The 60,948-nt window shown below is 36.6% G+C and overlaps 4 protein-coding genes and 1 pseudogene across 6 annotated transcripts; 3 read left to right on the plus strand and 2 right to left on the minus strand.

Moving 5' to 3' along the window:
• Positions 1-7,675: 7,675 nt before the first annotated feature.
• Positions 7,676-9,717, minus strand: LOC113750875 (7-deoxyloganetin glucosyltransferase-like). The gene is made up of 2 exons (XM_027294813.1): positions 9,022-9,717; positions 7,676-8,833 (listed from the first exon to the last, which is right to left on the minus strand). The coding sequence occupies exons 1-2, from the start codon at positions 9,539-9,541 to the stop codon at positions 7,908-7,910; spliced, it is 1,446 nt and encodes a 481-aa protein (XP_027150614.1). The 5' UTR covers positions 9,542-9,717; the 3' UTR covers positions 7,676-7,907.
• A 9,973-nt stretch (positions 9,718-19,690) lies between these two features.
• LOC113750292 (7-deoxyloganetin glucosyltransferase-like) lies at positions 19,691-21,508 on the plus strand. Its single transcript, XM_027294288.1, has 2 exons — positions 19,691-20,210; positions 20,523-21,508. The coding sequence occupies exons 1-2, from the start codon at positions 19,691-19,693 to the stop codon at positions 21,506-21,508; spliced, it is 1,506 nt and encodes a 501-aa protein (XP_027150089.1).
• A 4,397-nt stretch (positions 21,509-25,905) lies between these two features.
• On the plus strand, positions 25,906-30,094 carry LOC113749956 (7-deoxyloganetin glucosyltransferase). 3 transcript variants are annotated; one of them, XM_027293845.1, is made up of 3 exons: positions 25,906-25,936; positions 28,454-28,948; positions 29,166-30,094. In XM_027293845.1, the coding sequence occupies exons 1-3, from the start codon at positions 25,906-25,908 to the stop codon at positions 30,092-30,094; spliced, it is 1,455 nt and encodes a 484-aa protein (XP_027149646.1). The 3 variants fall into 3 exon arrangements, with proteins under 3 accessions (XP_027149646.1, XP_027149648.1, XP_027149647.1); XM_027293847.1 differs by lacking the exon at positions 25,906-25,936 and having other exon boundaries at positions 28,432-28,948; positions 29,166-29,917; positions 29,954-30,094; XM_027293846.1 differs by lacking the exon at positions 25,906-25,936 and having other exon boundaries at positions 28,432-28,948.
• A 5,273-nt stretch (positions 30,095-35,367) lies between these two features.
• Positions 35,368-47,163, plus strand: LOC113749608 (probable LRR receptor-like serine/threonine-protein kinase At1g06840). Its single transcript, XM_027293404.1, has 20 exons — positions 35,368-35,473; positions 36,221-36,371; positions 38,067-38,138; positions 38,290-38,361; positions 38,545-38,688; positions 38,842-38,913; positions 39,015-39,086; positions 40,894-40,968; positions 41,288-41,356; positions 41,483-41,551; positions 41,697-41,768; positions 41,936-42,022; positions 42,281-42,349; positions 42,503-43,002; positions 43,950-44,105; positions 44,551-44,834; positions 45,246-45,297; positions 45,699-45,949; positions 46,246-46,380; positions 46,542-47,163. The coding sequence occupies exons 1-20, from the start codon at positions 35,368-35,370 to the stop codon at positions 46,884-46,886; spliced, it is 2,853 nt and encodes a 950-aa protein (XP_027149205.1). The 3' UTR covers positions 46,887-47,163.
• A 10,517-nt stretch (positions 47,164-57,680) lies between these two features.
• LOC113748745 lies at positions 57,681-59,732 on the minus strand (annotated as a pseudogene).
• Positions 59,733-60,948: the final 1,216 nt, after the last annotated feature.

Consider the following 60,948-nt stretch of genomic DNA (forward strand, 5'->3'; position numbering starts at 1 on the left):
TTAATGAGATTGATTTTGTTATACCGGAAGTTTTTGAGTCTCATGGCAGAAATAAGTTAAGAGTAGTTATGGTCAAATATCTTGAACCGTTGAGTGCTCTTGATGGAGGAGTGGATGAAGAATTGCGATCACTGCTTGATTATTTGGCGCCATCAACTAGTCCATGGAAGACCGTAACTCGTGTGCTCAAAGATTACTCTATTTACGAGGGCTATCAAGACTATATAGAGGATGAAGCACTGAAACGAGCCACAAGATTTTATCCTCCCTGAGCAAACATGATAATGTCTAACCAAAAACGTTAAAAAAAGGCGCTTTTTGGGAGGCAACCCAAATATTGATTTTATTGTTTTTTGTTGTTAAATTCTTTAATTATGTCGTTTCTTATTTAGATTGTGGTCGATTTTAATGTTTTCCTCCACTGTGGTCAGGACAGCAACCTTGGCGTGCCCATGCGGTGTTTGTAACTCCTAAGGTCAGTGGACATTTACCAATCTTGGCGTGCCCACGCCATGTTTGATGACCCAAAAGCTAAGGAAAAAAAAATTTATTATTTATTTATTTATTATTATTATTATTTCTAAAAAAAAAACAAAAAGGAAATAAAGTATTTTAGCAATTACAATTTTCGAAATTTGAATTCAAAAAGGAAAAAAAAACAAAAATCCACAAAAACTATTTTTTCTTTTCTTTTTCTCCTTTCTTTCTCTTTTCTTCTCTCTTCTTTCTTTCTTTTTTTTCCTTTTCTTTCTTTCTTCCTTCTGCCCCCGCTGCTTTCCTTTTTTCCCTTTTTCCTTCGTTTCTTCCTCCATTGCCGCTGCCGAACCCAGCTTCCCAGCACGACCACCACCTCGCAGCTCTATCGCGCGCCAGCCCGCCGCCAACCGCCGCTGCTCCGCTTCTCCCACCCGCTACCAGCTCGCGGCCAAGCTCCTCTACCGCGCCTCCAGGCCGTCGCCCTGCTCCGTGAGCTCCACCGCACACACCCCTCCCTCTCCAGCTCCACTTCACCCATAAACCACGGCCGCACTCTTCTCACCTAGCCTCCTACCACCATCGCAAGCTCCACCCCAGCTTACCGCCACCACCTCCCTCTGCTCTCTCTCCACTTCACACCAGATCACGGCCAATAGCTCCTCCTCGCAGCCCCTAGCTCCTCCACTATAGCGACTCCGTGCGCTCCGCCGCTGCCCCACTGCTCCACCACCCATGGCCATCTGCTTGGTGTCTCTGGCATGCAGCAGAGGTACTTGTTTTTCCCAATTTATTGGCTAATTTTCTAAGGTAAATTACTTATATTTGGGGTACTATTTCTGGAATAGATCTCTAGAGTGAATTGGACACAGGCTTTGGGTTCTATGTTGAACTTTGGTTTTCGGGTCCCTGCTAAATTATTTTACTGAATTCTTGATGCCCTATGACTGTTGATTTAAGTTGCTAAATTATTCGGGCCTCTGCTGAATTGTAGTTGGCAGAGTTGTGCATTTATTTGTTCAGTCCAGCAACTATAATACTTAGTGCATTGATTGCTGATTCATGGCCGTAGTTACTATCCCAATTCATTCATTTGGGACTTCTTTTAGCCCTTGAGATTGATATTTTCTAGACCCTCTGATAGCTATTTTATTTGGAAGTTATCGGGGGTTGACTTTGGGGGTTTGCTGCTTTTGTTGGGCGTTTGTTGCGATTTTGGGTTGGGCATTTAGTTGCTGTTTCTGTGCACCATCGGTTGCGATTTCTAAGAGGTTCTTATGGCTGATTTAATTTTGCTCTGATTCCATTTTTGTTGTGCACCATTGACTATTGGGCTTTTGTGCTTAAAGTGTTGCTCCTGCTAGATCTCCGAACTGTTGCTGGAGTTACCATTTTCTTGGGTCAATTGCTGATTTTGGCAGGTTGAATTGGGGAATTGACTGTCCAATTGGAGGCAGCTGTTACCATTTTGGGACCAATTGTGTCTATTTTGCTGTGATTTGTGTCTAATTGTGGGTAATTTGCTTGTTAAATTGGGAGGTGCCTATAACGCTTAAATTTGCTTATTGAAGTTAGTTGCCTCTGATTGCCTTGTTTAGGAGCATTTTATCCTTTTGGTTTCCTTTACTAAGCTATTTGGAGCACTTGTTGCATGATTGGACTGCCTTGATTCTGAATTTGACTACATTTGGACCACAGGGGCTCATTGATTGCAGGTATTCGTATAACCTGTGGGTGATTGAATTGTGCCTATTGTTCATTGGGTTGGTTTTAAACAAAAAAATTGTTATTACTTTGAAATTCCTGTTTCCATTATCTGTTGGCAATTGTAGTCCCTTGTGATTAGAGTGACATCTAGAGATCATGGTAAGGCCAAGATCCGCTTCTAGGTTTAGGACACCTAGACACTCGCAGCCTCCTCCTACCCCAGGGGCTGACGAATGGCACCAGCTCCAGATGCGAGTTGAACGACTAGCAACTCGGATGACCCACATTGACGTCAACCTGCATCACATGCGCAGAATTTGGCAGCATTTATGCCCCATGCAGGCCTTGATCCTCAATTTCCACCTGAACCGCCCCTGTTTTGATGACTTCAGGGAAGTACCGTTGCCCCTCTCTTTTCTTCTGTTGTTACATTATCACATTGAGGGCAATGTGTGACTTAGGTGTGGGGGGGTCAGTTTTGGGTGCTAGTATTTTTATTTTTAGTTTCTAAAGGTTTTTCCTTTATTTTTAGTTTGATATTTATCTCCTTTTTCGTTTATTTTCTTTTCTTTTTTTTTCCTAGTGGTTAGTCTTCATATGAATACCAAGTTTGATGCTGGATTGTTGTCTCTAATTCTGCTATTGCCAAGTTTTAGTAATAAAAGGTATCAAGTTGATGTGGTTGAGTTCAGGAACATCTCTTTGGTGAATATCAATAATTGCTTAACTTTTTCAATTTTTGGTTAACTTTTCTAGGCATAGGGAATGATTGTTGGCATTTTTCATGTGAATTGGTCCAGTTATTAATTTTAGTTCTCCATGTCTGGAAATTTGAGGCTGGCTGCTGTTATTTTTGTGTTATTTTTAGTTATTGTGCTATATGGTTGTAAATAAGAGTTGACTGTACTCCGCTAGTGGTTACTACTGAGTAACCGGGGATCTTCACCTAAAGTGTGATTTCGCGTCAAAAGGTAGTAGTTGCTATGAGTGCGTGGTCCTGTAGCGATTGGAGCTGAGTAACCGGGCTCCTCCATCTGTCAAATGTTGGAGTTCGCGTCAAAAGGCTCTAAGGGCTATAGACTAAGTCTTTTGTTACTAAAAAAAAAATATATATATATAATAATAAAACAAAAAAAAACAAAAAAAAAAAAATAAAAAGAAAAAAGAAATAAAATAAAGATTGTGTTAGTATGTGAATAAGTCAGCTTGCCGGTTTGTGTTCTTAATGTCGAGATTTTGGTTAATAATTGGACCGTTTGCTGATAAATGTGAGCAACCATTCCTTTTTCTTAGATCAATTTGCTTTAAATTGGAGGAGTTGGTGGTTGGGAAGCTAACCAGGTGATTTTTCTTTGATTTTAACCTGTGATGCTTGATATATGTTTTTCTGGGTACCTTGACAATACGGTAGTTGGAGCAATAGCCATTGTCAAATTTTGGCGTTCAATTGCTGTTCTCATGCTTGAGGGCAAATATGATTTAGGTGTGGGGGAAATTGATAGGGTCTTAATTGTCAGTTATTTTATTATTAATTTTCCCTTTGTCCCTGCCAAATATTGTTTTAATTGTTAATATCTACTTATATTTGGTTATATATGGTATCTGGACTTAATTTCAGGGAATGGAGTAGAAAACTATAAAAATGAGGGACTTTTTGGAGATAATTGAGATTTCAAACAACCGGGCCCACATGGTGCTACAAAGAGATTGCATTTCCTTTGCTAATTAGGAGATTGGAGTCCTACAAGTAATAGGAAACAAAACAAGAAGGAAAGCCTCGGTTGGTGCAGGAAGTTTTGGGAGGACTTTTGCTCTCAATTATGCGGGGACCACGGAGAAAAGAAAGGCATTAGTCTATTATTTAGGAAGAAACGTACAGAGGTTAGGAAGTCCTATTATCAATAGGAAACAAAACAAGAAGGAATTCGGAGGGTCCCACCTTTTGGATTCTTTTCTTTACTTATTAGGTTAGGATATTAGTCACGGGGGATATATTGAATTGGAGGCTGTTAAGCCGGAAGTGGGAGTTTTTCCACTTTCGACAGTATCATGTTGGGAATTTCCTCAACAATGAAGAACTGAATTTTTATTTTCTAGTCAAGGGGACAACTGATGAATTGGTTCGACAATTACTGTGAGATCGAATTTATTTTAATCGCTTCCTCATTTATTGGTATTTATATGATTCCTGCTTTTAATTGTTATAACTCTTGTGTATGATTGATTAGTGCGCAATAATTAATTATTCATATCGGCTATTTTGCTAAATATGGATAATTGAATCCGTAATTGTTCGTTATCTCTATCCCAGTAGCAACTGGCGTAATTGGGTTTATGTCAGGGAAACATACGATCTAACTTAAACAAACCCTCGTAGCGTGTTTGTTAGTTAGGATTAGGCCTTTCTAATTCTTAATGCAATCTAAAATTTAAATCCTACGGTCGTACCTAGGGTTGTTTTTGAATTAGGGAAATAGTTAACGATCGTACCTTAACTTTCGAGAAATTAAGGAAAGGTTGGTTGTTTATCGCGTGCATGACAACTATAACTAATCTATTAATAAATGTTGGGATTATTTTTGCATCAATGATCAGTGCATGAACCACTTCTGACGTATACCCTTAGCTAGAGTTTCTCTTAATTATTCCTTTTAATTTATTCTTTTGTTTCTGCATTTGATTTGTTTAGTTGGCACTTAATCCCAAAAATCCCCCTTTAATCTTCACTTGAAAAGAAATAAATTTCTGGCTAGTTCCTGAGGAGACGACCCTGCTTACCACTGTCTACTAGCTAGTGAATTCAGTTAAATAATTAATTCAAGTATATCGGATTAAGCAAACTCTTCGAGAATAGGGTGAATCAAGTAACCCATTGCACACCTAGAGTCCCTGCTCCAATACTCGAATTGATTATTGACTGCTTTAAGTGGTAGTTAGGTTTTATTTATTATTATTGCACACATGTCAATTTTTAACACCGTTGCCGGGGACTGGTGCCAGATTAATTTGTTTCTTTTTGAGTTCATTTTTTTTAATTTATTTTTCTCTTACTTTTTTAATATAGTTTATGGCTTCTAACACTCCGTATTTTGGTGATAGACTGGATTTTGTTTCCAGGGAAGGCAATGAGGCTTCTTTTTTTGCTAAGTTTGCATATTCAGAGGCACTAAACTCTATTAGAGAAAGAATGGCTGCTGCAACCTGTAAAATTTGTTATGTCAGGGATCATTCAACTGGTATGTGCCCCAAATATCAAGATAATCTGAGTGTCCCACTCAATAATTATGAAGATTTTTCACCCTGGTCTCAAACGTGGTATAACCCTAATCCAAACGGGTATGATCAAGGATGGTGGGATAACTCCTATTATAATTATACAACGGGACCAATGAAATTTTCAGCAGTATGAGTCTCAAGAATCGTCATCTATATCAGGTATGTCTCTTGAAGAAATAGTTGAATCAATAGCTACTAATACATACCAATTCCAACAGGAGACACAAATGATGAATGAGATGATGAAGGATGCAATGAGTAATCTGGCAGATCAACTATGTCTATTGACAACCAGAATAAATCGATTGGCTTCTCAAATGGAAGAATTGCCCTCGAAAACCATTGTTGATCTAGAAGAAAACGAGAGTGCAATTTGCTTGACTAGTGATGAGGAGATGCAAGAATGTCAAAATGAGAAATCTACAGATGCAGTTGAAAGAGAAGCCGAAAAGGAAGAAATGGAACCCCAACCGCAACCCATTCAATCCATTCAAGTGAAAAAATCCAATGAAGAATCATCAAATGTGGTGACACCACCTCCATTCCCTAACCCGCATTTTCTTAACTCTTACTCTATGATTTCTGTTAATGAGATTGATTTTGTTATACCGGAAGTTTTTGAGTCTTATGGCAGAAATAAGTTAAGAGTAGCTATGGTCAAATATCTTGAACCGTTGAGTGCTCTTGATGGAGGAGTGGATGAAGAATTGAGATCACTGCTTGATTATTTGGCGCCATCAACTAGTCCATGGAAGACCGTAACTCGTGTGCTCAAAGATTAATTATTTGTTTCTCCACCTTGCCTCCCCATTCTTCTCTTCTTGGATGGCAAATTGGCACCATACCTCTCGAAACAAGTCCTTTTTTTCTTTTTTTGGCTGGCTGTGCTTTCTTTATCTTTATGAATAGGATGGACATAGACGGTTGTCGCCCAAACGACATATGGCCCTCACTTGGCCAGCAATGCAAATTTTGAAAATAATAATTGTAGGGAGTTGTTAGATATTTGGTAAATCTCAAATGACATAATATATTAGCGGTTGGACATAAGACGGTTGTAGCTGGCCCTCACTTGGACTTTATCTTACACTTCCTCCGTCCCACTATATGAAAGTCCTGTTTTTTTTTTTAATTTGTCTCAAATTATAATCTACTTTTTAATTGAAGAATATAGTTATTTTTTAATTTTTTAAAATACCCTTATTTAATATAGATTGTTATTAGTATAAACTATCTTATTTTAATTTAGCTTGTTAATATACCTCAATTAATACATTTAGATTTAATGTGAAATAATATAAAATGAGAATTGATTCTTTCTTAACCATCAATTCAAGTTCCCATAAACCATCAATTCAAGTTTCTATGAATAATTAATGTAAAGTTGTACTCTATTTAATATAAGGGTATTTTAGAAAGATAGTAATCTAAATTTGTTTTAACAAAATTAACTATTTTTTCTTAAATTGTGTGAAAGAAAAACTAAGATTATCCAAATGGGACAGAGGGAGTAATTATTATCATCATTGTAAGGAGTTGTTAAATATTCGACAAGTCTCTTCTACGTTGAAAAATATATATATTAGCGGGTCTAAATACGTGCAACATATTAAAAATTTGGTATTCAAATAAATTGAGATTATGTATCATGCATTTAAAGCAGCTAATGTATACATTATCAATTTAAATAAGATTAATCCATAAATATTATATTTTTGTTCCAAAGATATAATTTGTATTAAATTATAACAGTTGCCCATTCAGCCCCCATTCTCCTGAGTGGGTATGTACAAATTTTACATTCTCTTGAGCAGGTACTTCCTGTTCGGAGGATTTTTGCACTCAAGGCAAAGGCGTGAAGTTTCTGACAACGTTCTTAACGCGCCTTAACGTACTCAAGGTAAAGGGTTTTGTAGAACGCACATAATAAATAGAAGCTCATCTGCACATGGGCGTATGTTCCACATTTATTCAAGTAAAACCACACGCATGTTTCTAATAATACCAAATCTGGTTAACCACTGGTTAATAGGAGCCCAAAAGTAAATTCTTAAATACATTTAGTGGTCAAAGTAAATTCTTAAATACTATGAACACACATCAAATTGCCTTTGCACCTTCGAACTCTGGTCAATGAGATGGGGCCATTTTCTCTCAGAAAATCGACCTTTGTAGCAAGTGAAGCTCAAGTCATGTATGTAAATTTGTCCAAACTACGTTTAGGAAATATAAATGCCGAAGTACATTCATCAACCAGTTACGAATATGATAGAAATATTGCAGCAAACAACGGATCAGCAATGGGAAAAATTAAACAAGAAATAAAGAACTCAAGAAGCATTTTTGAAAACGAACCATGCATGTATGAGTAATTAAAAAGAAAATCTCTAAACAAATCTCAAATTCAATGAGCCCAACAACAACTCTATAAATTCACGGTTCTTGATGTATCAAATACTTGGATTGAGAAGCACTTGATGAATCAAATTCTCAAGATTCAAGTTAGAATCTGTCACGGCCGTTTCTGCCAATTTTTTCCAGTCCATGGCCTTTTTCTTCATTTCCTTACCTTTCTCTCCAGCCATTAACTCGCTAACAAGGCCTTCAACCTCATTCCTCTTGACATTATTGTCTATCTCCATTCCAATACCCCATTTAGTGCAGCAAAACCAGCAATTAGTTTGTTGGTCAGCAAAAAATGGCCAGCAGATCATAGGCACCCCATAACTAATACTTTCGATTGTGGAATTCCACCCACTATGAGTTAAGAATCCTCCAACAGCAGGATGGCTGAGAACTTTCTCTTGAGGGCACCAGCCTGCAAACATGCTTCTTTCTTTGGTTTCTTCAAGAAACTCACTTGGCAGAATAGCTGAATTGCCTGAGACAAGATCTGGCCTTAAAATCCACAAAAAGTTTTGTTTGCTATTAGCAAGTCCCCAAGCAAATTCGACTAATTGCTCGGGTGTCATAACAGCAATGCTTCCAAAGTTGACATAAACCACAGAGTTTGGATCTTTCAAGTCAAGCCATTCAAGACATTCTGGCTCTTCCTTCCAGAGATTTGATTGAAGATCTGTTAAAGACTTATCATGCATATGATTCTCTAGCAAGTGTAGTGGTCCAATGGTGTAAATTGGAGGAAGATGAGATGAAAGTGCATCTAATACATCATGTTCCAGTTGTTGAAAGGTGTTTATAATGATGGCAGAAGCCTTTCTAGCTCTCTTAGTTTCTTGCATGGCGAATTTCACCATGAAATCATCGGGATTTGTGGTTCGTAATAAGCTTGGAAGATCCTTCAAGCGTATACCCTCTAATCCTGGAATCCAATCTAGAACAGTATCTAGATATCCATTTGTCAAATAACTAGCATCTGCAATGCAAAAGATGCATGACACCAAGTATCATCAGAATCATACAAGGGCATCCATTTAGGAAGAGGCATTAAATGTTCAAGCTATTTTCTTTTTTAAGAAAAAGTTTCCAAAAATATATGAAAGAAGAAGAGAAATGACCACGAAAAATTTTGAACTAACATTTTTCATCAAAAAATAGTCGTACCTTTGAGTGGTATGATACCCTTTTCGATAAACTTGTCAAACTGGAAAAACGCCAAGTAGGAAGGTGCGCTGGAGGTCCAAAGAAGAACTTCAGGGATGCCAAGTTCTTGAGCAGCTACTAGAGTGAAGGTCGTTGCTCCATCGGAAACTATGCAAGAAACCGGGGCCACTTCTGAGGAAGAGGTATCGTTGAGTTCAGCAAGTAGCTCCCTGAAGGGACCTAAGCAATTTCTATCAATAGATTCACAAAGGCTTAGAATATCTTGGGTAGCATCGACATCAGAAGGGGGAAGTCCGTCAGGAATGGCTTTAAATTGGAAATCAGGCAACCCATTGAGGGCATCAGGACCTCTAGATTTAAGCAAGCGCCTGTGGTTGAATTCTGTGTTGACAAAGGTGATATGAAAACCCTTTTGGTGGAGGAGCTTGGCTAGCTTTAGCATGGGTTTTATGTGGCCTTGAGCTGGAAATGGTATGCAGACGGCATGAGGCTTCTTCTCCGGTCGAGCAATGGAACCCATTCTTCTTGCCGGGGGATTTGAGTGGACAAATTGTACGTTATTGCACAGCAGCCACTAGTTGGGAATTGGGTTGATGGTAAAGTTAAAACAACCAATGAAGAGGCAGTGCCAATATATAGAAAGGGCCGATCTATTCCACAACTTGTAAGTTAATGTTTCATCGAGTGGGAGGGTTGGATTGGGTGATACTGGAGAGTAAAAAAAAAAAAGTAATCCTCAAGAATGATCTTCCGTACATGGTAGGTTCTGCCAAATTTTTAAAGCAAATTTTACATCTTTCAAACGTCGATGCTGTGATTTCTCCTCAATTATCTGTCCAAAAATAAAGTTAAAAAAATGCTGGAAGTTCTTCATTTCTTGGTCTACTGGAGAAATCTTTCGTGAAGGCGATAGCAAAAGTTTGTAAGAAATATATAGCAGAAGCTGAATTTCTTGAGCCAAATGCTTCCGTAGTTATTGTGGGAAAAAGAGAGCTCATTGCTCGAGTGGTTACCACCGCCAGAGGGTTACCTCAAATTCCAGAATTAATGCTAAAATGACACTTTGTCCCTAAAATAAATAAACAAAAATAAAATACTGGAAATTCTTTACTACAAGGCATTTCTGGCCTCTGAAAGCTACATATGTCTGATTTTTTAAAAATTAAATTAAGAGGAGATAAGCAAAATTAAACTCATTAATTCCTGGAGTTAACACGCAATAAACTTTTGTAACCAATAGTTAATGGGTTTTTCTAATAGATACCCAATAGGCACTTATTAGAATACATAGATCACACCTAATGAATTCATACACTAACATTTATTACCTATCTTGCATTTACATATATTTTTTGAATTAATATTAATTTTTCAAAATATGAATACCTTAACCAGTGTCCAATACAGGCCCATAATTAAGTACTTGTATCTTCACCATGCCTCCTCATTCTTCTCTTATTGGATGGCAAATTGGCACCACACCTCTCAAAACAAGTTTTATTGGGTGGTTGTGCTTAGCATGAATAGGACGGGCACAAATGGTTGTAGCCCAAACGACATATGGCCCTCACTTAGCCAGCAATGCAAAATTTGAAAATGTGTGGTTTAGACAATATCTTATAATTATTATCATTATAGGGAGTTGTTAAATATTTGACATTTCTTTTATGTGAGGATAGAATATACATTAGCGGATCTAAATATATGCAACAGGTTATAAATTTGGGGAAAGGGGGATGGATTGCGCAACGGATCCGTTGCTGTTGAATTGGGTGGTAAAGAGGAAGGATTCTAAGTAGAAAATCCTAGATTAAAATCTCCTACTTAAAAAAAAAGATTAAAAAAAACATGTTAAAAATTTAGAATTCAAATTTAAATTGAAATTATGCATCATGTATCTAAAGCTGCTAATATATACATCATTAATGTAAATAAGATTAATCCATAAATATTATTTATTTGTTCCAGGGATATGGTTTGTATTAAATTATAACAATTGTCCGTAGCCCCAAATCAATGGCTCAAATACTTTTTTTTTAATATCTCATTTGCGTATATTGTGTATTAATGTATATAGTTCAATAATTACATATTACAATGTTTACACAAATTATAACTTATACATTATTTTATAATATATGATATCAAGAAGCATAATTGTATTATTTATTAATTGTGAGTTTCAGTCAAACTAGGATTAGGTCCAAAATTCCAATATATTTGTGAGTTAAGTACGAATCTCAAAGAGTGAGGTCGAGGTGAGACCTAAGGCCTGAAAGCACGAATATTCTACTCTCTTTTTTTTGGGGGGTGGTGAGCTGAGTTTAATGTTAGTCTTGGATTTGCACCTTTTTATCATTTTTTGTTTCGGTTTTTTGAGGTTCAGACTTATTTTACTACAGCATAACCGATTAGTATGTACACCCGTATCAGCAATTTGTTGTTTCCTATTTTTAAATTAGAAATTCAAGTATAGTCTAGTTTTAGTAGTTTACATGTTTAAGTTATGGAGGATTTATTTGATAGTTTCTTGTCTAAGTAGTCTCCAAATTATCAAGTCTCATGTGCTATATATAGGATGTTTTAATATTATTTTCAGTAGAGAAGAGTGAGAGGAAAATTATGAAAAACTAGCGAGAGTCTTAATATCTGTAAAATTTTGTAAAGACATTAGACAATTGATGTTTGTGTGATTGATAAAAACTTCTTTTCTCCCACATATTTTTATATGTACCAAATATCCGTTGCTGCAGTTTTTATGTGCTAACATCAAAGTAAAACTTGTGGTGACAAGAAGAAATTAGAGGTGGTGGATTGGTATGTAAGTAGAACTTCAATCCATCAGCACTTAAGTAAGAAAAACTAGCAATAGCATGTCTTTTCCTCCAAGTCCTTGTACTCCTTCTTTGTATTGAAAGTCCACCTCTAAATAAAATACATTTCTTTACAAAATACCTTTTCATAACATATCTTACCTAAGTTAAATTTAGAAACCCTTGTATCCAAATTGAATATAATAGCGTTCTACATTACCCGATTAAATTTATATAATGGTGTTCTACTCGTGAACAAATTGAGTATTTTGTCCATCTCTATCACATTCTAGAACGATTGCCCAGCTCGACACATAATTGCAGAAATACTAGCTCTATGCCTCTATCTTCGCTCACGCTTTTGACAGTTTCTCCTATAACGTGTTAATTCATACAATAGTTGGATCTTATGATTTCAAATCTATTTCTTATTTCGATTATCATACAAAACCCATGTTTCTTTCACTTTCTTTTAGATAATTATGCAACTTGAGATGTCGTAACAGTAAAAAAGTATCAAATCAATGTCAAAGTATCCTCTATAATAACTTTTTCTGTTACATTTTCTTGCACCGTTTATCTGATTGACACACACAATAATAATTTTTTAGCAGAAAGTGGCGCAGCCATTGAACCAATGCTACTTGTGTTGGAAAAGGGGGTAACGGTGCAGGTACACAATATCAGAATTAACCCAAGATAAATTATTCTTTTTCCAAAATACAAATTACAATAGGAATAAACCAAATCACCAAACATTGATGCCAACAATCATAATAAAATGCAGGAAAAATAAAATCTACAGAATGCCAAGATTTTTACATGAAAAATCCAAATTACGAAAAATTACGGGATCTAATCCAGTCAAAAATCTCTATTATCACAATAATGAGAATACACAGGTCGATCTGAAACATCCAGATGACAATAATATCACCAATATCAATCAAGGTAAATCGCTACAAAATTACCTCTAAAAACTACAACAGTAAAAAAAGTAGATTTGGAAGGGTGTTACTAAACGAAAAAAAAAAATCTAAAATCTAAACTAGTAGATGAGTAGAATTTGACAAGAGGATCGTGTGGGTAAAATTTCGTCTCAATCGTGTTTCAAATCACCCTCTAATTAAGATTTTGAAGTTTCTTTCTCTCTAGCTTATTTACTCTTTTCTCTCTCTTCATTTTTATTTTAAGAAAAAAGTGACAGTTGCTATATTTCTTTCTCAGTTGATTTCTATCTCTCGGCTGAAGTTTTTGTCCTTTGTTTCCAAGAAAGAATGGCCAAGCTTTCCAAGTCAAATTTGACTTCAATCTAATGGTATTTATTTTGTGGTTTGCCCTACAAATGAGCTACTCTAAATCCAACAATCTCCCCCTCCAACTTATTTGGGGGGTTCTACAAAACTTGCTTCCTGTCGACAAAACAAGAGTTTTTTCCTAGACAATATCTTAGTCAACATGTCAGCATCATTATTATTTGTATGCACCTTATCAAGTGTCTGCAACTTGAAATTCAGTACCACTTGAATCCAATGGTATCTCACATCAATGTGTTTGGACCGAAGTGAAATATAAAATTTTTACACAAATGAATGGCATTCTAACTGTCATAGTAAAGATTATGCTTCTTTTATTTCATACCCAACTCTTGAAGAAATTTCTACAACCAAAGAGTCTTGTTGCATATTTTAGTGGTTGCGATATACTCTACCTCCGTATTTGAAAGAGCAATATATTTCTATAACTTATTTTACCATGACACTGCTTCTCCTGTAAAAATCATCAAGTACCCAGATATGCACTTCCTATTATCAAGATCACTGACCATATCTGTATCGGTATACCCATCTAACATAATTTTATTATTGTTGAAATGCAAACACAATTTGAAAGTTCTCTTGAGATACCTGAGAATTCACTTGACAGCATTCCAATGTTCCTTACCAGAATTGAAAAGATATCGACTAACTACCCCAATTGCATGAGATTTTATCTAGTGTAAACCATAGCATACATCAAACTCCCAACAACCGAAATATGAGAAACCTTCTTCATGTCTTCTTTATTTTTCTTACTTGCAGGGCACTAGTTGATGCTTAGTTTAAAGTGATCCGCAAGTGGAGTAGAGATTTTCTTAGCCGTGCTCATGTTAAATTTATTAAGTACTTCTCAATATACTTTTCTTGAGACAATCAAAACTTTTCATTTTACCTGTTTCATGAGATTTTCATCCCCAGTATCTGTTTAACCGAACCCAAATCCTTCATTGCAAAGGATTTACTTAACTGCCTTTTCAGCTGTCAATCTTCATAGTATCACGGCCAACAATCAACATTTCATCAACAAACAACAAGAGAATAATAAATCACTATCTAAAAATTTTTTCACACAAACATAATGATCAGATGCAGTTCTATAGTATTTGTGGTCTGTCATGAAGGAATCAAATTTCTTGTACACTGTTTTGGTGCCTGTTTTAGCCTATACAAGCTCTTTTTGAGATGGCATATAAGATTTTTCTTATCACTTTCTTTCAATCCCTCCGATTGCTCTATATAAATCTCTTCTTTTAAGTCACCATGCAGGAAGCCTATTTTCACATCAAGTTACTTGATTTTCAAATTCAAGTTAGCTACAATACCCAGAACAATTCGAATTGACTACATCTTTATTATATGAGAGAAAATTTCTTCAAAATCTACAACCTTCTTCTGACTAAATCCATTCACAACCAATCTTGCTCTGTACTTTGGTTGTGAGCTGTGTTCCTGACTTTTCAATCTGTGACTCATTTGTTCTTCAAAACTCTTTTGCCCTTAGGTAGTTTCACTAAATCATAAGTGTGATTCTCATGCAGAGACATTATTTCTTCTTGCATGGCTCGTAACTAATCTTCTTTATTCTCATGCTCTAAAGTCTTAGAATAGGACTATGGCTCTCCTCCATCTATCAGCAGCACATATTTATAGAAATTATATCTGTTAGAAAATCTTCTTTCTCTGGTAGATTCCCTAAACTCATTTTGTGATGGCTATGGTTGAGTAAGTGACGCCTCATGCTCACATTCATTAGTAACAGGATCATCACCATCATCAACATCCTCTTTTTACTCTGTCTCATCTCCCAATTGATTAAAATCAACAGGTATTGAAACTGGATCTAGATTTGAATTGACATGAACGTCATTTGAGGATCTTGGCTTCTCATTTTTGTCCATTTCTTTAGTGATTTGATCTTCTAAGAAGAACATCTCTACTCCTAATCACATTTTTTTCAACAGTATCATACATTCTGTAGCCAAACTCTTCATGTCCATAACCCAAAAAAATGCATTGCTTGAATTTCATATCAAATTTTGACCTATCGTTTTTGGAAATATGAACGAATGCTCTATAATCAAAAACTCTCAAGTGCTTATAGCACACATCCTTTCCTGTCTATGCTTTCTCTGGAATATTACCATCCAAAGGAATTGATAGAGAAAGATTGACCAAGTCAACCACAGTCCTCATTGTCTCACCCCAGAAGTATTTTGGCAGTTTAGCATTGGAGAGCATACATCTGATTTATTCAGTAATAGATTTGTTCATCCTCTTAGCTACTCAATTCTCTTAAGGAGTTTTTGGTACAGTCTTTTTCAATATGATTCCACAGGACTTGCAATAATTTTCAAATGGTCCTCCGTACTCACCATCATTACCAGTACGTACACACTTCAATTATTTTTTTGTCTCCCTCTGAACCTTGCTATGAAAGTCTTTAAATGTATCCAAAATCTGATCTTTAATTTTCAAAACAAAATATTATATTTTTCTAATAAAATCATCAATAAAGGTCATAAAATAAACAGCATCACCAAGAGACTTATCTTTCATATAGCAAACGTCAGTATGCATCAATTCTAAAGGATTCAATTTTCTAGATGGAGAAAAATTCTAAAATGCGACTCTATGTTGTTTTTCATAAATGCATTCAATATAATATTTAAGTGCATTACCTCTAATTTCAAGTAGGAGTTGTTTATGAACAAGTGTTTGAATCTCTTTTTCATCCATATGTCCAAGTCGCCTATGTCAAAGGTTAATTGAAAAATCACGAACTACATTTATTTCTCCCTTCCCCAACTTAGTTTGCATCAAGTAGAGAGTATTCTACTTCTTTTCTCTGGCAACAATGAGATTTTCTTTGCTGAGTTTTTATTTGCCTCCATTTTGAGAGTTATGGTAGCCCTCGTCATCAAGTTTTTCTGTAAAAATAAGATTAAAACAAATATAAGGAACATGTCGAATATTTCTCAAGATCAGCTAGCGCCCGGTATCTGTGTCTAAATATATGCCTCTCATACCAATAACTTTACACAAGACTTTATTTCCTATCCTAACATAACCAAAATCTCCTTCGACGTAGGTTGAGAAGAAATGCCTATAAGGAATTGACAGGGTGTCGAACCTGTGCAATAATAAATACCTGCTTAAATAAAATATAATTTCTGTAGATAGTGATAAGCAGGGTCGAATTCACAAGGATTGGGGATAATTCGTTTCTTCTAGAGTTCAAAGTATAGGGGGTTTTGAGATTAAATGCCAATTAAACAAATTAAATGCAGGAAGTAATTAATTCAAAGAAATAATTAAGAGAAGCTCTAGCCAAGGGTACACTTCAGAAATGGTTCATGCACTGATCATTGATGCAGAAATAATTCCAACATTTAGTAATAGATTAGTTATAGTTGTCATGCACGCGATAAACAACCAACCCTTCCTTAATTCCTCGATAGCTAAGGTACGACCGTTAGCTATTTCTCTAACCCAAAAATAACCCTAGGTACGACCGTAGGATTTAATTCCTAGATTGCATTAATAATTAGAAAGGCCCAATCCTAACCAACAAACACGCTACGAGGGTTTGTTTAAGCTAGATCATATGCTCCCCTGACATAAATCCAATTACGCCAGTTGCTACTGAGGTAGAGATAACGAACAATTACGGATTCAATTACCCCTATTTAGCAAAAATAGCCTATATGCATAATTAATTATTGCGCACTAATCAATCATACACAAGGCCATAGCAATTAAAATCAAGGAACGTATAAATACCAATAAATGAAGAAAATAATTAAAACAGATTCGATCTCACAGTAATTGTCGAACCAAATCGTTAATTGTCCCCTTGACTAGGAAAACTTAGCCACGCCTCATGAGAAAATCTCCAAGTAATTTAACTGAGGTTCAGGCCATCAAAGGAACCAAGAAAGAATAAAACTAAACTATACTAAAAACTAAGCTAAAACTATTGATAAAAGCTTCTGTGTACGTTTATTGCTCTTTTAAAGCCAAATGACTAATGCCTTCCCTATTCTCCGTGGTCCCCACACGAATTGAGAGTCCAATTCCATTTCACAAGCCTCTGTACGTTTCTTTCCAAGAGTCCAAATGACTTATGCTTCTTATCCGTGGTCCCCGCCGAAATTGAGAGTCAAAGTACAAGAAGAAAGCCCCTTCAATTCCACTTTTCTCGTTTCCTCTTCATAAGAGGACTCTTAGTCGGCGCCGCTTCATCAGCACAAGGAAAAGGGAGATCCGTTTCTTCTTAGCAATGTGGGCCAGGTTTGTATATCCACTGGAGGCTCTAGCGTGTAGAGGATTTTTCTCAATAAAATCTTCATTTTAGCATTTCTTGCTCCAATCCCTGAAATTAAGTCCAAATACCAAATATAAGTAAATATTGCTAATTAAAACAATATTTGGCAAGGACAAAGGGGAAATTAATAATAAAATAACCAACAATTAACACCCTATCAGGAATAATATGGTAGGATGCACTTGAATCAACTATCTAATAATTGTCATAATAAATAATATTCATATGACCGTCATCATAAAACACAAACATATCATCATAAACTGCCATAATTGTTGTAGTTTCCTCATCATCTTTTTCTTTCTCCTTATCCTTTTTTTGGCTTGTTCCTATTTTAAAATTCTACACTCCTTCATATAATGCTCATTCTTTTTGCAATAAAAACATGCAATAGTTTTTCACGATTCAAACCTACCTCTGGAATTGTCATTCCTGTTGTGGGATTCTTTATTTTTGTTTCTCCCCATTCTTTCTTTCTTTTTAGTGACCAGAGTCTGGGACTCATAAACAATTCCTTGTTTCTTTCTTTTGAATTCTTTATTCATCACGGCCTCTTTTGCAATAGCCATGGTCAACACATCATTGGGAGTTGAAATGCTGACGGAGACCATCATGATTTTCCAACTATCCGGTAGTGAATTGGACAATAATAGAGCTTGCACCTCATTATTCAAGTTCAAATTTAACGTAATTGCTTGGTTTTATCAATCCCTAAAAATTACTTAAGTGCTCAGTCATATCTTCCCCATCTCTATATCTCATCCGAGTAATCTGTTTCAGACAACTAGTCTTGTTTAAACCGGTCTTCCATTCATACATGCTCTCCAGCTTTTTTTAAAATACATCAATTTTAGTATCATTAACAAAGTGTTGGAAGATACTCTGTCCAATCTACTTTCTAAATTATCAACAATTTTTCTGTGCATAACTGTCCATTTATCATCACTCATATCAATTGATTTAACCACATCCCCTAGAACAATATCAAACATATCTCTACAATACAGATAGTCTTCTATTCTAGGTTTTTAAGTCGAATAATTAGTTGCATTTAGTTTAATCATATAACCACTATCCGAATTCTCCATTTTAACCAATACAATTGAGTAGCACAACCTGACTGTTCTGATACCACTTTGTTTGGAAAAGAATACCGGTGCAAGCACACAATATCATAATTAGTTTAGGATAAATTACTCTTTTCTCAAATACCAATTAAAATAAGAATAAATCAAATCCCCAAACAACGATGCCAACAATAATAATAAAATGTAGGAAAAATAAAAGGCACAGGGCACTAAGATTTTTACGTGAAAAACCTAAATTAAAAAAAATCACTGGATCTAGTCCAATAAAAAATCTTCATTATCATAATAATGAAAATACAAAGGTATATTTGGAACATCCAAATGACAATAATATAACCAATATCAACCAAATTAAATCGTTACAAAATCACTTTCAAAAATTACAACTGTCAATGAAATGGGTTTGGAAGGGTGTTACCAAATGAAGAGAAAATTCAAAATTTGAATCGGTAGATGAGTAGAGTTTGACGAGAGGATCGCATGGATAAAATTTCGTCGCAATTAGATTTCGAATCACTTTTCAATCAAAATTTTGAAGTTTCTCTCTCTCTAACTTCTTTATTCTTTTCTCTCTCTTCATTTTTTTTTAAGAAAAAAAAGTGACGGCTGCTATATTTCTTCCTCAGTTGATTTCTATCTCTCGGCTAAAGCTTTCCAAGTCAAATTTGACTTCAATGTGATGGGATTTATTTTGTGGTTTGGCCCAAAAATGGGCTGGCCCAAACCCAACAACTTGAATCTTGTCTTACTCTGATAGGACCTGAGACGAACCCTGTACCAAGGAAAGATGAAGCGGTGCTTGCTTCACTTGAATTCGACCTTATTACTAAAGCAATGAGCTCAGTAACTTACAGTGCTAAATTGACTTTTTCCGTTCCACCTTCAGCAACTGGAGGTTGCTTGCTAAATTGACTTTTTCTTGCACGAAATAATCAAGTCAGATTTTCAGAACCCTGTAAGATTAAAGAATAATCAACGCACTCATGGCTGCATGCAAATTGCAAACCTCTTAACACGATCGACCTATATATTTCTTCTTCAGGTTCTCTTATTACTTGCTAATTACAGCAATTTTATAACCATTTCATTGTTTTGAATCCTCCTCAAAATTTCAAACTTTAAAGAATGGATTCCATTTCTTTGTTAGAGAAGAAGCCTCATGCAGTCTGCATCCCATTCCCTGCTCAGGGTCACATAAACCCCATGCTTGAACTTGCCAAGCTCCTTCACCACAAAGGCTTCCATATCACTTTTGTTAACAGCGAATTCAACTACAAACGCTTGCTAAAATCTAGAGGTCCTGATTCCCTCAATGGTTTACCTGATTTCCAATTCGAAACCATTCCTGATGGGCTTCCTCCTTCTGATGTGGATGCCACCCAAGATATTGCTTCCCTTTGTGAGTCCACCGACAAGCATGGCTTAGGTCCATTTAGAGAACTTCTTGCCAGACTCAATGATACCTCTTCCTCCAACGTACCTCCTGTTTCTTGCATAATTTCGGATGCAGCTATGAGCTTCACGCTTGCAGCTGCTGAAGAGCTAGGCATTCCCGAAATTTATCTTTGGACCGCCAGTGCATGTTCCTACTTGGCAATCTTCCACTTTTCACAACTTATTGACAAGGGTATCACGCCACTCAAAGGTAATGATAAATCCAAAATTCAAGTTCAAAATGTTTCATACTCTTCCGTTGTTTTTTTCTTTTTTCATGTATATTTTGGGAACTTTCCTTAATTAAAATTTTTACTGCTTTCTAAAGTGTGTTTGACTGTTTTAGTGCCTGAGGCGGATGCAGAACTTCTTGATTTTATATCATTTACTTTCACATCCTAAGAAGAGTGTATTGTGTATATAGAATTTTAATAGTTTCAAGAGAAGGATAAAATTCTTTTTCTTTTTCTTTTTCAACTTCTGCAATTTTGATGAAACTAAATCACTATGTTACCTTTTGCAGATGCTAGTTACTTGACAAATGGGTATCTTGATACAGTTCTTGAATGGATCATTCCCGGAATGGAAGGCATTCGTTTGAGAGATCTTCCAAGTTTCCTAAGAACCACAAATCCAGATGACTTTATTCTAAAATTCATCCTACAAATAACTGAGAGTGCTCAAAGGGCTTCCGCTATTATTTTAAATACTTTTGAAGAACTGGACCATGATGTAATAAGTTCCCTTCCAGCTTACCTTCCCCCAATCTATCCCATTGGGCCAGTACATGTCCTCCAGAATCAGGTTGATGATAAGAGTCTAGAAGTACTGGGATCAAATCTTTGGAAGGAAGAACCAGAATGTCTTGAATGGCTTGATTCAAAAGAACCAAACTCCGTGGTTTATGTGAACTTTGGAAGCATTACTGTAATGACACCTGAGCAACTAGTTGAATTTGCATGGGGACTCGCTAACAGCAAACAAACTTTTTTATGGATCATAAGGCCTGATCTCGTCAAGGGCGATCTAGCTATTCTTCCTGACGAATTTGTGGAAGAAACCAAACATAGAGGCTTGTTTGCAAGTTGGTGCAATCAAGGGACAGTTCTTAGCCACTCGTCTGTGGGAGGATTCTTAACTCATAGTGGATGGAATTCCACAATTGAAAGTATGAGCAGTGGGGTGCCTATGATATGTTGGCCATTTTTCGCTGATCAACAAACCAATTGCTGGATTTGCTGCACCAAGTGGGGCATTGGAATGGAGATAGACAATAATGTTAAGAGGGATGAAGTTGAAAGTCTTGTTATAGAGTTAATGTCTGGAAAGAAAGGTAAGGAGATGAAGAAAAAAGTCATGGAGTGGAAAAAATTGGCAGAAGATGCTGCTTCTTGTTCTAGTGGTTCTTCTTCCGTGAATTTTGAGAATTTGATCAGTCAACTGCAACAACCCAAGACATTAGACACGTTGGAGTCCAACCACGATAAGGTTAATAATTGGCCTCCTTAATGTGGGACTTGGTCATTCAGTAATTTTCATCATTAAGGAGTGATTTCTAGGAGTCAAAAAGCATCCAATAAGCCGCCCAATACGCCACGGAATTTGAGAATTCAACATGTTTCGTTGTACTGTCAGTCTCGGATGGTTTTTTTTTTTATGCAACTTTCTTGAATTCTTGATCGAAAACTTGTCGTTTTCTGTTTGATGATTTTTTAAAGGTGTAATTGCAGTAACAGTATACTTCAAGAATTGGAAAATTTGTTGGAAATGGACTTCGTCAAACAGTTTTAAGGGTCCCTTATGGATTATAATTATAAATTATGATTTATTTTAATTCAAAAGTTGAAAAATAAAAGTTTTTTTTGAGATATGATACTCGAGATATCTTGGATTTCATTTTTTGACTTTTCAAATTTTCTGAACAGTTTTGACATTTTCAAATTTTTAAAACACAAAACCATTCTTCCACTAATCCCAAAATCTAAACAATGCTATAGCGATAAATTGAAACTACAAGAATGTACTTGATGTGAATGGTGGAATCGAAAGCTTGAGAGTACCAACAGAATAGTATAGATGTATATTCTTGCTCTAAGTTTTTTTCTTTTTTTTTTAGCACTCTAACTTCGTGTTTCTGAAATCAACTTAGGGTCTGTTTGATAACATAAAAAAGTGCTGAATCTGAATTTTTTCAGACATTCAGATGTTTTGAGTATTTGATAAATGAAAGTCTATTTGTTGAACTTGTTAAGCAGTGCTGAATCTGTGTGTATTTTTTTCAGCACAAGAATCCTAACTGAATGCTTAATTCTGATAAGAATCAATAGAATTATTTCAACTACCTTATCTTATCTATCAAATCTACCCTTATTTGTTAATTATGTTCAAAATTCTTATCTAATTAAACAACATAATATTCTCTATCTAACGATTTTTAGTTTCTCTTTTCTCTCTTTTTAATGATTTTCACATCTTCTTCATACTCCTCATATGATATATTTCATCTTTTATATTAAATTGATTTTAAAATAAATATTGTCATTTTCATACTTAACAATTTTAAACTAATTAAATCATAGATTCTATTTCTTTTTTAAATGAAAGGATATAAGGGCAAAATTATCAAATTAAACTTATTAAGCATTCAGCTATAAATATTTATCAAACAGTATAAATAGATTTAGCATTAAAATTCAGACATTCATATATTTTTTCAGTGCTTAAAATTCAGCAAATTAATTATTTCAGTATTCAGATTTCAGAATTCCGACTTCAGAATTTAGATTCACTTTTATCAAATGGAACCTTAGTAAAAAGTTTTCGCTATTGCGGGCAAACGCTGCTTAAGCAAAATATGATCGGATCCATTTGCCGTATACTTTTGTATTGGCACATGAAATTTTTAGTGCCACTTTTTAGTAGCAATTCAATGTCAACTTTTATATTTATATTAAGTGTTCTATTATTTAAATTGTCATGTACTATTTATATAAGTTTTTTTTATTCTCACGTAATAAGCAGGACTGGCACTGAATTTGCTAGTTTTGGACATGTATTTTCATTTTTTAGGATTAATTTCACAGGTATCTACTACCGAGTAAAAAAAAAATCAACTCCTTGAATCATTTTTTCCTTTTTTTTTTTTGAGCAACTTTTAACTTTCAATTAATCAAGCATGAAAGAGTATACACAGTGACACAGGAATGGTACGTACATTCCAATTACATCAAGATCTCACTAAACTAAATACAAAAACTCATCAGCCAAACTACATCCATCAGCTAAAACAACTATGTTGCAGCCCAAGTTCCATAGCTAGCTCCCAGTTATCTTTGGACAGTGGAACTTTACTCCAACCTGCTACTACATCTCGGACTGCAGAGAGAGTTGAACGCACAATAGCTACAGTAGTCATAGAGGTTTGGTGAAATGCAGCTTGGTTACGTTCCTAGCCCTCCATAGATGATAAATTTCAACCCTAAAAACCGGCCTCTTCACCTGATCACGGAATGAATTAGTTCGCCAATGAGTGTAGATCCAATCCAGTTCACTATGCCATGGTAGCACCCTGAATCATTTTCGGGACAGAAGAAAACATTCGAATGAGATTGTGGAGGTCGTGGCTTAATAACCCACATTTTTGTGCGCATGCAAGCCACAACTACGTAATCACTTATGTGGTTACAAACACAGGTTACAAAGTCACAAAGTTAGCCGGCAAACACACACACACACACATATATTTATATATATAAGGCAACCATCAAGTAAACCTTTCAAACTTAACATTAATAATGATAGATGCCTTTTTCCTAATTTTTATTTGGCCACATCCGCTCCTTATATTATAATAATTTTTACTCTAACAAATGATTCAGTTCTATCATGACAATTTACTTTATGGTGGAGAAAAAGTCTTGACCCTTTTGGTATCAAGAACTCAATTATTCGTTCTTAACCCTTTTTATTGACGTCGATTATCCACTGTCATTGAGATAACTCGAGAATTAAACGGACCCTCTAATGGTTTGAAGGTGCTCCTTTTGGTTGGACAAAAACTTGAACTATTGAATACCTACACAAATCCAAAGAATTACCAAATTCTAAATGTGCCACTTATGATATTTGTTTTTACCAGAGCTTTTACTACTAATACTCAAGACATGTCCGGTTCAGTGCTCAGAGCAACTCCTTTTTTTTTGGGTTCTTTTGTTTTAATTCAGCAAATCATTTTAAATAACAGGGGTGGAGGATATGGTATCTTATCTCATAACTGCAAGCAACTTTCAGAGTCTGTTGGTGTTATTAATGAATGCCTTTTTCAGCGCCATCAATTGCAGCTTTCAATTTTCGGAGTTTTTTTTTCCGTCAATTCGTATAAAGTAGATGTGAATTCTTACTAATATTTATCTTATCACCCTAACATTTAAAAGTAGAATTCCTTGGCATCAAAACCTAAGTTCAATTATTGTTGGAAAATTACTTCCATGTATGTGTAGTGCATTGTAGCATGAATTGTTGGAAAAGACATAATTGGTAAAACTTTTTAACTTGATAAATCCGTAGTATTTTTTATTCTCTCCGTACATCTCCAAAAAAAGAAAAAAAAAAGAAAGAGTCGATTGATGTGATGAATTTTATGCTTGAAATGCACAATTTATGAATTTTATGCTTGAAAATGCACAATTTGATTTGACATGATCTCTCAAAGGGGAAAAGAAACACGAGTACAAACAATTCTTCATTTCTTGATCAATGGAAAAGTTTTTAGTTTTGCTCAAAAAACAAAAGCATAAAATTAATATCTTCGAAAGCACAGAATTATATACTTTATAAAATATAAAGGTCAATTTCTATTTATTAGGTTCCGCGGCTGCTGTGCTAAGTACAAATAATTAAACAAATCATAAATGCAATCCTCAACATGATAGACTAATCTATTCAAAGCATCTTATTTAATTGGACGAATTAACCCATGCAACGGATCCATTACTCAAACTTATATTACTAGCTTTATGTTATATTCAATTGTTATCTGCAGTTCTTGATGAGGACAGCGTTGAACAAATCGCTGTCCTCATGGTTATAATGCCTGAATTGCTGATCTGTTGAGTGCTTGAAGGCATTATTCCAAAAAAAAAAAAAAAAAAAAGGACCACTGGATTGTGTGTAACTCATGACCCAGTTGCACCCATTCAACGATCAATTCAACTCCTGCAGATTCTGCAGAATGGTTGATGGGGTTTAGAAATGTGTGCATATCAAATGGATTGGCGCTTTTCGAATAGGCAGGACCATCCTTCTGATCACAACCTGGGCTTGGGACAGAAGCAAATATTGGAATGAGATTTTGGACATGGTGGCGACATCCCACATGTTTGTGCACATGCAAACCCTAAACACTTAACCTCATCTCATCTGTTAATTTTATGTATATATAGTTGAACTTCCTCTTCCTAATTTTCAGTCTAGGTATCTATACTTCTCCAATCTTCTCAACAGTTATCAGCGTTAACGGGTGTTTCAATTCCATCATGAAAATCTTACTCCATAGTTGAGAACAATTCTGACAACCAAATTTGATACAATTTAGAGGAAACTATTCACCGGACTCCTAAATTATTTTCCTTACACTCTTTTGTCCCCTTCATAATATATTGTTTTCAAACAGTCAGTTGCCTGTTTTACAACTTCATCAAATTTGCATTGTTATGAAGACATCAAAGGTACAGTTAAAAAAAAAGAAGAGAAAAAGATATCAAAGATTCATTCTTCAACTTTATATATGCTGTAGAGTTTATGTGCCTTCATTGAGATATATCCAAAATTAGCCTGACAAATAACATGCTCCAATAATACTGGAGGTGATATTCCTTTTAGTTGGACCAAAACTTGAATTGTGTTGAATGCGTACACTCAATTCTAACAGGTATCAAAGTCTGAATACGCCACTTATTATATTTTTGTTTAGATCAGAATTTTGTTTTATCATCCAACCCAGATGTCCGGATCAGCGTCCAAAGCGTGTCCTTTTTTCAGTTCAACAAATCTTTTTTAAATAATGAGGTTGAAGATATGGTATCTTATTTTACAAACGCAAGAAACTTTCAGAGTCCAGCGGTGTCATTGATAATTGCCCTTTCCATGTAAGACAATTGTAGCTTTCAAGATTCCATGTTATTTTGTTCCAATTCATATAAAATATCTATGAATTCTTGCTATACTTTATTGTAAGACAATTTTAGCTTTCGAATTCCCAAGATATTTTCTTCCAATTCATATGACAAAGTAGATATGATTTGATAATAGTATCTATAGATATTACACCCAAAAAAAAAAAGAGATTGAGAGTAGAGATCTAATGGTCAATTCATGCAAACCCTCTAGATATTTGCAAGTTGAGACAACGTATTGCGTGACAATTTCAAGAAGTAGTACACTATAGCCACTTTGCGGGTGCTTCTTTCTGTCTCTATTGAATGCTTCTTTCTGGTCAATTCATGCAAACCCTCAAGCTATTTGCAAGTTGGGACGACGTATTGCGTGACAATTTCAATGAGCAGTACACTATAGCCACTTTGCTGGTCAAACCAAAATATGCTTCTTTCTGTCTCTATTGAGAGCGCCACTATCAAATTCAACTTTCGCCTTCAGAAATTCAAACTCTGTAAAATTTTTCCTTTTTAGAAATGGAAATTTGCCATTTTATCAAAGACTTTGACAAAAACCCCAATAGCTTTGCAATAACTTTGACAAAAATACATAAATAAGGCAAGCTGCTAGAGTACGTAAATTACGATCAAACAAGAAGAAGGGTTATTGCACCAAAGAGGGCAGGCTGCTAAGGGTACGTAAATTAATTTAGAGTAATGATGTTTTTTTTTTTTTTTATAAAGTGAAAGATCTTGAATTCAATATCTTTTATATACAATATTATCTATCTTACCATCTAACTCAACCTTTCTCGAAGCGACAAAATGACATTTCTTTCTGTACAAAATACATATTAACCTAAGAGATTTTGTTTTAAGGATGAAGCTCAAACATTGATAAAGTAATAAAAGATTTTCGCTGTCATGATCACTTAAACTATGTGTGACAAATCCTGGGGTCAATATGTTCTTGTATATTTCATTATTTGTCTGTTCTGAACATTTTTATAATCTCTTCTCGGTGCTGGCAGACTTCCACCCTTTCTTTTTCATAGGTCCCTTTTCAATTAATTTTCAAGCGTCTCCGCAATGATTTGCATTTTTAATAGGGCAGGTGGCGCCCTGAACTGAATCAAAAGCATCAATTAAAGCCTAACTGCGAGATTGACTACCAAACAAATCAACTTTTGGTTTTGGTTTCATAATTTGGGTTGTGTTTGGATTGCATTTTTCTAGATTTTTTGTAGAAAAATTATTATAGCGATTTGATATATATGAGGCAAAAAGGTGATTGGAAAATATGTTCACGAAAAATATAATAATTTTTCTTTAAAAAATGGCTGTCCAAACAATGCTCATTGGCCAACAGGTATGCAAGTCTGGAAATGAGAAAGCATGTCACTTGGGCTCAATTTCACGTTCACATCAATAACCCTTCTTGTAAAAAATCAGATTCTGACGGATCAGATCTGCAATAATTCGAGATCATTTACGTCTTCATCCATTTTTTTGCCATTGTGTGATCCGTGTGGGTAGGATGTCCAGAGATTTCTTCCCTGCATAGGATGAAATTAATTTTCCAGCGTTTGAAAGTTTGGACTTTAATGTGTGCAAATTACCATCTACTCGTGTAATATAATAGCTTTATATATTATCACACGATCTTCTACGTTTCAAAATATCTACACAAACTTCTTTGTAATTTATGTAGGGTGAAAAAATGAAAGCAACTCAAGCTATAGCAATTGACCTAGATACGTTTCAGAAACACACGTGCTAAGATTACATTATCCACTTAACTCCTCCGTTGCTTTGCATATATTTACATAATCTCCCTATAAATTTACGTAAATTGGTTATCCCTAATCATGATTACTATCTACCTAAATGACAATACTAGCATTTCAACTGAGGATATTACGGAAGCTACTTTTCGTCAAATCTTCACTGATAAATTAAACTACATGGGTTATGTGAATACTTTATAACGTTTGGAGAGAAGTGATCAATAGATAAAATCACATGGAGATTTGCAGTAATTTACCCAAATTAAAGTCGGAGCGGTACTATACTGTGGGGTTGGCCTTGCCATGTCGACAAGGGGCAGCAGACCATTTTGTCGTTGACTTCTAATTTTTCATTATTACGCACGCTAAATTTTGCTTTTTCAATTTTCACAAATTGCTTCGCCCGCTATAAATTTGGATAGATAGCCATAGGCTTAAGCATCAAAACTCATTCCAACAACAAAAGAAAGTGAAGGGGAAAAAAACACAAGCAATGGGTTCCATGTCTCTGCCAGAAAAGCCTCATGCTGTTTGTATTCCATATCCAGCACAGGGTCACATAAACCCTATGCTGAAACTAGCCAAGCTCCTTCATCATAAAGGGTTTCATATAACCTTTGTTAACACAGAATTCAACCACAAACGTTTGCTCAAGTCTAGAGGTCCTGATGCCCTCAATGGCTTGCCTGATTTCCAGTTTAAAGCCATTCCTGATGGGCTTCCTCCTTCTGATGTTGATGCCACCCAAGACGTTCCCTCCCTTTGTGAATCCACCACTACTCATTGCTTAGGTCCATTTAGAGATCTCCTTGCAGAACTTAATGATCCCTCCTCATCACAAGTTCCCCCTGTTTCTTGCATAGTTTCTGATGGTGTCATGAGCTTTACTCTTGAAGCTGCCGCAGAACTAGGCGTCCCAGAAATATTGTTTTGGACTCCTAGTGCATGTGGATTCCTGGGTTATATGCACTATGCTAAGCTCATAGAAAAGGGTCTCACACCACTCAAAGGTACTCTTCAGTCCCAAGAACTTTTTGTAGTATTTCTCTTTTGAGCTCTCGTGAGAGAGACTTTTTAGCACTAGTTGGACTTCTGAACTTCTGCACTGCGAATAGATATAATATAACCCCCTTGGCAACTAGCTTAATGGCATTTAAGAGAGTAATTCCTGTATCTTCTTTTTTATTTTTTAATCGAGTTAAAATTGTAAATCCTTGTTAATTGCAGATGCAAGTTACTTGTCAAATGGATACCTTGAGCAAGCTATAGATTGGATTCCCGCGATGAAAGATATACGTCTGAGAGATCTTCCAAGTTTCTTAAGAACTACAAATCCGGATGACTACATGACAAAGTTCGTGTTGCAAGAGACTGAGAGATCCAAGAAGGCTTTAGCTATTATTTTGAACACATTTGAGGAGCTGGAAGATGATGTTATAAACGCTCTGTCTGCCATCCTTCCTCCCATCTACGCCATTGGGCCTCTACAGTTTCTCCAGAAAGAGGTGAAAGACGAGAGGTTATCAGTTTTAGGGTCAAATCTTTGGAAAGAAGAGCCCGAGTGCCTAGAATGGCTTGATTCAAAGGATCACAATTCTGTTGTCTATGTAAACTTTGGAAGCATCACTGTTATGACTGCTGACCAGCTTGTGGAGTTTGCATGGGGACTTGCAAACAGTAAACAAACATTTTTGTGGATCATTAGGCCTGATCTTGTCTCTGGCGACTCTGCAATTCTTCCTCCTGAATTTTTGGAGGAAACTAAAGATAGAGGCCTACTAGCAAGCTGGTGCCCTCAGGAACAAGTTCTTAGCCATCCTGCCATTGGAGGATTCTTAACTCATAGCGGATGGAATTCAACTCTCGAGAGCATCTGTAGTGGGGTGCCCATGATTTGTTGGCCGTTTTTCGCCGAACAACAGACCAATTGCTGGTTCTGCTGCACCAAATGGGGCAATGGATTGGAGATAGACAATAATGTTAAGAGGGAAGAGGTTGAGAGCCTAGTGACTGAGTTGATGGTTAGAGAAAAGGGAAAGGACATGAAGAAAAAAGCCTTGGAGTGGAAGAACAAGGCTGAAGAAGCAGCTAAAAGTTCGGGTGGCTCTTCTTACTCCAATTTGGAGAAGGTGGTCCAGGTGCTTCTCTCCAAGTAAAATCAGAATAGCATATTTATGTAACGAATTTCTTTCAATTCTATAAATAAATTATCTCTATTTTTCATATTTGTAATTGTATACGGGGGTTATAATCCTTTGATGTTCTTTTGTGCTTATCCTTTCCTAGAGAGTTAATATTATTGATTTCGAACTCCCATCTAGTAAGCAAAGCAAACCTTTGGAATATATTGAGGTCCCTGTCTGCATTATTAAATGCAAAATACTGCAATTTGGCATGGAATACTGCGTCGGCAAACATTTGATCAGGTCCTCGAGTCCAAGGACTACGCTCAGATTATGTGAAGTTAAAATTTTTTTTTATTGAATATATGAATTCATTAAAGATTTTTTTATTGGATGTACTAATTCATAAAATAAAAAAGAGTTGCAATATCAAGTTATACACAGTTACCGACCAAAAAATCATGAAACTAACTTATTTAGGATATGGTACTCTTCAATATTTAATTCATTTATAAAGTGCAGGGAGTTTAATTATAGCAAATTCCCACTACTCTCAACATTTTTTTTTACCATGTAAATGAAAGGGTTTGAATTCAAAATCGTTTATTTACACTCTCTCCTCTAAACTATCCAACCTATCACTACCTCCATTACTCTTAACTTATTAATAAAGCAGGTTATAATGCTGAATGTCAAATTCCAACCCTTTTTACTTTTTTTTTTCTTCTTTTTTATGTGAGAAAAGGAAGGCCTCGTTCTCATGGAATTTCCAGCTGCCACATCGTTATTTTTTTAATAAGTGAAAGATTTTGAATCCAAAACCTTCTACTTTTACCACCCAATCCAACATTTTTCGTAACATTGATAGGCGATGGCAACGATTGAATGCACAAACTATAAGAGTGAAATTTTTTTCTTTTTTTTTTTAAGCATATAAGAATGAAAGGTTTTGAAGAATGGCCGTCCTAACATTGGTAGGCGATGGCAATTATTGAAGGCATTTTATAGTTTATTATACAACTACAATACTAAGGTCAACAATCAACGCCCCCACCCAACCCTGCCGTTAGCCCGCAACCATACCACTCCATGCTTACATCTGCGTTTTTTAATCTCTTTGTTTTCTCCTCCATTATTGAGGAAGTGATTATGCTCGCCTTTTTGTCATACATTATCAACCCCTGGAGAAAATCAAATTGACCCCTGATAACCAAATGGAGAAAATCTGTATTTGCTCATACACGATCCAAGAGGCTCTATCCCACTAATCCTTCGAGTTAGACAGACAATTAATTGCACCTCCCATTTGCACTTTTAATTCTTTCCTTCCAGATCCCATTAGCAAGTTTTCATCTCACTTTTCCTGATCGGTTACGTTCATAAACTAACTCTGATGTCTCAAAGATTTCCACTACAAACAGAATCGTCATGGACGTTGGACACCAAAATTGGTGTTAAGCAGATGAGGTGAACATTGTTGTACTTGACATTTACCTTAAAAATTGTGACAGAAAAAAAAAATGACGAACTTAAGTTTACTTGTAGTGAAATAACAAAGAAAAGAAGAGGAAAAAGATCCCATCAATTACGCAATAATCGCTCTAATTCCTCATCTCTTTTCTTTTTTCCTTTTTTCCTTTTTTGTACGGCGATTCTAAAATAGCAATTGTAGTAACCTCTGTCGGCGGTGACTGTTTTCAAAGTGCTCACCACACAACCCAATATGTGACCCTTTATTTAAAAAAATAAAAATAAAAATAGTAAATCTTATATACACTGACAGTATATACACTGTCACCATTTGAATGCGTTAAATTTTATAAACAAGACTTACTTCAAATTTATTTATAGGTAATAAGTTATTTATTTATTATTTAATATCATATACACTCAAATATATTAGATTTAGTACTTAACAAACAGAAATGAAAGTACATAAGATTCAGTGTAACAAACAAAATGAATTTTTCAGTTACTTATCGCTGAAGATAACATTTTCTGACAGCATTAGTTCCATCGCCCTCATGTTTTTACCCAAAAAACACTAGAGGTGGCAAAATGGGCGGGATGGGCGGGATTTGCTTGGGTTTGAGATGGAACCGAGTCATATGGGTTTGGGCCCAACCTTACCCATATGTGTTTTGGGACTAACTTGGGCGGGATCATTTTGGGATGGGTTTAGATTGATCCCGCCCAATACCCAAATCCATTTTCTACATATTTTTTTTCCTTTAATTCATTTTTTATTTTTATATAATTTTAATATTTTTGATTTATTAAATTTCTTTTAGTTTTATTAAATAAACATGCAAGTGCTTTATACTCAAGATTCCCACCAAAAATTGGATTAACAAATAAAGGAAAAGATAGATATACAGCCATATTCCAACATATATCAAGATGGCCAAGGTCCTTAGGATGTTGAATATTTATCCTTATCATTGTCCAAGGATGACAGGTCTAAACTAACTGAAATGCTGGAAATTCTTGTGGATAATGACTAGGAAGACTACTAGATTATATTCGCTGGTATGACTATAAAAATTGTTAAAGATAATTTTTGAATCTAAGATTCCGTTTGGATTGACTTTTTTTTCAAAAAATAAGTTTTTCAAATACAATGTTACAGTAATATACAATAACTCAAGAAACATCCCATCCATATTAATATATCAAATATTTCAAAAAAATTTTATAGTAAAAATTTTTCATAAACACTGCTACAATAAAATATTTCAAAAACACCTACCAAAAACAGCTAATCCAAACGGAGCCCTTGCCATTTGAGCCCAATGGGTACCCAAGTATTTCCCATCCTTTCCCATTCATTAATGGGTATAGTTGGGATGTGTCCCAACTTAAACCCAATACCAAATTATAATACCCATCCCGCCCAAAGTTCCTTTGGGGATAGGTAGCCCATTGGGACTTGGGACAAATTGCCAGCTCTAAAAAACACTTCAATCCTTAACCTATTTTTCACTTAAATGATGGTAGTTATTTTGCAAACTTTGATGGAAAAATCATTAGTAATTGAAGACATATATAATACCCGGATTTGTGAAATTTAATTAGAGGAGCAGATTATTCCACACAGCCATCAGAAAGGATGAACACCAGACATGACCAGTTCCATGCCTTCCACTGAGTCAACTTCTTGATAGTTCCATCCGGGGCAATGGGGCCCTAGACCCACTCATGCAACCTGTCTTGAGTCAGAATTGCCGATTTCAATGAAGTGAGAAAAGGCAGCTCAAATACCAATTGGCCGGATGGATGGATGTGTCTTGTGGTCCTGCTTAGATTACCTTCGGATCGGTTAGCTGCTAACTCCTGCGTGTTTGTTTGTATTATTGTGTGTGTGTGTCTTATTCCGTTTCGCAAAAAAAAAAAGAAAAGGCAGCTCAAATAACCGCATCGTCAACCAACGGCTCTTCGCACTATTAATCACCGCCAAAGATTTTAAATTTTTACGAGCAAGAGGTTAAAAATTTAAAATCTTATCTTTTATTAATGTGTTATTATACGTGACTTTTTCTAATTCATATGTATGTGTAGTGCATTCGTCTAGTTCCATAATAGTTTAGTTTCTGTCGATTTCTTTAAGTTTCATTGGGTCTCTCCCATCCCTTGGTGTAGGTTAGAGTAGAAATAAAAATAGATTAGTCTAACTATTGCCCTCTGATTAAAAAAAAAATAACCGCTTTGTCCTGTTACCAACCCAGCCCAGGATTTTTCCTCGGGATGATGAGTTAAGAAACACCAACACTTGCCAGCTCCCAATCACACTAATCTGTTAAAGGAGTATGGTGAGAAACTGATCATGATGTTCTTGTTCTCAACTCATAAGATTGTAGGATCTCTCTACCGTACCTCACATTAGGGACTCAACTGATGTAATGGTTCAGATTAGGACGAGCAATATGGGAATCCCATAAAGGATCTGCAGTAATTATGCATGCATTCCGTGAGTTGGAGGTTCGAGTCATCCAAGAACTTGATTCCATGATCCCAGTGCTGCTAACCGTTGGCCCTCTTCAGTTTCTGGAAATTAAGTCACATCTTTTATTTGTATCATTTAACTTCAGGTTATTATCGTGGACTTTGGTTCAAGAGGAAGTTTAGAATGTTGGACATGTAAAGGTTTTGAGGATACACAGGATTGCAAATGACTCCAACTGCCAAGTGAAATAGAAACATAAACTTAAAAGTGCAATTTACACAAAATTTTGCTGGTAATTATAGCAGGGATCCACGAGGCCTGGCCAAAGGTAAACACGGTTGCATCCACGGTTCAAAGTCACGGTCACGGTCGCGGTCACGGCTTGGACCGTTCCACATCGGTCTCGACATATCGGTCGCGGTCTCGGCGAGACGTGAATTTTTGAAATATTTAATATTCTAAAAATTGTAAAAAATATGATAAATAAAAATAATTAAAAATTAATAAAAATTCAAGTTAATTCGGGATGACTCGGAGTGACTCGGTGTGACTCGGCTGTTTCAACTATTCACGGTGACGTCTCGGCCTGTCACGTATCTCGGAAACGTTTCGTCGCGGTCTCGTCTAGGGCTAAGCCGAGACGGAGACGACTCGGCCGAGACCGAGACGTCTCGGCCGAGTCTTCGAACCTGCATCGGTGGAATTAAGGAGGGACAGGGATGAAGGAAATTCGAAGTTGCCGGGAAGATGTCAAGGCGCTCATTCTCGTGAGGCAAATGGCCAATGGCCAATGTCTGGCGGGAAATAAATATCCCATTTGCAAGACGCGAGAAAGAGACTTCCCGAGATGAGTTCTGATGAATTAGTTAGGAATGCTTATTACTGATGGTATGTTCCAATCCAATAATTCATTAATTAAATGCATCCAAGCAAGAGTGCAAGACTTGGCCTTCTTCACATCGCGAGCGGTTGGGGTCAAAAGTCAGAATTTTCAACTGGGATGGACTCCGTCAGTATCGCCTCTCTGCCCTCTGGCCCTTCTCCAGGCACCAGTGATCATCAGACCCAACTGATAAAACAAAATCAGCTTACTGGGATTTCTTGGACTGCCCCAAAACACACCATAGGGTTCTCCGAATTTATTTGTTCAAGTTCCCAGAAGTTATTAGGCTAACATAATTGTTTTATTTTCTGGTTGAAGAATAGTTGTTTGTCTGTTTTTTTACCTCTCTTTGAAAGGATACTTGCAAATCATATTTAAATGAAATATCCCTTTTTTTTTTTCAAGGATAGCATTTGCATCTTTGACATATAAGAGATGTTGGACAACTGTGGACAAATGAATTTTCTTGGGATTACATCAATGCCCTGCTCACGAGTTTCGATACTAGGAGTGAGTGCGATTGCGGGGCTTTTCTGGGCTTTGCTTCTGGCGGGAGCAGATGGCCAAGTAACAGATCCTACAGAAGGTAATTTATCTACATGAAACTAAAACGGAGATCCATCTATGAATGGTTAAAGTTGTGCAGCTCTATTATGATGTCTAATGTTGTCTGCAAATAATGCATTGTGTAGAAAACTGTGCAGATGTATATGAAGCATTTTACAGCCGTATATGAGTCGTCATCAAGATGTATACGTACTGAATTTGTTATCAATTTCTGCATGATCAATTGATCTGACTCATGTTCACTGTAGACTATGAGAAGTTCAACTTGAGAGCTTCTGGGATTGTACATATTCTAATATATTTTGTTTCCACAAACACCGCATTTTTTTGATTAACCACACTTTGCTTGAATCATCCGTCATCTTAGTAATATAGAAAAGATTTTTAGTGACAACCGATCACGGATATGATATACTATGTGATATTAATTATTGAGCAGAGAGATTTCGAGGGAGTGTGCATATTCAAAACCTTTGGCTAATTGACATTTAGTCTGTTAATCAAATGAATAAGTAACATAATCATAATAGAACAACCGCAGGATGTTTACCATGCAAGAGGAATTTCGTTTAAGCATCTGCATTTCTATGCCATTTCTATACAGGAGCTTGCAGCAAAGTTTGTAGCTGTTGAAATTTAACTTGGAAAGATCCCAACAATTAAATTTATAAAATCCAAAAAAAGAAAAAGAAGAAGCTAATCTAACTTGCACAAATATTTCAGTTGCATGATGAAATCGTAACAAGATTTTGAATTCAACATGCAGTCAGAGCATTGCAGGCTATAAAGCTAAATTTGATTGATCCAAATGGGATTCTCAGTGGCTGGAGTAGAGGAGACCCATGTGTTTCAAATTGGAGAGGAGTCCTGTGCTTTGATAGACAAGTCGCTAATGGCTATCATCATGTCAGAGAATTGTATGATTTTATTCTTTCCCGAGCTTTATCTTTCCTCTGTTATTATTTTGTTGAACCTATATATTTGGATGCCAATTTCATATGTCTTACTATTTGTGTTTCACACAGAACCCTTGGTATTGTAATTTTATCATGCAGTAATTGCTTTCCAAAATATATCCTTCGTAGGTAAAACAATACAAATAATAGAACTGGATTTTGGCATAAAGCATACTTAGCATGAACGCATTCTTCAGGAATAAAGTACCGTATTTTGGCTGAAAATGACAGGCACGCACGCACATGTATGCACACTGCATATAGATATTACTTGTACTACAGAGTAGCATTTTTTTCTTTGTTGAGAGGACTACCGGAACAAAAAAGAACGGAGTTTATGGGAGGATTGCCATTTACCAGTGCTGAGTTTCAGATAGCTCATAACCATTCCTTGACCTTCAGGAGTGTGTGTAACCTACCAATCTCTAGGATACTTTGTTTGGCAACGGGAATTGCAGAATATATAGCTTAAGTTCTTTAGGTGTCTTATGTGAGCTGCTCTTCATGCCTATGGGCCACAAATGTTGACGAGTAAGTGTTGCACTTTTGTGCATATAACATTTGGAAATATGTGTTGAAGCTATGCCATGGGCCTTAATTGATGACTCTTTTGGGTTCGCAGCCTGGCCCCATGCCTGCAGTGTATTTTCATTGTAAATCAGTTGGTGGGTATACAATCCATGACAAGATGTTGGAGCAGCCTCCATGGTAGGGGAGGAGGACCGAGTTGGCAAGCCTAATCTTTAATTTTCTGTTCCATTAAACAACAATAGAAAGTACTTTAGGTAAACTATCTTTTTGATGCTTGGAAAATTTTTGATCAATTTGGCTCCTGGATATTCTTTGAGATATCGATGAATTAGTGATGAGGAACAGAAACAAAATGTTTGCATCTTTTGGGCTGTGTAAATGAAAGGTAAGATTCTGCGAAGGATGTGGGTGCATGGCATATGCTGCATTCTTTTTGGGGGCCCAATCCAAATTAGTAGACAGGAATTGACAATAACTATCCCGCCTGGTAAAGTTTTCAGTAACTTTCTTGGATTCAAAGATTTTTGGGGCTGATGTTTTTCTGAAACCTCTAATTGGAAACAAATTGTAGTAATGGTTTTGGTTGTAACGGAGCAGACCCCAGAATGGATAACCTAGATGAGATTTCTTATGTGAACAAATTTCTTGTGATCATTTACATGTATACGATGACAAGTATCCAGTGCATCATGTCTTGTGTATCAAGCAACAAAATGCAATATGCTGTAATTATGGTGCCTGTTATTATACTCTAAATTATGGAAAGTTTTCGTAGTGTTGAAAATGATGCTTGTAAGGAGCACTAACTTTCTCCTTTTGATAGTCTTGTACGTTGACAGAGGAAAGCATGTTTAGGGAAGTTATTTACCTGTATAAGATCTACATTCGCAAGATGCTCAATTTTTTTGCTGCTCTATGCATCTAAAATTGTTTTAAATTTCCAGAAAATCTTACAAATGTTTCCGTCCAAAAGTATCTTGCAATTGCTTGAACTCGTATGCTTTAGTAATCATCTTAGAGAAGTTATGTGACATATCTAGTACTCACCTGGAAATGAAATTCTTTTTTTATATTTCATGTTGATTTAAAACTGTATGATATTCAATGGTTTCTGTCTCTGAACAGGCATTTACTTAACCTGAACCTGTCAGGAAGCTTATCAGCTGAGGTTGGCCGTCTAGCTTACTTAAGGATACTGTAAGTTGGAGTTTCTTTTTGGAACTTGTTTGATGAAAATGCAAAATGATTCGTTTTCCAAGACAATTAATTTTGGGTTTTTTCATTGGGTCGCTGCAACTTTATTGTTCTTTTTTGTTTTATAAATGCGTGTTTCATGTTTGTTTTACAGCGATGTCATGTGGAATGCAATTGGTGGGTCAATACCCAAAGAGATAGGGAATATGACCAACTTAGAAATGCTGTAAGCTAACGCAGCTTTAGTTGAATGCTTCTATTCTCTAACAAATCTGTGGTATTTGTTGTTGTTTGTTTCTAGTTTAGTGCTATGATGGAATCAAATTTGTAATCACAAAACATTTTTTGTTTAACAAAAATAAGTATGCCACTTTTATCTGGCCTACCTGTAACTGTTCTCTTTTTACAGGCTCCTAAGTGGTAATCAATTCACTGGTTCCTTGCCTGAAGAGATTGGTTACCTTGAAAACTTGGAAAGGATACAAATTGACCAGAACCAGATATCTGGACAGTTACCTAAATCATTTTCAAACTTGAAGGTGGCAAAGCACCTGTGAGAAATTTTCTCTGTGTTTGCTTGTTCCAATTTCCCCTTTGGCCTCAAGTTTACTTTCATACTGCAGTGAAACTGGATCTGTCTTCTTGTTACTAGTTACTATAATCAGTAACTTCATTTCCTCTTGTTTGTTACGCTACACTCCAACAGCCACATGAATAACAACTCACTTAGCGGTCAAATCCCACCTGAGCTATCTAGAGTTCCGAGTCTTGTTCACCTGTGAGTAAGAAATTGAGTTTTTATTTGTTTATTTCTTTTATAATACATTTTGCACTAGATTATTTGAGATTTAGGAATTGTAAATGGCATATATTTTTCAGGTTACTGGATAATAACAATTTGTCAGGGTATCTACCACCGGATTTCTCCTTGCTTCCAAATTTGCTTATACTGTACGCTATCTTTCTTCATCACATATGTCACGTGAGTTCATTGTTATTGCTTTTATGTGTCTCTGTAACGCCTAATCTCAAATTACTCTGCTTGCACATTATCTTCATTTGCTCGGGTTATCTGATTTTGTTAAAAGAAGTTGCTCATCTGGATATCAAAAGTAGGCATTCTCAAAGAATGCATTCGCTTAATTTTGCAAGAGGAATAAAAGCAGGAAAAGGCAATCACAGGAGAAGTCTTGATGAGAGTATATACTTGTGTTGCAAACTTTTGATGGGAGAAATCACAGAGATCTGATAATTTCACATTCTAAGCAACGAGAACCTTGAAGTAATATTCCTAATCACCATAAGCAATGTGTGAATATGGCCCGAAAAAATGCCTGTCTTGTGATTGAAGCAGCTACTGCCTGTAGCATTTGGAACATCAAGTATTCCCATATGTTCATTTGCTTGCTAGTAGTTCATTTTCCTTTCAAATGGGCACATAAAACTCCATACTTTTGCTTTGAAAATGCCAATACCCAAGCTCCTATCAGTTATGACAGAAGATGATCGACAGATCTAGTGGATGAAGTCACTCGGAGTAACACACTGTGCAAGGGAATCAACTTGAGATTAGCAGTATTTAGTGACATCTGGTATAGTGGTTAAGTAAACTCCAAGTGATAATATTTGCTCACTCGATGTGACTAAAAGTTTCTTTTGCTTGTACTTTCCAGGTATCCAAAGTCTGCTTGCTTTAGGAAGAGTTCGCCCTGTCTTTCAAAGTCCTTAAAGATGTGGACTTATAGATTTCAATAGCTTTCAATACAACTGTTCTGGAAAGTAGCATTTAGTACTTATAGTAGGATTTTGTAACTTTGGATAGATGTGGTCTTGAGTTGTGCAATGAAAATATATAACCTTTTAATGTCCAAGGTATGCATAAGAACTTAGAGATATAAATACAATTAAAACTTGAAATTGAAGGAAAAATCGTGTCACATATATTTCTTTAACGAAATGAACCGGTTTGAAGATGAGATACAATCTCCTTCAAGGCAAAGAAGGAAACCGGTTGCTGCTCCGTTTCCATGTGAAAACTTGGTGTGCTATGTTATATTTGTAAAGTGGAGTTCGGCAACAGAAAGAAGAATTAATTTCCTTTTCAGTTTAGAAAGGAAGGTGCAGATTACTTTCTAGATGGATTTTGCATTGTCTCATGGACAAATGACAAAATAGTATAAATAGGTTCAACAAGTCTACAAGAAATTAATGTTAGCGTCTAACTGACATTAGGATTTGAGCTAATTGCCTATGTATTCTTTATATAATGATAGCAGATTCAAACGATAGGGCGGAGACCTCAGGAGTAAATAGGTCTCAAATGCATCAACTTTTACCATTATTTGGCTTATTGGCTGCATTATGTTAGTAAATCCTGCATTCTAAGGAGGGTCTGTTGAATGTTCAATTGGATGTGGATCTTTTATTCTTGCAGTTGTGAATATTTTGAAGATGATTGAAATCGAGCTGGTTATGATATGTAATTGTGCAGTTTCAATTAAGTCCAATTTTTATTTCATTGAAAAAGCAAGACATCATAAGTTATTCATGTAGGCAAAGAAGTTTTTCATGGTTAAATCTATTTACTAGAGGGCACAAATGCTTTTGCAACTGAGCATATCGCACTAATAACTGCAACATTTAGTATGTCATGGAACTAATCAATTTTAGTTTTTTGTTTTAAAAACTCCAACAATGTGAATGCAATGATTTGTTTTGCCTCTATTTGCATCTAACTTTCTTTTCCTTCATGTTGTAGTCAAGTTGATAACAATAATTTCAGTGGGACTTCAATACCCGGTACTTACAAGAACCTCTCCCATGTATTGAAAATGTAAGTTTCAAAGGTCTTGCACATGATGCAGATGCTCATGATTTTGTTATAGTTAAAAAATGCCTGATCATGTAAAGCGTAAGGCATACGATGACTGTACCCATGGATGTGGATATGTGATAAAAGATATTCGATTTAATTTGGTATCCCATATTCTATGCAGTATACTCCTGCATCAAAAGAAATGTGGAATATTTCTTTTGATGAAAATTTTCCAGTCAATGGATGGAAAAAAGTTACATAGATTAGGAACTGCAGACATGTTGGAGAAATTTTTTAGCAAAGATTTGTAACAATTTAGATTTCCTGACTGTATCAGGAGTTTCCGGAACTGCAGCCTGCAAGGACCGATCCCAGACCTGAGCAACATGGTTAACCTTTTATATATGTAAGTCATCCTATGCTAGACACGCTGGTAGGTGAATGATCCACAGTTATATTTGGTCTCTAAATGTTCTTGCTTCATTACTTTGTTCGGAATTCCTATGCTGACTGATTTATACCTTCAACTCAGAGATTTCAGCTTTAATGGGCTAAGTGGATTTATGCCCCAAAGTAATATCTCTGGGAATATCACAACTATGTAAGCAAACTCTTTTGTCATTGTGGTGTTTAATAGAATAAAATTCCTGTTATATTGGTGTTTAGAAGTACTTACTCAGTTTCATGTTAATTATTGATTGTAACAATTCTTCCGCTTACCCACAGCTACTGTTTGCATGCTGCAGCGATCTATCACACAATGATCTTTCTGGAACTATTCCTATGAACTTGTCAGGTCTACCTTATTTGCAAAGATTGTAAGCATCTATTCATTCTTAAATCAGATATTGTGTTCCAAGAAAATGCTGCTGCTTAGTTTTTCCGTTCATGGTGTAATTCATATCCATTAGGTGTATTAATCTCTTTGGTGGAAACATGTATTAATTGGACTCAATCAATTAAGTGGACATTATTCATGTTGCAGGTCACTTGCAAACAATTTGTATAATGGTTCTGTACCATCAATTATTTGGCCAAATACGACTATGACTGGCAATGAAGCACTTACAATGTAAGTTCACAAACATTAGCAATCCATTTTCTTTATTACATCTCACCCTCAGGGGTAGGGCTATGCTCCTTCCATCCTCCAAAACATGGTTTGTATGGAAACACTGGTCTGCCATGTTGTCCTATAAAAAAAAGTTTAACTCAATATTATATATGTGTGTGTATATCTATATATTTGTCTGGATCACTCCTACTACATTAATATCAACAAGGGAGAAATTTTGTTTTACTTTAATTATGAATCTGTTTTGTGCTCCAGAGATCTGCAGAATAACAGGTTTTTAAATGTCTCCAGCAGACTTATTCTCCCTTCAAATGTCACGATGAGGTTTGTTAGTTGGATTACCTTCAGGACAATGAATTGTAGCTTAGAAGCAGCATTTTCACCCTGTACAAATGTTTAAAATATATTTTGGTCATTTATAAACCTTGCAATGTATCTTATGTTATTTTCCCGCTACTTGTTTCAATAAATTTCCAGGCTTAAAGGAAATCCTATGTGCGCAAATGTTACCTTAACCAAGTTCTGTGGAACTGAAGACGAAGATGCTGGGAATATCGTTAACTCAACAAACTCCAGTTTTTGCCCTCCTCAAGCTTGCCCAGCCCCTTATGAATTTGCACCAGCATCTCCTGTTCCTTGCTTGTGTGCTTTACCTCTCTATGTTGGTTATCGTTTGAAGAGTCCAGGTTTCCAAGATTTCCGGCCCTATATCCATCAGTTTGTGCTGCATCTAACCTCTGTTTTGCAACTAGAACTTTATCAGCTTTATATCAATTCAACTGCATGGGAAGAGGGCCCTCGACTGAGGATGTACTTGAAGATTTTTCCAGTATATGATAATATTTACTTGAACCTGTTCAGTAAGAGTGAAGTTCTTCGAATTCAGACAATGTTCACATCATGGGAGATTCCCGATGCTGATATTTTTGGTCCTTCGGAACTTCTAAACTTTACTATTCCGGAACCTTATGATGACGGTTTGTCTCCTATTCTGCGTGATATGGTATCATGGTTCATATTTGTTTTGACTTTTTGGGAGGGATGTGTCATTGAAACAAAGAAGCCATACAACTTATTATGTATGCTTTTAACTGTTAAAAAGCCCTGATATCCTTTTGAATTCTTTACCAGGTTAGTTGGACCAACCTCCGTTGAGGTTTACTGTAACTGCAGGACTTCCCTTCTTGTTTATAGAATTTTATTTACCACCACCTTTAAATTACATATCATGCTATAAAAGTTTTCATCAGTTGCTTCGTAATCTTGATGTCATTCAATAAACTAAAGAAATAGTAAGTTAAACAGAAACAGATGATATCAGATATCTCCCATAATCCCTGTTTTATGGTTCAATATCAGCAGGTAACTGTGATTTACACTTACATTAACCACAATGGTTTTGTACACCAAATGGAACAAAGTGAAACATGGTGCTAAGAAAATGTTGTTTTAGTCCACGTAAAAAGTAACTACATAATAAATATGACTGTCATAGGAAAGGAAGCCTATTGTAAGGATTTTGATTGTATCAGGCCATTGGTATATCATCGCATGCATAAAGGCATCGGCACTTGATGCTGATTGTTCTCCACTCTACCGCATATAATGCAATTCTGATATATTAGTTAATAGTGATTGTGGTACTTAAAAACTTAGAATTGTATAACCACAAGTTCCGAGACTTGTGCTTTTGGTTATCTTATGTGGTTGTAAGTTTAATTACAGTGTGAAAGTCTATTGGCCTTTCTATATGTCTCATGGTCTATTCACATTACTGAAATTGTGCATTTAATTTCATCACGGACAAGTTATTGATCCTGTTCAGGTCATTCAAAGAGGCAGGGGGACAAAGTACTTCATATCTGCATGTCCCCATAAATTTTGAAAAACTAGTCTAATCCTAAATTTTTCTTCTAACTTGCAGTAATTTCTCCTTCAGCTTCTGGTTTAAGCAAGGCTGCCATAGGCGGCATTGTTTCAGGGGCCATTGCTGCTGCAGCTATACTATGTGCTTGTATGCTGTGGCTTATCTTGAGATTCCGCAAGAGGAAACATCATGCAGTTTCAAAAGGACATAACTGTGAGTTTCCTATCGTTGGAGATTTTGGTGACAATACGAAGATTAAAGTTCATCATTGTTTCTTAGTGGTGGTGTATAAGGCAACTCCTGATAGCATGCCATTATGCAAGTATACGTTCAGTTGTTGATCGTACAACGAAGAAAAAGGATTGCTTTGAAGCTTGAAATATATCCTCTCCTTGAATTAGCCTATATTGTGCTAAAGTTAATTTTTAATCAATTGGTTAAAAAAACTGATTGATATGGCCTCCCTATGTTTCTTCCTTTAGTTCGGTATGTCCTGGAATACTGATTTGCATGCAATAAGGTTTATTTCTGCAATCACAAATCATGAAATTTAAAGGGGCTGTGTGGGTTGTTATACTTGTTAATTGACTGATAGGAGAAGAGTTTTATATGGTGGTTGAAATCTATCATTTTGTAATATTTCATGCTATACTTGCAGTGTCAAAGATCTCGGTCAAAATTGATGGTGTGAAAAAATTTTCTTACAAAGAAATGGCTCTTGCAACCAACAACTTTGATAGCTCTAGCCAAGTTGGACAAGGAGGGTATGGAAAAGTCTTTAAAGGCATTCTAGCTGATGGAAATATTGTTGCCATTAAGCGTGCTCAAGTGGGTTCAATGCAAGGTGAAAAGGAGTTCCTTACAGAAATAGAACTCCTATCAAGATTACATCATAGAAACTTGGTTTCTCTGATTGGATACTGCGATGAAGAAGGTGAACAGGTACCCGTAGAATATCACATTCAACATCAGCTAGGCTTTTTCAACTTTTCAGCACTGTAGTTCTTTTTTTACTTTTTCCAATTCTTTATGTTTTCTTTTTTTTTTTTTGTGGGGTCGGGGTGAGTGGGGGAGGAGGAACTAAGGCAATGATGGTTGCTTGAGGTGGATGTTTGACTTCTTGACGTAACACTTGAGGCTTGGACAGAGGATTTGCATTCCATTGTTGTGAAAATCAAGATTTTAGTACAATTCTACTAGGAAACCTATCAAAACACCGGGAGGGGGGGTTGCAGCAAGGAGCAACATCTTGCAATTTAAGCTCCTCAGCTGTACAAAACAGACTATATAGTTAAAATCACGTGTTCATGGATAATGATTATTTTCCCATGTTCATGGTGCTTTATGATGCAGATGTTGGTTTACGAATTCTTGTCTGATGGTACCTTGAGGGATCACCTGTCTGGTACTTTACGTCAACTGCCTTCTCAATTTTCTTCTGACTATTGATTGATTACTTATGCTTTTCTATTTCTTGATTGACATTTTCTTGCACAAAATTAGTCCTATGTGACCTAGTATGAACCCTCACTTATATTTACAATGAGGATGACACAATGGCACACCGCCAAGTGTGTGTTTGGGTTCTTCTTGATACAAATCGGAACATTTTGTTTCTTTGTTTTATATTTCTTCCTCTGGACCCGCTTAGGAGTAAGGGGGAGGTGAGTAGACAAAATTTGGATCCACAGGTCATAGAGTACTGAACTTATAGTTTATCTGAGTAGCAAATTACTTCAGCTGGTCATTCACATGCAATTTTAGGGGTTATTAATGTACAGTTGGTGTGTTGCTTGTATATCGCAGGCAAGTCTAAGGAGCCTCTTAGTTTCACTATGAGGTTGAGAATTGCGTTAGGTTCAGCTAAGGGAATCCTCTACCTACATACAGAAGCTAATCCTCCTATATTTCATCGAGATATCAAGGCAACAAACATACTATTAGACTCTGGCTTTACAGCTAAGGTTGCCGATTTTGGACTCTCACGGCTTGCTCCAATTCCTGATCTTGAAGGAACTGCTCCTGCTTATGTATCTACTGTTGTTAAGGGGACTCCGGTAAGCATGATCCAGTTAGCAGACGAGTTTTTTTTTTTTTTTTTGTGTGAACGAGAGCCATTATTAACATCTTCTTTCCCCCTTGGGAAGTCAATATCCAATTTTCTCTGATCTGTTTATTCTGTTCAAGTTCTGAATGTTATCATCCACCCTGTTGATGAAATAATATGCAATACATTGTCAATTCACATTCAAAGAGCTACCTGCTCCCTTTTGTAATCATGCAGTCAAATAAGAATAGGCAAGCATATATACTCCATTATAGATGTGATAACTCGAGGAGAATATCTTTGCAGGGTTACCTTGATCCAGACTATTTCCTGACTCGTAAGCTTACTGATAAAAGTGATGTTTATAGCCTGGGTGTGGTATTTCTGGAGCTGTTGACAGGAATGCCACCAATTGTACAGGGCAAAAACATTGTCCGTGAGGTAATTTCTCACACTTTTGTCGTCATAGGGTGAAAGTAACCAATATACTGATCACATATTCACATGCATATTCTAAGCCACTTGTTGATCATCCTCTTGAACTTCACCTTGTTGCGGCAGAGATGTCTCTCTTAACTGACTTTAAACAAAATATGAACCAGGTGAAGGATGCCTATAGTTCGGGTAGGATGATTTCGGTCATTGATAAGCATATAGGATCTCATCTCCCTGACTGTGTAGAGAAGTTCATGACTCTAGCTCTCAAGTGCTGTGAAGAAGAGACAGGGGCCCGACCTTCAATGGCAGAAGTGGTGAGAGAGCTTGAAGACATTTGGCTACTAATGCCAGAGCCTGAAGCTAAACTAGCAGAATCCTCTGCCACTAGCCCTGGAGGATATGCAATTTTATCTTCATCCGCTGCAACGAGAAATCCTCACACTTCCTCTGATGATTCCCTTGGCAGAGACCCTGGCAGTGAAGTAATCTCCACCCTCACACCTAGATGATCATTGACCTTGTATTTATATATTGCCCTCACCCTCCATGTAGGGAACTCATTTCTTTGGTATATGAGCAGGCATCTGAGTGCAGTTCTTTGTGTTTTTCATGCTAAACTTTGGCACAATGAATCAAAGCTCATTGTATTATAACTAGTTGATGCATAGATTGAGACGAAAGAAATCATGGCCTTGTATGATAGTTCATGCGGAGGATGTTATTTGCAAATTAGCTGCATGTATGTGATTCTCTTTTTAAGTAATACAAAAACCATGGTTGTATTAAGTTCAGAGTTGCATCGGTGACAGTTTTTCTAGTATTTCAAGCTCCAAGGTATCGAATGCTTTGACAATGATAGCAGAAGCCCTGTGTGTATCATTCCACTATGGTAGGTTGATAGGGTATAATTTGTTAGTATTTTTATTATTAATTTTCCCTTCTATCCCTGACAAATATTGTGTTAATTGCTGATATTTACTCATATTTGGTATTTGGAATCAATTTCAGGAATGAAACAGAAAACTACCAAAAAGGAGGGACTTTATGAAAAATATAGAGATTTCTAAGGGCTTCAATCCTTGGGCCCTTGAATTGGTGGGGGACCACAAGTTAGTGAAAGGCATTTGGTCATTTGGGCTTCAAAGAAAGCAACGTAGAGAGACTTGGAACAAGAAGTACTTGGGAGGCTTTGTCCACATGTGTGGGGACCACCTAGATAGCTTTTAGTCATTTTTCTTTTGTTGCTTTAAAAGGGGACAACGTACAGAAGCAAGGGATATATCTAGGGCTTTAGTTTTAGTTTAGTTTTAGTTTCTTTTCTTTCTTTCCTTAGACTGGCCTCTGACACACGCCAGGTGTTCGACAATATTCCCCAACGGGGAGATTTTCTCATGAGGCGTGGTTAAGCTTTTCTAGTCAAGGGGACAACTAAAGATTTGGTTCAACAATTACTGTGAGATCTAATTTATTTTAATTGCTTCCTTAATTTATTGGTATTTATATGTTTCCTGCTTTTAATTGTTATAGCTCGTGTGAGTGATTGAATAGATGCGCAATATTTAATTATTCATATAGGCTATTTTGCTAAATAGGGGTAATTGAATCCGTAATTGTTCGTTATCCCTATCTCGGTAGCAACTGGCGTAATTGGGTTTATGACAGGGGAACATACGATCTAACTTAAACGAACCCTCGTAGCGTGTTTGTTAGTTAGGATTGGGCCTTTCTAATTATTAATGCAAATCTAGAAATTAAATCCTACGGTCGTACCTAGGGTTGTTTCCTGATTAGAGAAATAGTCAACGGTCGTACCTTGGCTATCGACAAATTAAGGAAGGGTTGGTTGTTTATCGCGTGCATGACAACTATAACTAATCTATTAATAAATGTGGAATTATCTGTGAATCAATGATCAGTGCCTGAATCATTTCTGAAGTGTACCCTTGGCTAGAGTTTCCCCAATCATTTCTTTTAATTAATTATTTTCTGCAGTTAATTTATTTAGTTAGCATTTAATCCAAAACCCCCCATACTTTGGACTCTAGAAGAAACGAATTGCCCCCAGTCCCTGTGGATTCGACCCTACTTACCGCTATATACAAAATCTGTATTTTTCTCGAGTAGGTATTTATTATTGCACAGGTTCGGCACCTGTCAATTTTTGGCGCCGTTGCCGGGGACTGGTGCCAGATTGATTTGTTTCTTTTTGAGTTCACCTTGTTTTTATTTTCAATTTATTTTTCTCTTATTTTTTTTATGGCTGCTAACATTCCATATTTTGATGATAGACTGGACTTTGTTCCTGAATGGGGTTATGAGAGTCATGTTTTTCCTAATGATCAATGGGCTGTTGCAAATTGTGGAACTTATTTTGACTCAGGTTATTCAACTGACACATGCCCCGCATTTCAAGACAATCTAAGTGCTCCAATTGATACTTTCGGAGATTTTCCACCCCAATATCAAATGCAGTATGACCCTTATTCAAACGGGTATGATCAAGGATGGTGGGATAATTCCAATTTTGATTATGCGACCGGACCAATGGATTTTCAACAGCAAGAGTCTCAGCAATCATCCTCCGTGTCAGGTATGTCTCTTGAAGAAATGATGGGATTACTAATTGCTAATACAAATCGATTTCATCAGGAGACACAAGCGAGTCTAAATCGATTTCATCAGAAGACACAAGCGAGCCTTCGCGACCTGGCGGATCAAATGCGTCAATTGACATCCAGGATAGAGCGATTAGCTTCTCACCGTGAAGAATTGCCCTCACAAATCAATATCAATCTTGAAGGAGATGAGAGTGCAATTATCTGGCCAAATGACATGGAACTGCAAGAGTTTCAAGGGAACGGATTTAAAGATGCAGTTGAAAAGGAAGTTGAAGTGCAAAAAATGAGACTCCAGGATCAACTCATTCAAGTGAATGAATCCAGTGAACAATCTCCAAATGCGGTGACATCCCCTCCACTCCTTCATCACTATTCTCCTGACTCTTACTCTTCAATTCCTATTAATGAAATTGACTTTATTATACCAGACAATTTTGAATTTCATGACAGGAATAAATTAAGAGTGGCGATGGCAAGATATCTTGTGCCAATAAATGCAAGTGAGGGAGGAGTGAATGGAGAATGCAAATTATCATCGACTCGTTTGGCGCCATTTACTAGTCCATGGAAGCCCGTAACTCGTATGCCCAAAGATTATTCTATCTACGAGGGCTATCAGGACTATGTAGAGGATGAAGCAATGAGACGAGCTACAAGATTTTATCCTCCGTGAACAAGCATAGCATGTCTAGCCAAAGACATTAAAGAAAGGCGCTTTTTGGGAGGCAACCCAAATATTGATTTTATTATTTTTAGTTGTTTATTTCTTTCGTTTTGTCGTTTCTCCATTGGGTAGTATCAAGGCTAATATCTCTTCCACTGTGACCAGGAAGTGAAATCTTGGCGTGCCCGCGCGGTGTTAGTGTTTTCTGAGACCAGAGGACGAAGACCAATCTTGGCGTGCCCGCGCGAAGTGAAATCTTGGCGTGCCCACGCAGTGTTAGGTCTCCTGAGATCAGAGGACGAACACCAATCTTGGCGTGCCCACGCGGTGTTTGGGTCTCTTGAGGTCAGTGGATGTTTTGTAATCTTGGCATGCCCACGCGGTGTTTGACGACCCAAAACATAAAAAAAAAAAAAAAAAAGTTTCAAGATTTCACATTGAGAAAATTCAAAAATTCAAAAGGCATTTTTCTTTTTCTTCAAAAATTCAAATTTTGGAATTTCAAATTCAGGAAAAAATTTGAAAAAAAAAAACATTGAGAAAAAAAACCCAAAAAGAAAAAAAAAATTAAGAATCCAAAGAAAAAAAAAACTATTTTTTTTTTCTCTTTTCTTTTTCTCTCTTTCTTTCTTCTTTTTCTTTCTTTCTTTCTTTCTTTCCTTCTCTTCTTCCCCGCTGCCCTGCTTTCCTTTTCTTTTATTTCTTCTTTCGGCTGCCCTCCATCCTCCGCACACCACCAAGCACGACAGCCCACACAGCGGCGAGCTCACTCCGCGCGTCTCCGCCACCACCACGCGAGCACCACCAGCTTGCCACCCTCTCGACCACCTCCAAGCTCCAAGTTTCCTGTCCTTTTGCGCGCTCAGCTGCTGACTAGCCGCCTTCCACCACCGGCTACCCACTTGCCGCACGCCGCTGACCAGCTGCCATCGCCGCCGCCTCCGTTCCAAGCTTCATCCCCGCCACCTCCACTCACCAGCGCCTTTGACCACCGCCTGCCCACGCTCCACAGCCGCGGCCACCACCGCGCGCCACCTCCCTCTTCTCTCTCCCGCGGCCATCATCAGCTCCGCCTCAGCTCACGCCAACCTCCAGTAGCTCCATCGCCACCACCTCCTTGCCGCGCGTCACAACCTGCCCAAAATTGGCAGGTGGAGGTATTCCAATTTCACCTTGATTAGTATTTCTCTGGTCCTTAAATTACTGGATTTTGCACATTTTTTGTGGGTTTTGTGATGGCTGAAGCCAGTAAGTAATTTGGGCATTTTCTGGGTTTCATTATAAGGGTGGAATTACGTTTCTTTGCTGCTCCATTTGGGGGTATTTTCTGGTATTAATTACATTGTTGAGCATTGATTGGGTTTTATCTACTCAAGGCCTCTATTTTCATCTGTGGGGATCACATTTGAGTGGGCCATTTGATTTAGTTCTTCCCTATGCGTGCACCAGTGGTATTGGTTGTGGTGGTTTGCCTAAAATTTATTAATCTTATGCGATTGCCTACCTGATTGACTGCTGGGATTAAACTGTTGTCCGAACTCTGAACTGTGGTTGCTGGAATTGCCTGTTTGCTGGGACTCTTAAAATTCTTAAGGTTTGGTCACTTGAAGTGGGTAATTGAATGACCAATTTGTGACATTCGTTGAGTTTCACTTGCTCCAATTAGTTGAATTCATTGCTCTGTTGGGGTCCCTGTTGGTATCACTTGAGTTCTGCTTTGTTAGTTTCTGTATCGTGCCCCTTTATCTTATTTTGATTAAATTGGAGACCCAGTGCATTGGGTTATGTCCTGCAACTGATTTGCCTAGTCTGATAAAACTGTCATTTGTTTAGGCTCTTGGAGTACTATCTGGTGTTGTTTGTATCTCTTAGTGGATTCGGTTGGCTCTTTGATTTAATTTGTCCCTGTGCGTTTACCAGTGGTACTGGCGTTGGTAATTGTTTAACATTTGTTAATCCTGTGTTGTTGGTTGACCAATTGATCGAGTTGTGACTACTGGGCATTTGTGATTGAATCGTTTCTGTCCAACCTGTGATTGAGTTGTTTTGGATAAAGCAGGAGGTCATTTAGGCATTTTCTGGGGGTACTTTTTGGACAGAATTGGGTTTAATTGCTGCCATAGTGGGGAGATTTTCTGCTATTTATTCATTTGTTGGCCGCTTGATTAATTTTTTTCCCTGTGACTCACCAGTGGTACTGGTTGAGATCTTTTCCCTATCGTTGTTGCTGCTATTTGAAGATACTTGCTTATTTTAAAGTTTAAGTTCTTGTGATTGAGTCGCTGCCGTTGAATTTAATTCTTTCCTGTCTGTGCACCAGTGGTACTGGTTGCAGTGTTGCTTTCCATTTCTTAATCCTCTGTGCCAGACTACCTATTTGATTCTTGAGTGTTGGTTCCTGAACTGTTGCTGGAGTTACCATTTTCTTGGGTCAATTGCTGATTTTGGCAGGTTGAATTGGGGAATGGACTGTCCAATTGGAGGCAGCTGTTACTATTTTGGGACCAATTGTGTCTATTTTGCTGTGATTTGTGTCTAATTGTGGGTAATTTGCTTGTTAAATTGGGAGGTGCCTATAACGCTTAAATTTGCTTATTGAAGTTAGTTGCCTCTGATTGCCTTGTTTAGGAGCATTTTATCCTTTTGGTTTCCTTTACTAAGCTATTTGGAGCACTTGCTGCATGATTGGACTGCCTTGATTCTGAATTTGACTACATTTGGACCACAGGGGCTCATTGATTGCATTTGTTATTAGTGTTCAGGTATTCGTATAACCTGTGGGTGATTGAATTGTGCCTATTGTTCATTGGGTTGGTTTTAAACAAAAAAATTGTTATTACTTTGAAATTCCTGTTTCCATTATCTGTTGGCAATTGTAGTCCCTTGTGATTAGAGTGACATCTAAAGATCATGGTAAGGCCAAGATCCGCTTCTAGGTTTAGGACACCTAGACACTCGCAGCCTCCTCCTACCCCAGGGGCTGACGAATGGCACCAGCTCCAGATGCGAGTTGAACGACTAGCAACTCGGATGACCCACATTGACGTCAACCTGCATCACATGCGCAGAATTTGGCAGCATTTATGCCCCATGCAGGCCTTGATCCTCAATTTCCACCTGAACCGCCCCTGTTTTGATGACTTCAGGGAAGTACCGTTGCCCCTCTCTTTTCTTCTGTTGTTACATTATCACATTGAGGGCAATGTGTGACTTAGGTGTGGGGGGGTCAGTTTTGGGTGCTAGTATTTTTATTTTTAGTTTCTAAAGGTTTTTCCTTTATTTTTAGTTTGATATTTATCTCCTTTTTCGTTTATTTTCTTTTCTTTTTTTTTCCTAGTGGTTAGTCTTCATATGAATACCAAGTTTGATGCTGGATTGTTGTCTCTAATTCTGCTATTGCCAAGTTTATTAATAAAAGGTATCGAGTTGATGTGGTTGAGTTCAGGAACATCTCTTTGGTGAATATCAATAATTGCTTGACTTTTCTAATTTTTAGTTAACTTTTCTAGGCATAGGGAATGATTGTTGGCATTTTTCTTGTGAATTGGTCCAATTATTAATTTTAGTTCTCCATGTTTGGAAATTTGAGGCTGGCTGCTGTTATTTTTGTGTTATTTTTAGTTATTGTGCTATATGGTTATAAATAAGAGTTGACTGTACTCCGCTAGTGATTATTACTGAGTAACCGGGGATCTTCACCTAAAGTGTCGATTCTCGCGTCAAAAAGTAGTAGTTGCTATGAGTGCGTGGTCCCGTAGCGATTGGAGCTGAGTAACCGGGCTCCTCCATCTGGCAAATGTTGGAGTTCGCGTCAAAAGGCTCTAAGGGCTATAGACTAAGTCTTTTGTTACTCAAAAAAAAAAAAAATAAAAATAAAAAAAATAATAAAATAAAGATTGTGTTAGTATGTGAATAAGTCAGCTTGCCGGTTTGTGATCTTAATGTCGAGATTTTGGTTAATAGCTGGACCATTTGCTGATAAATGTGAGTAACCATTCCTTTTTCTTAGATTAGTTTGCTTTAAATTGGAGGAGTTGGTGGTTGGGAAGCTAACCGGGGTGATTTTTCTTGGATCTTAACTTGTGAAGCTTGATATATGTTTTTCTGGGTATCAATACTGTAGTTGGAGCAATAGCCATTATTAAATTTCGGTGTTCAATTGTTGTTCTCATGCTTGAGGGCAAGCATGATTCAGGTGTGGGGGGAATTGATAGGGTATAATTTGTTAGTATTTTTATTATTAATTTTCCCTTCTATCCCTGACAAATATTGTGTTAATTGCTGATATTTACTCATATTTGGTATTTGGAATCAATTTCAGGAATGAAACAGAAAACTACCAAAAAGGAGGGACTTTATGAAAAATATAGAGATTTCTAAGGGCTTCAATCCTTGGGCCCTTGAATTGGTGGGGGACCACAAGTTAGTGAAAGGCATTTGGTCATTTGGGCTTCAAAGAAAGCAACGTAGAGAGACTTGGAACAAGAAGTACTTGGGAGGCTTTGTCCACATGTGTGGGGACCACCTAGATAGCTTTTAGTCATTTTTCTTTTGTTGCTTTAAAAGGGGACAACGTACAGAAGCAAGGGATATATCTAGGGCTTTAGTTTTAGTTTAGTTTTAGTTTCTTTTCTTTCTTTCCTTAGACTGGCCTCTGACACACGCCAGGTGTTCGACAATATTCCCCAACGGGGAGATTTTCTCATGAGGCGTGGTTAAGCTTTTCTAGTCAAGGGGACAACTAAAGATTTGGTTCAACAATTACTGTGAGATCTAATTTATTTTAATTGCTTCCTTAATTTATTGGTATTTATATGTTTCCTGCTTTTAATTGTTATAGCTCGTGTGAGTGATTGAATAGATGCGCAATATTTAATTATTCATATAGGCTATTTTGCTAAATAGGGGTAATTGAATCCGTAATTGTTCGTTATCCCTATCTCGGTAGCAACTGGCGTAATTGGGTTTATGACAGGGGAACATACGATCTAACTTAAACGAACCCTCGTAGCGTGTTTGTTAGTTAGGATTGGGCCTTTCTAATTATTAATGCAAATCTAGAAATTAAATCCTACGGTCGTACCTAGGGTTGTTTCCTGATTAGAGAAATAGTCAACGGTCGTACCTTGGCTATCGACAAATTAAGGAAGGGTTGGTTGTTTATCGCGTGCATGACAACTATAACTAATCTATTAATAAATGTGGAATTATCTGTGAATCAATGATCAGTGCCTGAATCATTTCTGAAGTGTACCCTTGGCTAGAGTTTCCCCAATCATTTCTTTTAATTAATTATTTTCTGCAGTTAATTTATTTAGTTAGCATTTAATCCAAAACCCCCCATACTTTGGACTCTAGAAGAAACGAATTGCCCCCAGTCCCTGTGGATTCGACCCTACTCACCGCTATATACAAAATCTGTATTTTTCTCGAGTAGGTATTTATTATTGCACAGGTTCGGCACCTGTCATAGGTTAAGATGGAACATCATGTCCTCTTGGTCTATAATTCTAGTCAAAAGTAGGGAGAACCGGAGAACCTTCAGGCTTGTACCTTCCAATCCAGACATCCAAACTGGAAGCTGCAAGTCAAATGGTCGAGGGATAAACTACCACGAGCAAGAATTCTAATCAGTGGATTTTCTGAACTCTCACAAACTATATTGCAGAAATACTTAAGATACATGTATGATCAGGCAGGATTCACAAAATAACAACACGAAAACTTGAAAGTTGAAACATGATCTAATAAGAATAATACACCTTTTGAGTGGTTCTCCATGGGTCCAAAGAAGCACATCAGGAAAGCCTAACAACTCTTGAGGAACTTGTAACGTGAAAATCATGCAACGACCAGAGACCATACAAGCTCTTGGAGAGGACAATGGGAGTTGTAGGGTGTCATTTGAGTCTGATAACTAGGTGTCCCAACGGGGCCAGTGGATGCTTTCCAGTGGACCTGACAGCTGCCCTCACATCTACGGCAGCATTCTCTTCCCTCCCAGAGGCCATCTGGGGTGGCTGACTCTGGTGGAGGTTGTCTTGCAGTTTTCAGCGTGGGTTTTATCATTTATGTGGCCTGGAGACTGAAGGCAGCGGCACTAGGATTGCATCAGGCCTAAGCCTCTCGTTGTCTTTAGACATTGAACCAAAGATTTCCTTTTGGTCCGGATTTTTGTTGTACTCAATTTCACTTTTCTTCGAACATAAATAATTGGCAATGTTTTTGGGTAACAGAATTGCATTAATTATATTCACATTAATTAGGTGTATAAATTGACTATAAGCGCCAAATCGCATTTCTTTTACAATCAAATGAATAAATTGTGAGTACCAAACGACGAGGTGTATAACTAAATGATAAGTGTATGTATCAAAATGATAATGATAAGATGTAAATTATCTAGCACCATGCATAATCAAATAAATGAAGTGTAAGATCAATAACAAAATATCAAAAGATGTACAAACATGTAAACCAAGTGTAACTATCAAATGACATAATATACAATCAAACGGTCAAACTATAAGGAACAAGCATTTTTAGTAAGGTTGTTACAGGATATTCCTCGCATTTTACGTAGAAGTTGGTGTCAATTACAACTTAATTATGTTGACTTACTTAAACCCGTCCACCTAACACGCCCAAACCTGCCCATTAATTTTGAATGGGTCAAAATAAGTACTCAATTAACCATTTAATTGACATGTAATAGGTTGACTCGACTCACCCATTTATACACATTTAAAAATTATTATACATTTAAACTCAACTTTTAGTGAATGTTAAGCAAATAAATTTGAATTTCTTACCAATCTAATAACAATAAAATATCGTTATTTCTTCTCAAACAACATGCGAAAAAATAGAAAAAATATAAAATTTTAAGTGACTCGTAAATTAGTAATTAAATATTTAAATGAGCATAAATGAATTGATTCAATTATACCCATTACCCAATTATGACTCGTTCATACACTCCCGAGTCATCCATTTTTGATACCTCTAGTTTTATGTAAAACCAGAATTAGAAAGGAATATAAAACATCATTGAGCCAAAACTCTTACTATCTTGCTGGCTGGAATAATGCTGTGCCATGCAAACGTACCTATCTTAGTACAGCCCAAATAATTGCACTTCCTAAGTAATCGAACCGAAACCACCAGGCCAAGGTAACCACCACCAAAGCATCAAAGCATTAAAAATTGTCACATTAAGTGGCTTTACTTAAAAAATTCAGACGGGTGTGATGCACCCGTCTGATCCGATGATGATTTTACCTCTTTCGAATTATTCTTGAATCTCTTCAGGTCACCCGTCCCTTTAGTATAGGATATAATAGGTTTATCGTTTTCGTTATAAAAAAAAAAAAAAAAGAGAGTAATCAAACGACACCTTAGTTGGGCCTTTGCCGATTGTATTATCTGTCATCCCATTTAAATTATTTGTCCTTTGCTGGATATTATTATTCCGTTGAAGCCTACCCTCCATTCTAAAGTTTCCCCATCTTCTCCCTAGCCAATGCAGCCCTTCCAGTCCTCTTGATTTTAAGTGACAATACTGATTCTGGTGATTTGACTAGCAAATTTTTCTTTATAACTTTTTCTTTCTCAGAAAATTCGCAACCCATTATTTTCACCGGGTCCATCTGCATGTCCAAACATATAATAAAGTAGCACTCTTTGGATCGAAAATTATTTGGAAATTTTTTAAAAAATAATACTGTAGTACTTTTTTGAGATAATCAGAAAAATAAAAAGCCATTGTCAAACACATGCGTGATATAACCAAAAATTGGAGGAAAAAAATGGCTATCCAAACAAAGGAGAATTCTGAGGCCGGAATTGGATAAATAAATGAAATATTAGTAGACCAATACTCTGATCTTGTTGGCCAGGAAAAATAATGCGCCATGCTAATGCCTCTTTCTTGCTGTTACGTTGAACTAATGCAGGCCTAATTGCACTAATTGAAACGAGACCTCAGTTAGTGCGCAAGAATGATTTAGCCAAATCCATAATTAGCTGAAATGGATAAAAAGACATCTACTGATCAAGCGAATTTATTGAGGGCTACAAACAATTCTGCTTAATTTGTAGGCAAAAAAAAGATTGTCACAGGCCATAATAAGCTTATATTAAAATGACAAAATTGCCCTCCTACGCCCAAATTACATCTGGACTTGAAAAGGGCAATTTTAATATTTTGTGCAAAAATGGCCGTAGAACTGTGAAAAATGGACCATAGCATTAAGCCATTAACAGCTGTCTAAGTTGGACCAGGACTTGAAATCAGCACTGCGAACCAAACTTTCAAGATTTTTGAAGGATGATCCACTTGGGGCAGCGATGGCTTCTTCTGCCAATTCCTTCAGTTCTGCTGCCTTCTTCTTCATCTCTTGACCTCTATCTCCAAACCATCAACTCATTTACAAGTTTCTCAACTTCATCACTCTTCAACATTGTTATCAATTTCCAGAGCTGTGCCCAGATGAATTGCAACAATACCAACAGTCGTATTCTGTTCCGCAAAAAAAAGGCCAGCAAAACCCATGGGAACACCAAGCACATATGCTTTCAGTGTAGAGTTCCATCCGCAGTGTGTCTAAGAAACCTCCCAAATTGAGGATGTTTGAGAACATCTACTTGATGGGCACCACTTGGCTAAATAGACCCTTTCTTTAGTGTCCAAACGAATTCTGGAGGCAAAATTGCAGTTTTCTCCAATGACTAAATCAGGCCTAAATGATCCAGAGAAATGTCTCACTTTTAGCAAGTCCCCAAGCAAATTCAACCAGTTGCTGGGGGGTCATAACTGTGACACTGCCAAAATTCACATAAACAACTGAGTTAGGCTCTTTGGAATCCAGCCACTCAATACACCCTAGTTCTTCTTTCCATAGATTTGATCCCAAAGATTTCAGTTCATTGTCTGGAAGTTGATCCTCTATCAGATGAAGAGGACCAAGGGTGTAGACTGCTGGCAGGATGGAAGAAAAAGCATCTAAAACATCTGGCTCCATTGCATCAAAAGTATTCAGAATAAGAGCAGATGCATCATGAATCTTCTCAGCCTGATTAATTAAAAAATTCAACATAATATCGTTGTGGTCTGTGGTTCTAATGAAACTTGGCAAGTCCTTCAAGCGTATTCCTTTCATTCCTGGAATCCAATCGATAACTGTATCTAGATAACCATTTGTTAAATAACTCCAATCTGTAAAATGAAAAAGGAAAAGGAAAAAAAAAAGTCAGTATCAAATCTTGTAAAACAACTTTAAATAATTTCCCTTATAGATGACACTTTTTAAGTATTCTGTAACACGTCTTGAAGCCATTTAAATTGGTCCACTTTTCTAACACAATCTGTTATTGATTGAACTAGTATTTCTGAAATTAATCATTAGTTGATTTATACGGTACCTTTGAGTGGTGTGTAGCCCTTTTCAACTAGATTTCGATAGTTGAGGTAAGCCATGACACCTCCAGCACCATTAGTCCAAAAGAAGACATCAGGGATGCCTAGGTCTCGGGCAACTTCAAGAGTGAAGCTCATGATCCCATCAGATACGATGCAAGAAACTGGAGGAACACCGGGACTACTATTGAGTCTAGTAACGAGTTGTCTGAAAGGTGCCAAGCAGTTCTTGCTAGTGGAATCACAAAGGGAGGGGACATCTTGGGTGGCATCTGCATCTGAAAAAGGAAGTCCATCAGGAATGGTTTCAAATTGGAAGGCAGGCAGGCCGTCAAGTGCGTTTTTCCCCCTTGATTTCAACAATCTTCTCTGATTGAATTCCGAGTGAACAAAGGTAATATGGAAGCCTTTGTGGTGAAGAATCTTGGCCAATTTGAACATGGGATTTATGCGGCCTTGTGCTGGAAATGGGATAAAGATTGCATGAGGCTTTGGTTTATTTGCAGTTTCCAAAGATCGCATCTTGCTTTCAAGTTCCAACTTTGAGCTACCCTGATGAGCTGCCTGCAAGAAATAGTAAAGCAAAGGTTTGTCTTAGTGCCGCTTACGAGTTGCATGGCTGTACATAGGTGGACGCCATAGGCGCAGTTGGGACAGGCGGTCATGCTTTCATTCGATTTTGTTTGTATTTGCTGCATTATTCATTGTACGATCACATCATACTGTTATAATTTTAAAATTATTAATGTACATAAATAAAATATTTCACATATATATTTAATATAATAAATAAAATATTTTTTAAATATTATTATAATTATGTAGTTATAACATACCAAATATTATAGTAATAAATACAATAATTAAACAAAATCGGACATAATACAACCGTACCGGCCCCATGTCCAATCTAACTCATGCTAGGTGCATATATCAAAGAAGGACTAATAGAATTAAAAAGATCTTTTACCCAAAAAAAAAAAGAGAGTGGTGGTCCTCGTCATTAGTTTATCTTCTCGTGTATTGCTTGTCATATTAAGACCTTGAAGTCGTCCCTTCATTATTTGTGATCTGAAAGAATCCACTCCTCTACAGCTGATGGAAACACCAGACAGGTGTCACTGCTTTACTAGTTTGTCGGTACCATAGCTTGCAGATACTTGATGGAGTTGTAATAGTTCTATTATGAATTTAGTCGGCATAGAAGATGAATCTTGCCTAATTCTGTGTCAAGCCTTCGTATTTATTTCTAATGTTTTAAAGAATATGTTGTCTAAATTCATTATCTGAACTCCATTTTCTATTTGATGTTTCTTGTAGAAAAATTAATAATATCATTCCCCTAAATTAAAAATCACAATACCGATTGATTTGCTGATACGAAATATCTCCTCAAAGAACATTCTTTGCTTGAATAGTTGTACTCAACTGCTTGAAGATTATTGGTTTTGATATCTTTTTGAAGATTATTGGTTTTGATATCTTTTTTCCCTTGGAGCCAAGGAAGTTGAATCAAGTTTGAGAAGAAAGTTGTAAAACGGACTTTAAATCCCTTTCAATCCGATACTATATTCTTGTTTTCAGTTGTGGTTGCAGTATGTTGTTTGTATCATTGGAGAGAAATTTCAGCCAAGTCTTTAAAAGGTGCAAACTTGAGTTATGTGAGATTAAAAGGAGACGTGAGTTTGATCGATATCGTGGCATCAGTGCCGTGATGAGGCTGAGATTGGGGGGCTTTAGTAGAGGGGCCGAGGATCTAACGCGGTTTTCTCTACCTTGAATCATGTCAATTCATGTCTGAACAATTCTATCCATACCACATGTGTGGCAACGGAGTACACGGATAGTCTAACTTGTTCCGTAGTCTGATA

Source organism: Coffea eugenioides, chromosome 10, assembly GCF_003713205.1.
Source record: "Coffea eugenioides isolate CCC68of chromosome 10, Ceug_1.0, whole genome shotgun sequence".
Lineage (NCBI taxonomy): Eukaryota > Viridiplantae > Streptophyta > Magnoliopsida > Gentianales > Rubiaceae > Coffea > Coffea eugenioides.

Coding starts and splice junctions, on each gene's coding strand:
- LOC113749956 (XM_027293845.1), top strand. CDS start 25,906: ATGCGTACACTCAATTCTAACAGGTATCAAA. Junction 25,937..28,453: donor CAATTCTAACAGGTATCAAA/GTCTGAATACGC, acceptor TGTCTCTGCCAG/AAAAGCCTCATGCTGTTTGT. Junction 28,949..29,165: donor GGGTCTCACACCACTCAAAG/GTACTCTTCAGT, acceptor TGTTAATTGCAG/ATGCAAGTTACTTGTCAAAT.
- LOC113750292 (XM_027294288.1), top strand. CDS start 19,691: ATGGATTCCATTTCTTTGTTAGAGAAGAAGCCTCATGCAGTCTGCATC. Junction 20,211..20,522: donor GGGTATCACGCCACTCAAAG/GTAATGATAAAT, acceptor TACCTTTTGCAG/ATGCTAGTTACTTGACAAAT.
- LOC113749608 (XM_027293404.1), top strand. CDS start 35,368: ATGCCCTGCTCACGAGTTTCGATACTAGGAGTGAGTGCGATTGCGGGG. Junction 38,914..39,014: donor GTTCCGAGTCTTGTTCACCT/GTGAGTAAGAAA, acceptor TATATTTTTCAG/GTTACTGGATAATAACAATT. Junction 39,087..40,893: donor CTTCCAAATTTGCTTATACT/GTACGCTATCTT, acceptor TTCATGTTGTAG/TCAAGTTGATAACAATAATT.
- LOC113750875 (XM_027294813.1), bottom strand. CDS start 9,541: ATGGGTTCCATTGCTCGACCGGAGAAGAAGCCTCATGCCGTCTGCATA. Junction 8,834..9,021: donor GGGTATCATACCACTCAAAG/GTACGACTATTT, acceptor TTTGCATTGCAG/ATGCTAGTTATTTGACAAAT.